The sequence below is a fragment of the Eucyclogobius newberryi genome, unplaced genomic scaffold (genome assembly GCF_026437365.1).
Source record: "Eucyclogobius newberryi isolate DKJ021-1_F unplaced genomic scaffold, fEucNew1.0.hap1 SCAF_21, whole genome shotgun sequence".
NCBI classification, from domain to species: Eukaryota; Metazoa; Chordata; class Actinopteri; order Gobiiformes; family Gobiidae; genus Eucyclogobius; species Eucyclogobius newberryi.
The window spans coordinates 1,370,915-1,443,003 of record NW_027315846.1 but is presented as its reverse complement, the minus strand read 5'-3'; the positions used below and the strand labels follow the sequence as shown (position 1 = coordinate 1,443,003).

The following is a 72,089-nucleotide window of genomic DNA, read 5'->3' as shown; positions in this document are numbered from 1 at the left end:
TGTCTCTTCTGAGCTCGAATACAGTCTTTCTCTGTGTCATGTTTGTTCTGTAACTAAAGGAACTCGCTAAACACACACCGCCATATCAACTACACATGTGCAGCCATGGAAATGTGCTGCTATGGTAACGAGGCTGCAGGTGTGCAGTAGCACGCAGGGAATGTTTGACATGTGGGAGAACTACTGTCCACGCTACGATAATGAGACTCAGATTGAGCGCCAAAAATCCTCTATTATTTCTTTAACCAAACAAGACCAAATTCAATGAGCATTTGAATCCTTCTATGAAAAACGTTTTTTTTTTTTAAATTCAGACAATAAAGAAGATGATATACATTTCTTTCTGGATCATCAATTTGCCTGTTACGTCAAAAGAACAAAAGAAAAAAATAGGAGCTGAAATAACAGTTTTCTGAAATACAAGGCACAATCAAAAGATTAAACAACACAAAATCTCCGGGGAGCGATAGGTTCATCTCAGAGCGGTATAAAGCTCTAAAGACACACCTCAGAGCGGTATAAAGCTCTAATGACACACCTCAGAGCGGTATAAAGCTCTAATGACACACCTCAGAGCGGTATAAAGCTCTAACGACACACCTCAGAGCGGTATAAAGCTCTAAAGACACACCTCAGAGCGGTATAAAGCTCTAACGACACATCTCAGAGCGGTATAAAGCTCTAACGACACACCTCAGAGAGGTATAAAGCTCTAAAGACACACCTCAGAGCGGTATAAAGCTCTAACGACACACCTCAGAGTATTAAGAGGAAATCTGTGAGCTGTTGTAAACAACCTTTTCAAGGACTTTGCCCCAAAATGGCAGATTAGAGATGGGCTGGCAATTACTCAGTACTGCCCCTCCCCCTGCTCTTCTTTAGGAGAGGCTTTCATGACCCCTCCCCCTGCTCTTCTTTAGGAGAGGCTTTCATGACCCCTCCCCCTGCTCTTCTTTAGGAGAGGCTTTCATGACCCCTCCCCCTGCTCTTCTTTAGGAGAGGCTTTCATGACCCCTCCCCCTGCTCTTCTTTAGGAGAGGCTTTCATGACCCCTCCCCCTGCTCTTCTTTAGGAGAGGCTTTCATGACCCCTCCCCCTGCTCTTCTTTAGGAGAGGCTTTCATGACCCCGCTTGGATAGCAGGGGAGGAAGAACTTCTATAGGATACAATGACAAAGGCATCTCATGACCTCTTGGGCTTTGTCAAAGCACTGGAGGTCAAAGCACTGGAAGAACAACTTTTAGGACTACGACAAAGTCTGGGGAATAAAGTCTGGCGGTAATGCGACACTCGGCTGTCGACTGCCATAAAACAATAACAACAGCAACAACAGTCTAAGGAATAAAGTCTGGCGGTAATGCAACACTCGGAGGCCAACCGCCATAAAACAACAACAACAACAACAACAACAACCCCTCCCCCTGCTCTTCTTTAGGAGAGGCTTTCATGACCCCTCCCCCTGCTCTTCTTTAGGAGAGGCTTTCATGGCCCCTCCCCCTGCTCTTCTTTAGGAGAGGCTTTCATGGCCCCTCCCCCTGCTCTTCTTTAGGAGAGGCTTTCATGACCCCTCCCCCTGCTCTTCTTTAGGAGAGGCTTTATGACCCCTCCCCCTGCTCTTCTTTAGGAGAGGCTTTCATGACCCCTCCCCCTGCTCTTCTTTAGGAGAGGCTTTCATGACCCCTCCCCCTGCTCTTCTTTAGGAGAGGCTTTATGACCCCTCCCCCTGCTCTTCTTTAGGAGAGGCTTTCATGACCCCTCCCCCTGGCCCCTGCTCTTCTTTAGGAGAGGTTTTATGACCCCTCCCCCTGCTCTTCTTTAAGAGAGGCTTTATGACCCCTCCCCCTGCTCTTCTTGTTGTTGTTGTTGTTGTTGTTGTTTTATGGCGGTTGGCATCCAAGTGTTGCATTACCGCCAGACTTTATTCCTCAGACTTTGTCGTAGTCCTCAGACTCTGTCGTAGTCCGTAAAAGTACTCCTTCCATTGCTTTGGTGTTACAAAGCCCATGAGGTCATGATATGTCTTTGTGACTAGAATAGTTGTTGTTGTTTCAGACAACAACCGGCTTTATTCCAGGGAGACTCTTCTTCATCTTCCTCTCCTTCTTTGACGTTCGGTGCTTCCACCGTACAGCTTTATTCTTTAGGCTTCATTCTACAGGCTTTAATATTTCCACTGATGTCGCTGCTTGGTAGCCGTGCGTCTACGAGACTGGACGAGGACAGGAGACCACCCCCACCCCCATCTCGTCACTCTGATCACTCTGACTCCCCAAAAGCAGACCCCCATCACTCCGACTCCCATTTAGCGCCTTTAGCCTGTTTTCTATATCTGCCCAATCAAGCTCCTTTGTTCCAAGGAATCTCCCTGCAGCTTTAGCAATGATCCTGATCCTTTCAGTTCTGCTTTGAGTCTGAGCAGCACAGTTTACAACATCCACCATAAAGAGTACAAAATCCTCTCTATCCACAACCAGGGTATTCTCATTAATTCTGCAACCTGCACACTTGGGACCTCCACTCTTGAAACCTTCACACTTCTTGGGAGCCACGCTGGCCTTTCTCATTTCGCCCTGGCTGGGAGCAGCGCTGGCTCCTCTCTCTGTATTTACTCTAAACTCGTTACTTGAAACTTTCTTGACTGCATCTGCATAGGATATATCTTGAGAGACCTTTATTTTCTGCACCTCAGCAGCTCTTTTGCTAAACCTGCATCCCCCGTAGGCAGAGCTATGTTCTTCCCCACAGTTACAGCACTTCAGTTTTGCTCCCACGTCACACTTCCCATACTCATGATCTCCTGCACATTTACCACATCTTTGCTTCCCTCTACAGACCGCTGCAATATGCCCAAAGCGCTGGCACTTAAAGCAACGCAGGGGCGGCGGAACATATGGCCTGACGCTATAGCACATGTACCCAATGAACACCTTACTAGGCAGGCACCTCCCTTCAAGTGTTACCATTACCGACAAGCTGTCACATCTTACCCCAAACCGGGTCACCTTCAAACGCCTAGCGTCCACCACCGTAACTCCAGTCAAATTCTCCTTAACTTCATCCACAGACGTCGCCGTAGGGACACCTACGATAACTCCTCTGACCGTGTTTCTTTCAGCATCAGACACAAGAATGTCCTTTCCACCCAGACGTTTAGTTCCAATCGCCTTCCGTTGCTGAGCCGCGTCCTTGCACACGACCAGCAGCGAGCCATCTCTAAGGACACTCGCACTCTTGATCACTCCCACAGCTACAGTTAGGCTCTTTGACAATGCCACTGAATTCCACTCCTTAAAGGATGCACTATCCTGTGCAAGCTTTATGATCACCTTACAGTCTCTGCTCTCACCCCGGATATCAATAGCTTCAGCCTCATCCTGCTGCTCATTCCCAGAACCCTCGGACGAGCTAAGGGACTTTTGGAGAGGCTTTATGACCCCTCCCCCTGCTCTTCTTTAGGAGAGGCTTTATGACCCCTCCCTCTGCTCTTCTTTAGGAGAGGCTTTATGACCCCTCCCCCTGCTCTTCTTTAGGAGAGGCTTTATGACCCCTCCCCCTGCTCTTCTTTAGGAGAGGCTTTATGACCCCTCCCTCTGCTCTTCTTTAGGAGAGGCTTTATGACCCCTCCCCCTGCTCTTCTTTAGGAGAGGCTTTATGACCCCTCCCCCTGCTCTTCTTTAGGAGAGGCTTTATGACCCCTCCCCCTGCTCTTCTTTAGGAGAGGCTTTATGACATCAGTTTTATCTGTTTGGGAATGTTCCAGATTGAAGCGACATATTAACTATGTGAATGAGTGGTGCAAACAAACACAGACTTTAGAAATCTGGAGGTCACACATGGAGGCAGCATGTAGATGAACTCAGTCTGGTGATGATCTCGTGGACAGTTTTGTCAGTTACAGGTCCAAAGTGTCTCGGCGGTTTTAGGATCATTTTTTGCATTGTGGGATTTATATCATTTTTAATGCCCTGAACTTTGTCATTAAAGAATAATATAAACTCATTACTCCTTGAACCGACACCTTAACGTGGTGGAGGGGTTTGAGTGCCAGAATGATCCCGGGAGCTATGTTGTCGGGGGCTTCATGCCCCTGGTAGGGTCTCCCAAGGCAAACAGGTCCTGGGTGACGGGTCAGACAAAGATCAGTTCAGAAGCCTCTTATGACGACGACACGAACAAGGCAGTTTACGTCGCCCCGGATCGGCGTCACCGGGGCCCCATCCTGGAGCCAGGCCTGGGATGGGTGCTCCATGGCGAGCGCCTGGTGGCCGGGTCTTACCCCACGGGGCCCGGCCGGCCACAGCCCGAAAGAGCGACATGGGGCCGCCCTCCCGTGGGCCCACCACCCGCAGGAGGATCCATAAGGGGCCGGTGCAGAGAGATCTGGGCGGCAGTCGACGGCAGGGGCCTCGGCGACCAGATCTCCAGACACAGAGACTAACTCTGGGGACATGGAATGTCACCTCGCTGGGGGGGAAAGAGCCTGAGCTTGTGCGGGAGGTTGAGCGATACCGACTAGATATAGTCGGCCTCACCTCCACGCACAGTTTGGGCTCTGGAACCCATCTCCTCGAGAGGGGCTGGACGCTCCACTTCTCTGGTGTTGCCCGCGGGGAGAGGCGGCGGGCTGGTGTGGGCTTGCTGATAGCCCCTCAGCTCAGCCGCCACGTGTTGGAGTTTACCCCGGTGAACGAGAGGGTCGCGTCCCTCCGCCTTCGGGTGGGGGACAGGTCTCTCACTGTTGTGGCGGCCTACGGGCCGAACAGCAGTGCAGAGTACCCGGCCTTCTTGGAGTCCTTGGGAGGGGTACTGGACAGTGCACCAACCGGGGACTCCGTTGTTCTACTGGGGGACTTCAACGCCCACGTGGGCAATGACAGTGACACCTGGGGTGATCGGGAAGAACGGCTTCCCCGATCTGAACCCGAGCGGTGTTCAGTTATTGGACTTCTGTGCTAGCCACGGATTGTCCATAACGAACACCATGTTCAAGCACAAGGGTGTCCATCAGTGCACATGGCACCAGGACACCCTAGGCCGGAGGTCAATGATCGACTTTGTTGTCGTGTCATCTGACCTCCGGCCGCGTGTCTTGGACACTCGGGTGAAGAGAGGGGCAGAGTTGTCAACCGATCACCACCTGGTGGTGAGTTGGATCCGCTGGCGGAGGAGGAAGCCGGACAGACTTGGCAGACCCAAGCGCATTGTGAGGGTCTGTTGGAACGTCTAGTGGAGCCCTCTGTCAGTAGGGTATTCAACTCGCACCTCCGGGAGAGCTTCTCCCATGTCCCGGGGGAGGTTGGGGACATTGAGTCCGAGTGGACCATGTTCTCCGCCTCCATTGTTGATGCGGCTGCTCGGAGTTGTGGTCGCAAGGTCTCCAGTGCCTGTCGTGGCGGCAACCCCCGAACCCGGTGGTGGACACCGGAAGTAAGGGATGCCGTCAGACTGAAGAAGGAGGCCTATCAGGCCACTCTGGCTTGTAGGTCTCCGGAGGTCATCGACGGGTATCGGCAGGCCAAGCGAGTCGCGGCTCGTGCTGTCGCAGAGGAGAAAACCCGGGCCTGGGAGGAGTTCGGGGAGGCCATGGAGGAGGACTATCGGTCGGCACCAAAGAAATTCTGGCAAACCGTCCGGCGCCTCAGGAGGGGGAAGCAGTGCCTCACCAACACCGTTTACGGTGCGGGTGGAGGCCTGCTGACCTCGACTGGGGATGTCGTCGGACGGTGGAAGGAATACTTTGAGGATCTCCTTAATCCCTCAGTCACGTCTTCCGAAGAGGAAGTAGAGACCGGGGACTCGGAGGCTGGCTCATCCATCACCCAAGCTGAAGTCACTGAGGTTGTTCACAAACTCCTCAGTGGCAGGGCTCCGGGGGTGGATGAGATCCGCCCTGAGTACCTAAAGTATCTGGATGTTGTAGGACTGTCTTGGCTGGCACGTCTCTGCAACATCGCGTGGCGCTCGGGGATCGTGCCTCTGGACTGGCAGACCGGGGTGGTGGTCCCTCTGTTCAAGAAGGGGGACCGGAGGGTGTGTTCCAACTACAGAGGGATCACACTCCTCAGCCTCCCGAGTAAGGTCTATTCCAAGGTACTGGAGAGGAGAATCCGACCGATAGTTGAACCTCGGATTCAGGAGGAGCAGAGTGGTTTTCGTTCCGGTCGTGGAACACTGGACCAGCTCTATACCCTCCATCGGGTGCTCGAGGGTTCATGGGAGTTTGCCCAACCAGTCCACATGTGCTTTGTGGATCTGGAGAAGGCTTTCGACCGTGTCCCTCGGGGTGTCCTTTGGGGGGTGCTCCGGGAGTACGGGGTCCGGGGCCCTTTGCTCAGGGCTGTCCGGTCCCTGTATGACCGGAGCAGGAGCTGTGTTCGCATTGCCGGCAGTAAGTCAGACCTGTTCCCAGTGCATGTTGGACTCCGCCAGGGCTGCCCTTTGTCACCGGTTCTGTTCATAATTTTTATGGACAGAATTTCTAGGCGCAGTCAGGGGTCGGAGGGTGTCCGGTTTGGGGACCACAGGATCTCATCTCTGCTGTTTGCAGACGATGTTGTCCTGATGGCTCCATCAAACCTGGACCTGCAACATGCACTGGGACGGTTTGCAGCCGAGTGTGAAGCGGCTGGGATGAGAATCAGCACCTCCAAATCCGAGGCCATGGTTCTCGACCGGAAAAAGGTGGCTTGCCCTCTCCAGGTGGGTGGGGTGTCCTTGCCCCAAGTGGAGGAGTTCAAATATCTCGGGGTCTTGTTCACGAGTGAGGGAAGGATGGAGCGTGAGATCGACAGTTGGATCGGTGCAGCGGCTGCAGTGATGCAGTCGCTGCATCGGACCGTTGTGGTGAAGAGGGAGCTGAGCCGAAAGGCAAAGCTCTCAATTTACCGGTCGGTCTACGTTCTGACCTCACCTATGGTCCTGAGCTTTGGGTAATGACCGAAAGAACAAGATCGCGGATACAAGCGGTCGAAATGAGTTTCCTCCGCCGTGTGGCTGGGCGCTCCCTTAGAGAGGGGGGAGCTCGGAGTAGAGCCGCTGCTCCTCCACGTCGAGAGGAGCCAGCTGAGGTGGCTCGGGCATCTGTTCCGGATGCCTCCTGGGCGCCTCCCTCGGGAGGTGTTTCAGGCATGTCCCACCGGGAAGAGGCCCCGGGGAAGACCCAGGACACGCTGGAGAGACTATGTCTCTCGGCTGGCCTGGGAACGCCTCAGGATCCCCCCGGAGGAGTTAGAGGAAGTGTCTGGGGAGGAGGAAGTCTGGGAGTCCCTGCTCAGACTGCTGCCCCCGCGACCCGGCCCCGGATAAAGCGGCAGAAGATGGATGGATGGATGGATGGATAAACTCATTACACTTGATGTGGAAATGAGTTCTAACGGCAGCTGAGCTGGAGGGTTTGTTCATCTGTTACTGTGGCAACAGGACACGCCAGTTGTTACTGCAGCTTCCAATTATTTCAGAAAAATATATCTTTCCCTAGTTCTACATAAAATGAGTTTGTACATATTCAGCTTCTCAGTGTAAATCTCTTTTTGAACCTGGAGCTTTAATATTTCCGACAGCGTTCACAGTTTTTCTCCCTTCTCCTCCCGGACATGTCGCTGGCGTCAGATATGTCGTTAAAACTGTAAAAATGTTCTTAAAATCCTTGGTTTACTTGGAAAAGTCATAAGCAAAAATGTTTGGAAGACAAAAACTGATTAAAAAGCAAAATAAATAAGCAAAGCAGCAATAGCAAGCTGGAGCGCGCAAGAAAGCGTGTGCACTCTTCAGAAGCAGGAAGTAAGACTCACAGTAAGTAAGAAGTAAGATTAACACTTAACATTTAACACTGAACAGGTTTAATGTGTTTGTTTGAACACAAACGATGAAAGGAAATGAAGCCTTCTCTTCGTCACAACAATATAAAACACTTACATGTCACATCAGCCATCTCCAGAAGATTGTAGCCTTTTTTCTTCTTTCTCTTAAAAAGATTCATTATTTTCTTCATGTCTTAAGAACAATCTTCTCTTTCACTGATGCTTGGTGGCTCTTCTTGGTGGCTCCTCTTGGTGGCTCCTCTTGGTGGCTCTTCTTGGTGGCTCCTCTTGGTGGCTCTTCTTGGTGGCTCCTCTTGGTGGCTCTTCTTGGTGGCTCCTCTTGGTGGCTCCTCTTGGTGGCTCCTCTTGGTGGCTCCTCTTGGTGGCTCCTCTTGGTGGCTCCTCTTGGTGGCTCCTCTTGGTGGCTCCTCTTGGTGGCTCCTCTTGGTGGCTCCTCTTCGTCAGACTGGCTCCGGTCTCGTTACATTTATGTTCATGACAAAGCAGTCCCCTTAACTTTACTTTCACTTTAAAATGTTGCTTCCTTTGTGGTTGGAGGTTGTGGTTCATCTCAGCACGTGCCTGAGGCTGGACTAAATTGCACAGAGTCATCTGGGATTTTCCGTGTTACTTTCTTCCTTGTTTTTGAGGTTTAATGTGGATCCTGAACACCCAGAGGAAGCCCACAGACACAGGGAGAACGTGCAAACACCCAGAGGAAGCCCACAGACACAGGGAGAAGGTGCAAACACCCAGAGGAAGCCCACAGACACAGGGAGAAGGTGCAAACACCCAGAGGAAGCCCACAGACACAGGGAGAAGGTGCAAACACCCAGAGGAAGCCCACAGACACAGGGAGAAGGTGCAAACACCCAGAGGAAGCCCACAGACACAGGGAGAAGGTGCAAACACCCAGAGGAAGCCCACAGACACAGGGAGAACGTGCAAACACCCAGAGGAAGCCCACAAACACAGGGAGAACGTGCAAACTCCCAGAGGAAGCCCACAGACACAGGGAGAACGTGCAAACACCCAGAGGAAGCCCACAGACACAGGGAGAACGTGCAAACACCCAGAGGAAGCCCACAGACACAGGGAGAACGTGCAAACACCCAGAGGAAGGCCACAGACACAGGGAGAACGTGCAAACACCCAGAGGAAGCCCACAGACACAGGGAGAACGTGCAAACACCCAGAGGAAGCCCACAGACACAGGGAGAACATGCAAAGTCCCAGAGGAAGCCCACAGACACAGGGAGAACGTGCAAACACCCAGAGGAAGCCCACAGACACAGGGAGAAGGTGCAAACACCCAGAGGAAGCCCACAGACACAGGGAGAACATGCAAACACCCAGAGGAAGCCCACAGACACAGGGAGAACATGCAAACACCCAGAGGAAGCCCACAGACACAGGGAGAACATGCAAACTCCCAGAGGAAGCCCACAAACACAGGGAGAACGTGCAAACTCCCAGAGGAAGCCCACAGACACAGGGAGAACGTGCAAACACCCAGAGGAAGCCCACAGACACAGGGAGAACGTGCAAACACCCAGAGGAAGCCCACAGACACAGGGAGAACGTGCAAACACCCAGAGGAAGGCCACAGACACAGGGAGAACGTGCAAACACCCAGAGGAAGCCCACAGACACAGGGAGAACGTGCAAACACCCAGAGGAAGCCCACAGACACAGGGAGAACATGCAAAGTCCCAGAGGAAGCCCACAGACACAGGGAGAACGTGCAAACACCCAGAGGAAGCCCACAGACACAGGGAGAAGGTGCAAACACCCAGAGGAAGCCCACAGACACAGGGAGAACATGCAAACACCCAGAGGAAGCCCACAGACACAGGGAGAACATGCAAACACCCAGAGGAAGCCCACAGACACAGGGAGAACATGCAAACTCCCAGAGGAAGCCCACAGACACAGGGAGAACATGCAAACACCCAGAGGAAGCCCACAGACACAGGGAGAACGTGCAAACACCCAGAGGAAGCCCACAGACACAGGGAGAACATGCAAACACCCAGAGGAAGCCCACAGACACAGGGAGAACGTGCAAACACCCAGAGGAAGCCCACAGACACAGGGAGAACATGCAAACACCCAGAGGAAGCCCACAGACACAGGGAGAAGGTGCAAACACCCAGAGGAAGCCCACAGACACAGGGAGAACATGCAAACACCCAGAGGAAGGCCACAGACACAGGGAGAACGTGCAAACTCCAGAGGAAGCCCACAGACACAGGGAGAACGTGCAAACACAAAGACAGGACCTTCTTGCTGTGAGGACAGATTTTACGCTCAGGTTTAGTTTGTCGTCGTCTGTAAATGTAAAAAAAAATCTGTAACTTTTGTTCTCACCATTTATTTTATTAAAGCAAAACGACACAATTTAAGGTTCTGCATAAATTATACAGTATCAAACCAGTTAAAACAATGAAAAATACATTCATCTAACATTAAGCATATAAACATTTTAATATTTATAAAAACATAAATAGCAATAAAATCACATTTATACATTTACAATTCCTATTATACAACAAACATGTTATATGACACTATTTGCTTGTTATATTTCCAGTCAAAGTTTGCAAGAAAAACAAATGAAAATATAAATTAATTATTTTCACAAATGACGTATAATTGAAACAAGAATACAGCACGTTCAATTATAAATGTACAGAACGTTTATCAGACAGACATTCAGCATTTACAACGTTGAGAACAGGAATTATCTTTAGTTTATCACAGTTTATCAAAGCAGCAACTTAAGCTCAAGTAAATAAAATAAACATGAATAAAAGTGCTATAACTACAAATTTGTTCGATGTAATTCAACCGTTTTCTGCAAAAAGTAACAAATAATTTCACGTAATTGTCTTTATTTGTGTTTAATGTGTGACTTTTCAGAGGTTTCGTAAATGAGGTTTTGACCGTCGTTTCCCTCGCCGCACCGTGTCATGTGGCGCCCTCTTGAGGTGAAGTGGAGGTGGTGCATCAGCACAAACCCGCGCACCAGGTCCCGGGTCTGACCTGGTCCTGGTCCGGGTCCAGGTCCGCGATCGCGAGCAGGACGTCTCTGGTCTGACCCTGGGACAGTCCAGTCCAGAGGAGGAGACGCTTCATCTGCGGCATCAGCTCTGGACACCTGAAGGAATCAAATCCACTCTTACAGGAAATACAGTCCAAATAAACTTATGTACCGTATTTTCCGGAGTATAAGTCGCACCAGCCAAAAAATGCATAACAGAGAAGTAAAAAACATATATAAGTCGCATTTTTGGGGAAATTGATTTGATATATTTTTGACATTTGATCTGTAATGCAGTTTAAAATAATAACAGATGAGAGAACATGGTGAATAGGTGTACGTATGCTAACGCTAACACCTTCAGCTACATGACGTATGCTAACGCTAACACCTTCAGCTACATGACGTATGCTAACGCTAACACCTTCAGCTGCATGACGTATGCTAACGCTAACACCTTCAGCTACATGACGTATGCTAACGCTAACACCTTCAGCTACATGACGTATGCTAACGCTAACACCTTCAGTTACATGACGTATGCTAACGCTAACACCTTCAGCTACATGACGTATGCTAACGCTAACACCTTCAGCTACATGACGTATGCTAACGCTAACACCTTCAGCTACATGACGTATGCTAACGCTAACACCTTCAGCTACATGACGTATGCTAACACCTTCAGCTACATGACGTATGCTAACGCTAACACCTTCAGCTACATGACGTATGCTAACGCTAACACCTTCAGCTACATGACGTATGCTAACGCTAACACCTTCAGCTACATGACGTATGCTAACGCTAACACCTTCAGCTACATGACGTATGCTAACGCTAACACCTTCAGCTACATGACGTATGCTAATGCTAACACCTTCAGCTACATGACGTATGCTAACGCTAACACCTTCAGCTACATGACGTATGCTAACGCTAACACCTTCAGCTACATGACGTATGCTAATGCTAACACCTTCAGCTACATGAGGTATGCTAACGCTAACACCTTCAGCTACATGACGTATGCTAACGCAAACACCTTCAGCTACATGACGTATGCTAACGCTAACTCCTTCAGCTACATGAGGCACAGACAGAACTGTGGTAAGTGTCTGGTATGTTAACGTAACATATGAACAGTTATTCAGATAACTATAGCATAAAGAACATGCTAACAAGTTTAGCAAAGCATCAGTTTTACCCCAAATCACTAAATCCATTGAATTCTTCTTCCTCTGTGTCACTTCTAAACAACTCCACAAACTCCAGAGGAAGAGGAAGTGCAGATTCTTCTTCTGCGTCGCTTAGAGCCTAGAGCGCCCTCTTGTGGTTGTCAGGGTGAAAATAAGGAATAATATCACATATAAGTCGCTCTGGAGTATAAATATATAAGTATAAATATAAGTGTAAGTCGCACCCCGGCCCAAAACTATGAAAAAAGGAATCGTTCAGAAAATACGGTAATTCCTCTGACGACCTCAATTTCTTGTGTAACTATTGATGTTTTCTAATGTTTTCTTTGTCATGATTAAAGTCCTCATGATGTTTCTCCTTTTTTTTATTATTCTAACTCTGGTTTGGTGGATTGGAACCGGCGGTAAATATCTATCACAGTTTTACCTCCGTTAAGAAGACATTTTGAACAATCTGAATTCAAAATGACAGGAAGTAAACCAGGTCCATATCGAGGAGCATGAATGTGAAAACATGTTTAGATGTCATTGTTGTTTTGCTCGTGACGTTAATAATCGCTAATAATCGTTACATGTCATTTGGAGTCGTGACGTTCCTGGTCAGTGGCATAAAGTAGTTTCAATATTGTGGTTTATCGTGATATTTTGATGTTATGTTAGATCATGTGTGACTGTGACAGTTCTGGTCTGAGGGAAACTTTACCTTTTCTCGTTGATTTCTTTCTGAATTTCAGCTGAAGTTAACTTGATTATATCGAGGTCTGAAGTCTCCAGCAGCTCAACGATGTGGTCCAGTAACATGCACCGCTTCACGCCCGCACACTGGACACACATCGTTTCATTTGGGTTAAAAGGGTTAAAGGAATAATAAAGGATTTTTGGCACAATCTGAGCCTCATTTCCTAGTGGCGTGGACAGTAGTTCTGCCACATGTCAATCATTCCCTGCGTTACCATAGCAGCACGTTTCCATGGCAGCACATGTGTGGTTGAGATGCCGGTGTGTGTTTAGAGAGTTCCTTCTGTTACAAACATGACACAGAGAAAGACTCAGAAGAGACGGAAATCTGAGGAGACGAGAGATGATGCAATCCGTCGTGCTAATAAACAAACACACGTGTAGAGGCGGAGCTATTGCTGCTCACGCACAAAGTTTGATGGGAGGCGGGGTCTCGGAATCCACAGGAGGGTGGGGGGTGAGTGTGGGGGGTGAGTGTGCGCATTTAAAAAAAAGGGACTAACAGTTGCTTGAGTTCTCAAATCGGCGAAAAATCCTCTATTATTCCTTTAAGTCAACAAGTTATAGCCCTTTTAGCGCTTGTTGACTTCGCTAAAAGGGTTAAGTCAACAAGTGCTTATAGGGTGTTTCAGAGGCAAAAATTAAGACAAATGACAACATGGAAACCTAAATGAATTGTACGTACAACATATTAGTTGCAATTGAGGAACAGCAAAATGAAACTCTTTAGATAGATAATGGAATTTAACTGGAAACTAAGCTCGTAACCATAGAAACAAGCAGTGCCACTGGTAATTCTCCGGTTTTCTTCACACACGCACCTTCCCCGCTTCAGTCCTGTTCATTCACACACGTCGCTGCAGGCAAAATGCAGGTAAATTCCCAGGTGAGACTGAACGTGTGTGAACGGGGCTTGCGAGCGAGACGCCGCACCACACATGGACAAAGCTGCTACATATAACAAACAATAAGCCGACATTCGGGTTGGAGAGACGTTTGCGCTCGGACGACAAAACCACAGCGCAGTCGAGCGGTTTGTTTGGCGTGTCGGAGTATCGCGGAGTATCTCACCTGTTTCTTGAAGATGCCGTGGACGAAGTGCGCGTCTTCGGACACGGCGGACTCCACGAGCGGGCTCCAGCGCGTCTGCAGTGTGCTCAGTCTGAAGCCGGTCAGATGTTTGACGTACAGCGACACAATCAGCTCGTAGCTCCGGGACATCGCGGCCTGAAGACGGACAAAGGAAGACGGTCAAACTAAAGCTGTAGCGTTTGTACCTTCATCTGCATTTCATCTACTCGTCTATGTACGTGCAGCCTGCTCAAGAGTACTTACCGTATTTTCCGGACTATAAGCCGCACTGAAAAGCCTTTAATTTTCTCAAAAAAAACGACAGTGCGCCTTATACTCCAGTGCGCCTTATATTCCTGTGCGCCTTATATCCCAGTGCCCCTTATATCCCAGTGCCCCTTATATCCCAGTGCGCCTTATATTCCTGTGCGCCTTATATCCCAGTGCGCCTTATATTCCAGTGCGCCTTATCAGTGCGCCTTATATCCCAGTGCGCCTTATATCCTAGTGCGCCTTATATCCCAGTGCGCCTTATATTCCAGTGCGCCTTATACTCCAGTGCGCCTTATATTCCAGTGCGCCTTATATTCCTGTGCGCCTTATATTCCAGTGCGCCTTATATCTCAGTGCGCCTTATATTCCAGTGCGCCTTATATTCCAGTGCGCCTTATACTCCAGTGCGCCTTATATTCCAGTGCGCCTTATATTCCAGTGCGCCTTATATTCCAGTGCACCTTATACTCCAGTGCGCCTTATACTCCAGTGCGCCTTATATTCCAGTGCACCATATATTCCTCTGCGCCTTATATTCCAGTGCGCCTTATATTCCAGTGCGCCTTATATTCCAGTGCACCTTATATTCCAGTGCGCCTTATACTCCAGTGCGCCTTATATTCCAGTGCGCCTTATATTCCAGTGCACACCTTATATTCCAGTGCGTCTTATATATGGATTCATTCTGGTCGTGCTTACTGACCTCGAAGCGATTTTGTGTGGTACACATTTTATTCCGCTTAATGCGCCTTAAATTCCGGTGCGCCTTATACAAGAAAAATGATCAAAAATAGACCATTTATTGACAATGCGTCTTATGTTCCGGCGCGCCTTATCGTGCGGGAAATACGGTAAATGACATACCGAGCTGTCATGTTTGCCGTGTATTTGAAGCTTGAGTGTTTGGAATATTTCTGTTTTCGCCCGATGCTGAACAGGAAGGTTTCTATTATCAAGCTGTTTTAGATCAATATCGCTTTTTACAATCGACAAAATGCACAGTGTATATTATGAGGCTATAGTTTTATACTAAATACTCGAAAGGGCATAATATGTCTTCTTTAAAAAACGTAATTATATTTCAGATTTGACTAAAAAAAATTCCCGTTTGTGTAAAGTTTATAGTTGTACTTTCTGGTTGGACATGAGCACAGATATGACACAGGTAGAGGTGGTTCCACAGCTGTTTCCATAGCAACCAGACTGTAAACAAGAGCCAAACTCCACATAAATGACACAACAGTTCTGACCTGACACACAATAAGACCATAAAACACCTTTATTTGGTCCAACGATAGTTTAAACTGTCTCTGTGTCGCACACTGATGACATCACAGTCACGTCAACGTTCCGACCGAGCGGCAAAGTTATGCACGTGCGACTTATGAAATGCGTTTCTAGTCCGTTTTAGTCCGTGGAGTTTTAGTTTTGCTCAAATTAAATTGAAAATAATGTGACGGAAACTTCTCGTTGCGGCTGCGACTGTGCAGCGCTAAACTAGCTTGTTTGCTAACGACAATAGGAGATTTGGGGCACTGAAAATGCAGCGTAACAATTAATTTCCTCAACTTAAAAACATCTTATTTGGTTAAAGACAGAAAGATAATGAGTTTAACACAAAGTCTGTGTCAGTGATCAATGTGAGCTGCAGTGTTCCTGTTGTTTATCTGTTTCTACAACTGCTTATTTTCTTCTGTTAAATATCAAGTACAAACTAAGTATTTTGCAGCGTTGTAGACTTTTACATTTGTTTTCAGATTCTCGCAGCTCTTTCACATTTTACTTGTGTTTTGGGCTTTTACCGGAGAAAATGTCACTTTCTCAAGCGTTTTTGCCCCTCACTGCTAAAGTTCAGAAAGCTGATCTTATATCTCTGCTAAAGGAACAACATTTCCACAGAAACGAGCAGAAGAAGTCTACTCCAGGCTACGTACGAGTCAGGTTTGTGGAGATGCAAGCCCACTCACAGTCAGGATCATCAACGCTACGCAGCAAGTGCAATAAAAACATCCAGAAAACACACTAAAAACCACAATAGCACATGATCTTTAATGCGTTATATGATTAGCATCTTCTCCACCGCAGCAGTAGAACCACCAGCCTCCTCAGCCAGCTCTTTAATATGCTTTCTTTTACTTATTTCTTGGTCAAGCTCACCTCGTGTTCCTCCAGCGAAAGCCACGACTCGGCAGTAAAAACTCTCTCCAGTTCAGAGATGAGGATTCTGCTCGTGTGGCTGGAGCGGAAGTACTTCTTCAACACTCTCTGCGAACGAGAAGCATTTATGTGAATCGTGTCGGACCCGCGGCGAGCGAGGACGTCGAAGTGAAGGCGCTTTACCTGGGTGAAGTCGGTCAGAACGTCGAGGAGGATTTTCAAAGTAAAAGTCTCAAGTTCTTTGAGCGACGACACAATTTCCTTCACGACGCTCAGAGTTTTTTTCTTGTCATATTTGGTCTGGATGCACTTCCTTAAAAGAAAATAGTTCAAGCTCAACATTCAGATGAATTACCGTATTTTCTGGACTATAAGTTTTTGCAACTTATACTCCAGAGCGATTATATAATGACCACCACAAGAGGGCGCTCTAGGCTCTAAGCGACGCAGAAGAAGAATCTGCACTTCCTCTTCCTCTGGAGTTTGTGGAGTTGTTTAGAAGTGACACAGAGGAAGAAGAATTCAGTGGATTTAGTGATTTGGGGTAAAACTGATGCTTTGCTAAACTTGTTAGCATGTTCTTTATGCTATAGTTATCTGAATAACTGTTCATATGTTACGTTAACATACCAGACACTTACCACAGTTCTGTCTGTGCCTCATGTAGCTGAAGGTGTTAGCGTTAGCATACGTCATGTAGCTGAAGGTGTTAGCGTTAGCATACGTCATGTAGCTGAAGGTGTTAGCGTTAGCATACGTCATGTAGCTGAAGGTGTTCGCGTTAGCATACGTTATGTAGCTGAAGGTGTTAGCGTTAGCATACGTCATGTAGCTGAAGGTGTTAGCGTTAGCATACGTCATGTAGCTGAAGGTGTTAGCGTTAGCATACGTCATGTAGCTGAAGGTGTTAGTGTTAGCATACGTCATGTAGCTGAAGGTGTTAGCGTTAGCATACGTCATGTAGCTGAAGGTGTTAGCGTTAGCATACGTCATGTAGCTGAAGGTGTTAGCGTTAGCATACGTCATGTAGCTGAAGGTGTTAGCGTTAGCATACGTCATGTAGCTGAAGGTGTTAGTGTTAGCATACGTCATGTAGCTGAAGGTGTTAGCGTTAGCATACGTACACCTCTTCACAATGTTTTCTCATCTGTTATTATTTTAAACTGTATTTCAAGATTAAATGTCTGTAAGACTTATACTCCAGTGCGACTTATAATTGTTTTTTTCTTCTCTGTTATGCATTTTTTGGCTGGTGCGACTTATAGTCCGGAAAATACGGTAGTAATTAGAGAAAAGAAGGTTTTATACAAATTATGACGTCACTCACTTAATTTCGTTGCAGGTTTTCAGAATTCTAACAAACATAACGACCTCCGGCTCGGACCATTTCTTCTTGCTCAGAATCTCGAACCAGTGAGTCTTATAACTGCAAAAGAAAAACATTAGTCTCGGTCACAATTTTCTTGAATTCCTTCAATATAGAAAACTGAAGAGAAGAACACAAGACCAGAGAGAGCAAGAAAGAGAAAATTATATTTTTTTAAATCCAGCAAAAGAAAATCAAGGCACCAATCGTCCTGCACAAACGTCCCATTGGTCTCAGTGTCTTCCAGATTGATCCACTCCAAATGAAATCAGAATGTGATTACCGTATTTTCCGGACTATAAGTCGCACCTTTTTTCATAGTTTTGGCCGGGATGCGACTTATACTTATATTAATATATATATTAACTTATATACTTATAGTAATACACTTGCAACCGCATTTCATACTCCAGTGCAACTTATATATGTTTTTTTCTTCTCTATTATTCATTTTTTGGCTGGTGCGACTTATACTCTGGAAAATACAGCAATTTATTTTCATTTTATTGAAACTCAGCCACCGTGTCAGTCAGGAGCTTGGTCGTGGGTACAGTTTGTGGTGTGTCTGGTCTGGTGGTGTTTACCTGTGAGTGAAGGAGAGCAGCAGCTCTAGACAGAGCTGAGAGAGCTTCAGAGACAGAGACGAGCTGCAGGTCAGAGCTGCAGACGGAGCAGCGTCAATGCACTGGACACACGGGACAGAGGACGGATCATATTTATATGACAATAGATGATGTAGTATTTGTACAAGCTCATTATGAACCTCTGCACACATCTGTCCTCTTCTGCAACAGTAAAGGACAGAGGACCTTTCATTTCATCTGAATGCTTATTCCTGTGTTAAACGTGTCACTTATTCTATTGTTCTTTAGTTAGCAATGACCATACAATAAAAAATACATAAATAATAACATTAAAATGTTTGGGTTTTATATTTACATATAAGTTGTTGTAGCACTAGGTTGTTGTTGCAGTATATACTCATACTCAGTAATGTTTAATCTGTGAAGTATAATGACTCCAGAGAGATGTTGTACCTGGATCACGTACACATAGGTGCTTATGTACTGCTCCTCAGAGTCACAGGGCAGGTGCTGTTTCTCAGAGCTCAGGATCTGATCCAGCTGAGATGAAACTTCAGCCTAAAACACAGAGACATTAGAACTTTGTATCTGGGACTCAAAACTCCCGCCGTGGACTACATAGATCAGGGGTGTCAAACTCATTTGGGTCGCAGGCCAAACATAACGTAAAACATAAAACTATTAAAAATATAAGAAATAAATAGCTTCATAAAGCGTACGCTGTTTTGAAGCAATTACTGGATCGATAAAAAAAATGACAAAACGTTTGTTCTCATAAACTGAAATATATTTAGAAAAACAAGTGTAATTTCACCAATACTGTGCTTCAGTTTATGTCATTACAACTTCAGAGTTGATCTACAGTTCTACACAGAGATAAACATTTGACTTTATAACAAAATAAACTTCTCAAGATCTAAAAAAACATTTGAGTGTACTAACTAACATCTCCACGTCTGTGTAGTTCTCTGTACACCTGAACTGACTCACCACTAAACTTCTGCTCAAAAGTGCTTAAAGTGCACTTCTCCCTCGACAGCTCACACAGCAGTGCAGCAGAGCCCCGTGGGGGAGGGGCAGCTCACACAGCAGTGCAGCAGAGCCCCGTGGGGGAGGGGCAGCTCACACAGCAGTGCAGCAGAGCCCCGTGGGGGAGGGGCGGCCACCGGCGGCATTGTGGGACGCGTAGTTTTAGCGATAAAAACGGTTACGGATGTAACTACGGTTCTATGAATCGATTAAAAAAAATATGTAAATTTGAAATGTTCGGCGGGCCAGATTTGTGCAGTTGACAGTAAACATTGTAAACTCTTCTGTCGTGTGTCTTGTTTCTGCTTAGTCTCTTTTCACAAACACAGAGGAGCCGAGGTTTTTGTACCTTTACAAGTTCCAGCAGTTTGTCCTGAGCCTCTCGAGTCCAGTCGCTGAACAGAACCAGGTCCATGTTCTGGATCAGGTCTGAGCTCTGGAGGTCCGGGTGGAGGAACAGCTCCTGACTGAGACACAACATCACAGAGGAGTTATTACACTGCCCAGATATATACTTGTGTACCTGAGGAGTGATGTACTTGTTTACCTGAGGAGTGATGTACTTGTGTACCTGAGGAGTGATGTACTTGTGTACCTGAGGAGTGATGTACTTGTTTACCTGAGGAGTGATGTACTTGTTTACCTGAGGAGTGATGTACTTGTGTACCTGAGGAGTGATGTACTTGTGCACTCGTGTACGTGTGTACTTGTGTACTTGTGTACCTGAGGTACTTGGTGAGGCTCCAGTGGATCAGGCTGAAACAGGCTTTGCTGGAGCTGCTTTGCTGCAGTAGTTCTTTCATGCGGCTGAACAGAGCTCGGTGGTAGTTCTGTGTCAGAGCTTTCATCAGTCCATCGCGCTCAAACAGAGGATTCACTCTGAGCAGTTCATGCAGCACCGCGCTCTGCACGTCCTGTAGGTGGCGCTGCAGCTCTGTCTTCAGCTCTGAGGGCGGCTCTGGGAGATGAACTCGCACAGACTCCTGAATCAGAGCCTCAGTCTGATCCTCTTCCAAGTCCAGACCAGAGCGAAATGTGACCACTGAGAAACCAGGATCAACCTCTAGAGCGGCGCACAGACTCTCCCAGTCCAAAGGCCGAGGACTGGACTGGACTGGACTCTGGTCTTTGGTCCGGGCTGCAGTTTTCGAGTTGATGACGTTCTGAATCGATGGATTGTTTGAGTAAAGAGTCGGTCCTGAAACAGAAAAACAAAGGTTTCTGTCTTGGCCTCATTGAGAGACTGAGGCCCATAAACCGAAGCGTTCTGTTTTCAAAGATGTAAATAAATCTCTAAAAGTGTCAATAATATTCCACCTCCAAACAGTCAAGTTGACTCATGTTTCTAAAAATACTCTCGGATCACGTGACTTACAGTAAATAAAACCTCTGCGAAAGGTTTATGGTGAAATCAAAGCTGGGCAAACCTGGTCCAATCAGAGAGCTCCACGCTCCCTATGACCTCATCGCTCAGACACGGGGAATCCCTTCAGAGTGAAGCGTGCAACACAAGTGTCACGCTCAGAGCTGCAGAGGCACGGCACACGCCTTTGTACTTCTCTCAGGGCTTTTCTCAGGGACAATACTTTTACTTCTACTTGGGAAATACTTTATATTTGACTATGGCTACATTTAGACTGAAATCAGATCACTGCAATAGTCAGATAACCCAATAATTCGATCAGATTTTTGGTGTGTTTTTAGTGTGTTTTACAAGATCTGATGTGTCGATATTGAACTTAGAAAATAACGTACAATGATTTTAAAATAACTCTTTCAATCTTTAACATTTTCCTTTCATTTTAGCCTTCGCTCTTTTTGCATCGTTACATCATCCGGTGCGAACAATCAGAGAGAAATCAGATTACTCTCATCAGATGTGACTGTTTACGTTTGAATAATCTGATTCCTTCAGGAAACGGATCACGATCAGAGTCCGGTTCATGTAAACAAACCGCCTCTTGTTTGAGTCAAAAGTGTTAAAAGTGTCAGTTTCTCTTCCACTGAATGACAAAAGCTTTATCTTGACAAAAAGAACATTTAAGAGACAAACGGTGGCTCGAACGTCACATTCAGAGGTGAAAAAGGACAGGAAAGTCCCTCGAGCTCCAGGTGAGGTCAGGTCACGCTCTGAGCAGCACGCTAGGCTAACTGTTGCTCACCGCTAATGCTAACGTTCATCAAAACAACCATTGGATCTGTCTATGAAGCGTTTTTTTTATCAGTGTTGGGGTTTTGTAACGACATTTTTTTGAATGTGTGACGATCTATTTATGTTACAGTTCAATAAATAAAGAATACAACGTCTCTGATACATAATTAGTTCACCATTTACTACCTACTTCATTGTACCTCGTTTGTAGTCCATGTTTAGAAGAATGTTTGCATACTTTAGAGTCCTTAGAACCGGTTTGTTCACTTACACTCACAGAAATCACAAGTGGTTCAGTTACAAAGCGGTTTATGTTCCATCGTTGTGGAAGTAAATCACTAAATACTACACGGAATATTTGAGCAAACTACTTCAGTGTAAACAAATAAATACATTTTACACAAGACAAATAACGACGACGTGAGGAAAAGAAAGATATTCAAACACAATGTATTAGTTTAATTTTGTGAATAAAGGTTAAATAAACTAAATACATTTTACTTGAAACACATAACTAATATAAGAAACGTACTCAAAAGTACTGGTGATACGTGTACTCACTGTCTGGACATAAAGTACTGGTCTTACGTGTACTCACTGTCTGGACATAAAGTACTGGTGATACGTGTACTCACTGTCTGGACATAAAGTACTGGTGTTACTTGTACTCACTGTCTGGACATAAAGTACTGGTGATACTTGTACTCACTGTCTCGACATAAAGTACTGGTGATACTTGTACTCACTGTCTGGACATAAAGTACTGGTCTTACGTGTACTCACTGTCTGGACATAAAGTACTGGTGATACGTGTACTCACTGTCTGGACATAAAGTACTGGTGTTACTTGTACTCACTGTCTGGACATAAAGTACTGGTGATACTTGTACTCACTGTCTGGACATAAAGTACTGGTGATACTTGTACTCACTGTCTGGACATAAAGTACTGGTGATACGTGTACTCACTGTCTGGACATAAAGTACTGGTGATACTTGTACTCACTGTCTCGACATAAAGTACTGGTCTTACGTGTACTCACTGTCTGGACATAAAGTACTGGTGATACTTGTACTCACTGTCTGGACATAAAGTACTGGTGATACTTGTACTCACTGTCTGGACATAAAGTACTGGTGATACTTGTACTCACTGTCTCGACATAAAGTACTGGTGATACTTGTACTCACTGTCTCGACATAAAGTACTGGTGTTACTTGTACTCACTGTCTGGACATAAAGTACTGGTGATACTTGTACTCACTGTCTGGACATAAAGTACTGGTGATACTTGTACTCACTGTCTGGACATAAAGTACTGGTGATACTTGTACTCACTGTCTGGACATAAAGTACTGGTGATACTTGTACTCACTGTCTGGACATAAAGTACTGGTGATACTTGTACTCACTGTCTGGACATAAAGTACTGGTGATACTTGTACTCACTGTCTGGACATAAAGTACTGGTGATACTTGTACTCACTGTCTGGACATAAAGTACTGGTGATACTTGTACTCACTGTCTGGACATAAAGTACTGGTGATACTTGTACTCACTGTCTGGACATAAAGTACTGGTGTTACTTGTACTCACTGTCTGGACATAAAGTACTGGTGATACTTGTACTCACTGTCTGGACATAAAGTACTGGTGATACTTGTACTCACTGTCTGGCGCGTCCTCGTTGTCGTTCTCGTCGATAGGTGGAGTTTTGTCTTTGCTCTTCTTTCTGAACATGAAACTCGTCATCTTGAAGTCCGGAGCAGCAGGAAGTCCAGAGCGTTTGTGCATCGCGCCAATGTTCAACCGGAGCGTCGTCGGCTCCTTTTATCACACGAGAGGCGGGAGTTTCCCTCAGAGGTAGGTTTTGTTTTACAGGAGAGAGGAGAAAGCGAAAGTGTTGCCACGGCAGCGTCCAGGGGAGAGTCACTGGGAGTGACAGGGCAATGTGCAAACGTGAAGCGCAAGGAACGTCAAAGGGGACATTTATCATTTGTCATTGAAAAAGGTGCTTCTGTTCCCCAGTCCTGCTGCTTTGGCCCCTGCACGTGCATGATAGACCTGACCCCTGACCCCTAACACCTAACACCTGAACCCTGAACCCTAACACCTGACCCCTAACACCTAACACCTAACACCTGAACCCTAACCCCTAACACCTGACCCCTAACACCTAACCCCTGAACCCTAACACCTAACCCCTGAACCCTAACACCTAACCGCTAACACCTTACCCCTAACACCTCATCCCTGAACCCTAACACCTGACCCCTAACACCTAACCCCCGAACCCTAACCACTAACACCTGACCCCTAACACCTAACCCCTGAACCCTAACACCTAACCCCTGAACCCTAACACCTAACCGCTAACACCTTACCCCTAACACCTCATCCCTGAACCCTAACACCTGACCCCTAACACCTAACCCCCGAACCCTAACCACTAACACCTGACCTCTTACACCTCATCCCTGAACCCTAACACCCTAACACCTGACCCCTAAGACCTAATCCCTGAACCCTTACCCCTAACACCTCATCCCTGAACCCTAACACCTGACCCCTAACACCTAACCCCCGAACCCTAACCGCTAACACCTGACCTCTTACTCCTCATCCCTGAACCCTAACACCTGACCCTTAACACCTAATCCCTGAACCCTGACCCCTGAACCCAAACTCCTGACCCCTAACCCCTGAAGCCTGACCCCTAACACCTAACCCCTAACCCCTGACCCCTATCACCTAACCCCTAACACCTATCCTATGATACCTAACACCTGACCCCTAACACCTGAACCCTGACCCCTAACATCTAACCCCTGAACCCTAACACCTAACCCCTGAACCCTAACACCTAACCCCTGAACCCTAACTCCTGACCCCTAACCCCTCACCCCTATCACCTAACCCCTAACACCTATCCTATGAAACCTAACACCTGACCCCTAACATCTAACCCCTGAACCCTAACACCTAACCCCTAAACCCTAACACCTAACCCCTGAACCTTAACTCCTGACCCCTGACCCCTAACCCCTGACCCCTAACACCTAACCCCTGAACCTTAACTCCTGACCCCTGACCCCTAACCCCTGACCCCTAACACCTAACCCCTAACACCTAACCCCTGAACCTTAACTCCTGACCCCTGACCCCTAACCCCTGACCCCTAACACCTAACCCCTGACATCGACCTCTCTACTTGTTCCTAACCGTAAAGTCCAAATGACAGTTTAAATGACACATTTCACTAAAACGCAGAGATTTGACAAAACATTTTGCCCTTTGTCCTTTCGAAGTAATTCCTGCTTTGTACGAGTCATAAAACGTCTTCTCTCCCACGTGGCACGGTTTATAGTCCCGATAACGACTATTTCATTAAATTTGCAGACTTTTATCTCAATAATCGATTAGTTGCGCTGAATCGATTGGTTTGTTGCCCTGATTTGAACCACTGTCCGATGCAAAAGTCGGTGAACGTTTTTTTTGGACTCCGGACATCTTTGGAAATGAGCTTTTCACCGCGTCATCAGCTCCGCCCATATTTGCGCATCTGTTTACGATATGACCGGACGTTTCCGCCGAACCGAAAGCGAAACTGAAACTGGAGAAAGTTTCGCTTCGATCGACGGAGGTTTTTAGTGATGTCGATCTCTCGGCGCCGTCACCGTCCTCTCGGCCGGACCACAGGGAGTGAAATGTGAGCCGCAAATGGCTGCCACGATTTGGATTTGAAGTTAGCAAGAGGCTTCAGAAGGAAATCTCCAATTGTTAAACTTGATCACGTTTGGCTGCGATTGGGTTCCATAAATCTGCCATTTTATGTGGCTTCACGTCCTATCAATCGCGGCCATCTTGAGATCGCGGGTTCCGTTCTGGCGGCCATCTTGAAATCGCGGGTTCGGTACTGGCGGCCATCTTGAAATCGCGGGTTCCGTTCTGGCGGCCATCTTGAGATCGTGGCTTCTGATGTGGCGGCCATCTTGAAATTGCGAGTTCCGTTCTGGTGATTTAAAGATGGCCGCCAGAACGGAACTCGCACTTTCAAGATGGCCGCCACATCAGAAGCCACGATCTCAAGATGGCCGCCAAAACGGAACCCGCGATCTCAAGATGGCCGCCACAACGGAACCTGCAATCTCAAGATGGCCGCCACAACAGAACCCACGATCTCAAGATGGCCGCCACAACGGAACCCACGATCTCAAGATGGCCGCCACAACGGAACCCTTGGTCTCAAGATGGCCGCCAAAACAGAACTCACGATCTCAAGATGGCCGCGATTGATAGGACGTGAACCATCTTGAAATCACGGGTTTCGTTCGTTATTTTATTTGATATTTGAACATATATATATATATATGTATATATATATATATATACATATAGATCTATGTTTCACTGACGGCAGGTGAATATGGACCAGTGGATTCACTCCTGCTAGTGCCAGAGTCAGGACAAAACATGGACCGGCCTCCTGCTGGTGCCAGAGTCAGGACAAAACATGGACCGGCCTCCTGCTGGTGCCAGAGTCAGGACAAAACATGGACCGGCCTCCTGCTGGTGCCAGAGTCAGGACTAAACATGGACTGGCCTCCTGCTGGTGCCAGAGTCAGGACTAAACATGGACCGGCCTCCTGCTGGTGCCAGAGTCAGGACAAAACATGGACCGGCCTCCTGCTGGTGCCAGAGTCAGGACGAAACATGGACCGGCCTCCTGCTGGTGCCAGAGTCAGGACTAAACATGGACCGGCCTCCTGCTGGTGCCAGAGTCAGGACTAAACATGGACCGGCCTCCTGCTGGTGCCAGAGTCAGGACTAAACATGGACCGGCCTCCTGCTGGTGCCAGAGTCAGGACTAAACATGGACCAGCCTCCTGCTGGTGCCAGACTCATGGACCGGCCTCCTGCTGGTGCCAGAGTCAGGACTAAACATGGACCGGCCTCCTGCTGGTGCCAGAGTCAGGACTAAACATGGACCGGCCTCCTGCTGGTGCCAGAGTCAGGACTAAACATGGACCGGCCTCCTGCTGGTGCCAGAGTCAGGACTAAACATGGACCGGCCTCCTGCTGGTGCCAGAGTCAGGACTAAACATGGACCGGCCTCCTGCTGGTGCCAGAGTCAGGACTAAACATGGACCGACCTCCTGCTGGTGCCAGAGTCAGGACTAAACATGGACCGGCCTCCTGCTGGTGCCAGAGTCAGGACTAAACATGGACCGGCCTCCTGCTGGTGCCAGAGTCAGGACTAAACATGGACCGGCCTCCTGCTGGTGCCAGAGTCAGGACTAAACATGGACCGGCCTCCTGCTGGTGCCAGAGTCAGGACTAAACATGGACCGGCCTCCTGCTGGTGCCAGACTCAGGACTAAACAAGGACCGGCCTCCTGCTGGTGCCAGAGTCAGGACTAAACATGGACCGGCCTCCTGCTGGTGCCAGAGTCAGGACTAAACATGGACCGGCCTCCTGCTGGTGCCAGAGTCAGGACTAAACATGGACTGGCCTCCTGCTGGTGCCAGAGTCAGGACTAAACATGGACCGGCCTCCTGCTGGTGCCAGAGTCAGGACTAAACATGGACCGGCCTCCTGCTGGTGCCAGAGTCATGACTAAACATGGACCGGCCTCCTGCTGGTGCCAGAGTCAGGACTAAACATGGACCGGCCTCCTGCTGGTGCCAGAGTCAGGACTAAACATGGACCGACCTCCTGCTGGTGCCAGAGTCAGGACTAAACATGGACCGGCCTCCTGCTGGTGCCAGAGTCAGGACTAAACATGGACCGGCCTCCTGCTGGTGCCAGAGTCAGGACTAAACATGGACCGGCCTCCTGCTGGTGCCAGAGTCAGGACTAAACATGGACCGGCCTCCTGCTGGTGCCAGAGTCAGGACTAAACATGGACCGGCCTCCTGCTGGTGCCAGAGTCAGGACTAAACATGGACCGGCCTCCTGCTGGTGCCAGAGTCAGGACTAAACATGGACCGGTCTCCTGCTGGTGCCAGAGTCAGGACTAAACATGGACCGGCCTCCTGCTGGTGCCAGAGTCAGGACTAAACATGGACTGGCCTCCTGCTGGTTCCAGCTGGTTCTTTGGACTCTTCTCTTTTATTTCTTAAACTGTTTTGTGATTTCTGTCATTTCTTTGTGATTTTAATGCATTTTTCCTGTTTTTGAAGCACTTTGAATTTCCTTGTGAATGAAATGTGTTCTACAAATAAACTTGCCTTGTCGTGTATAAAGAGTTTTCCTTTCTCTTCCGGCTGAATTTGTTCTCACATTTAGGAAACATAAACTAATGTTTTATTACGCCTAATAAACATAAAAATATAACGTCTATCATTTTATATAATTATTAAACTAAGTGTAATGATTTAACTAAATAGCATTATTAAAGTTGAACAGATGTAGTTTAAAAGTACTAAAGGTCAGTGTTTTGGTCATAGACAGTTTCTATAAATAGTTCAGTCTCTTAAAGCTTCACTGTGTCACTTTTCTGGGGTGTGGCCTCTTCCACCTGCTCGTCTCCATGGAGATGACGCTGCTTTGCATGGAGTGTTCTGTGTGGCTTTAAACACTTCTATCTGTGAGCGGGGTCGCCTCTCCACAGATCTGACCTGTAACTTGGTAAAACATCTCCATAGAAACCAGCAGCTGGTGAGCCCTGCTTCAGGAGAGTTACACACTGTGACTTTAATGACTCGTGTAACATGGGCTCAACGGGAAATAAACAAATGAGTTCTATATTTAATCAAATGTAAATGAACAAACAAAGAGCCACAGAACTTCTGTGGAAGCAAGAGGTGACGACAGTTTGATATATTTCCATATTCAAAATCAGAAGAAGAGACAATTTATAAACCAGAGAAGAAGAACACGAGAGACACTTCAACTCTGACACGTCAAGATAGCTACAGGTACGTTGGACCTGCTTTAGTCCTGGTTTAGACCTGGTTTAGTCCTGGTTTAGACCTGGTTTAGACCTGGTTTAGTCCTGCTTTAGACCTGGTTTAGACCTGGTTTAGTCCTGCTTTAGACCTGGTTTAGTCCTGGTTTAGTCCTGGCTTAGTCCTGCTGGTTTAGTCCTGGTTTAGTCCTGCTTTAGACCTGGTTTAGTCCTGGTTTAGACCTGGTTTAGTCCTAGTTTAGACCTGGTTTAGTCCTGGTTTGGACCTGGTTTAGTCCTGGTTTAGACCTGGTTTAGACCTGGTTTAGTCCTGGTTTAGACCTGGTTTAGTCCTGGTTTAGTCCTGGTTTAGACCAGGTTTAGACCTGGTTTAGACCTGGTTTAGCTCTGGTTTAGTCCTGGTTTAGACCTGGTTTAGACCTGGTTTAGACCTGGTTTAGACCTGCTTTAGCTCTGGTTTAGTCCTGGTTTAGACCTGGTTTAGACCTGGTTTAGACCTGGTTTAGACCTGCTTTAGACCTGGTTTAGTCCTGGTTTAGACCTGGTTTAGTCCTGGTTTAGACCTGGTTTAGACCTGGTTTAGACCTGCTTTAGCTCTGGTTTAGTCCTGGTTTAGACCTGGTTTAGACCTGGTTTAGACCTGGTTTAGACCTGCTTTAGACCTGGTTTAGTCCTGGTTTAGACCTGGTTTAGTCCTGGTTTTATTAGTCAGAAGTATTTCCGGTTAGTCTGCACTGCCCTCTTGTGGCTTTATTGTGAAACTGCAGTAAAAGTATTTCTTTCAAACTCTTTAAACTGCTCTGTATCAATCCAACACAACTTTATTTATTCTGTGAATTTTAACCAACACAAAGTCTCAAAATTAAAATATGTGTAAACATTTAAATAGATAAAAATGTACAAACCAAATACAAACTAATTAAAAACAATATGAAATATAGCAATAATAAAGAGGGTCAGAGGAGCACACAATTCTCACGCCGGGTTAAATGTTAGTGACTAAAAGTGTATTTTTAACTTGATGTGGGCGTGGTCAGCTCAGTGTCCAGAGCATTGCAGTGGTCAAGACGTGTGGAGATAAAAGCACGTATCGCCCTCTTCAGGACGCTCAAGGATAAAACACATTTCAGATCAAAACCAGTTTAAACACAGCATTTATCTGTTTATTGAACCTCTGTGACGACGCTGAGGTCAGAGGCTGTTGACCTGATGTAGGACCAGAGAGACCCCCAAGTCTGACCCCCAAGTCTGACCCCCAAGTCTGACCCCCAAGTCTGACCCCAAGTCTGACCCCAAGTCTGACCCCCAAGTCTGACCCCAAGTCTGACCCCAAGTCTGACCCCCAAGTCTGACCCCCAAGTCTGACCCCCAAGTCTGACCCCCAAGTCTGACCCCCAAGTCCAGACTCTGACCAGGATCCAGACTCAGATCTGGGTTTAGTTCATAAAATGATAAACTTTTATAAATTTCACCTGCTTTGATTTCATCACTTTCTGGGATTAAAATATGACGTGACATTTAAGATGATTTTATTAAAGTTCTTTTTTTCACTAAAGTGGTATTTGACCTTTAACCCTGAACATTTAGTCTGAAAACGCTCCGAGCCACTTTGTGATGTCATCAGACGTACGTCTCCAGCAGGTGGCGCTAAAGGCCATTAAAAGCAGCACAACAACTTTTTGGTTTCTAGTTAAAGGTAAATTGAGAGGAGCCTCAGGCTGCAGTGCCTCGCCCGGACAGCAGGGGGCGCCGTTCACCTGCCACAAACACCTGTCGCCTCGGTTCAATCCTAGAAATATGAAACATCATCTTCATCTGCTCCAGATCCTCATTCAAACTCTGTGTGTTTCCCTCAACGCCACAAAACCTCCACTTTCACTTTCACTTCATTTTATTTACTTTACTTTCAATTTATTTTATTTTTTTGTTGAAAATTGATTCTTTTGTGGCATTTTTTTCCTTTCTTTTTTACACTTTTTTTCCAATTTTCATTTCAAACCCGGTGAACGTGAAACGGCGAGAGGTTTAACCCTTTACTTCAGGGCAGAGCGACTGTGGCAGAAGTGACTGTGGCAGAAGTGACTGTGGCAGAAGTGACTGTGGCAGAAGGGTTAGTGACTGGCAGAAGTGACTGTGGCAGAAGTGACTGTGGCAGAAGGGTTAGTGACTGGCAGAAGTGACTGTGGCAGAAGTGACTGTGGCAGAAGGGTTAGTGACTGTGGCAGAAGTGACTGTGGCAGAAGTGACTGTGGCAGAAGGGTTAGTGACTGTGGCAGATGTGACTGTGGCAGATGTGACTGTGGCAGAAGTGACTGTGGCAGAAGGTTTAGTGACTGTGGCAGAAGGGTTAGTGACTGGCAGAAGTGACTGTGGCAGAAGTGACTGTGGCAGAAGTGACTGTGGCAGAAGTGACTGTGGCAGAAGGGTTAGTGACTGTGGCAGATGTGACTGTGGCAGATGTGACTGTGGCAGAAGTGACTGTGGCAGAAGGGTTAGTGACTGTGGCAGAAGGTTTAGTGACTGTGGCAGAAGTGACTGTGGCAGAAGGGTTAGTGACTGTGGCAGATGTGACTGTGGCAGATGTGACTGTGGCAGAAGTGACTGTGGCAGAAGGGTTAGTGACTGTGGCAGATGTGACTGTGGCAGATGTGACTGTGGCAGAAGTGACTGTGGCAGAAGGTTTAGTGACTGTGGCAGAAGGGTTAGTGACTGTGGCAGATGTGACTGTGGCAGAAGGGTTAGTGACTGTGGCAGATGTGACTGTGGCAGATGTGACTGTGGCAGAAGGGTTAGTGACTGTGGCAGATGTGACTGTGGCAGAAGGGTTAGTGACTGTGGCAGATGTGACTGTGGCAGAAGGGTTAGTGACTGTGGCAGATGTGACTGTGGCAGAAGGGTTAGTGACTGTGGCAGATGTGACTGTGGCAGATGTGACTGTGGCAGAAGGGTTAGTGACTGTGGCAGATGTGACTGTGGCAGATGTGACTGTGGCAGAAGGGTTAGTGACTGTGGCAGAAGGGTTAGTGACTGTGGCAGAAGGGTTAGTGACTGTGGTAGAAGGGTTAGTGACTGTGGCAGATGTGACTGTGGCAGAAGGGTTAGTGACTGTGGCAGAAGGGTTAGTGACTGTGGCAGAAGGGTTAGTGACTGTGGCAGAAGGGTTAGTGACTGTGGCAGAAGGGTTAGTGACTGTGGCAGATGTGACTGTGGCAGAAGGGTTAGTGACTGTGGCAGAAGGGTTAGTGACTGTGGCAGAAGGGTTAGTGACTGTGGCAGAAGGGTTAGTGACTGTGGCAGAAGGGTTAGTGACTGTGGCAGAAGGGTTAGTGACTGTGGCAGAAGGGTTAGTGACTGTGGCAGAAGGGTTAGTGACTGTGGCAGAAGGGGGGTTAGTGACTGTGGCAGAAGGGTTAGTGACTGTGTGAAAAGCGTGTGATTAAAAACACATTTTTGATCATGATTATACTGCGATTGCTTATTGTATTATTGTATTTTCATTATACTGCTGCTCACGCTTCGCTCTGCTTGTTCTAATAAAAGTGTCGTTGTTCTAATAAAAGAGCGCATGCAGAGCGAGCGCTGGATTATTGCCGCTAAACGCTCGGCACACAACGACTTTCGACCGTCGCCCAAACTCTGGAATCAATTTCAGAATTTCAAACACAAATGACAGCGTCGACGTGGAGTTTTAAAGTTCAGGTCACATGACACGGATGTTTCACTTTTTGTTATTTCGAGCCAGTTCTAATGTCTTTTCTTCCACAAAAATGCAGGTTCTCTCCTGAGCGTGTGTCACGGAGCTTCTTCTGCTTTTTGTCTTTAATAAAGTCAAATCTGTTTTTGTCCAGAGCGGGTGTGATGTAAAGTACGTTTATGGCTGAAACTGAGAGTAAGCTCTTCCAATCAAGCCTTTTCTCCTCCGCAAAGCAGGAAGTGTGCGTTAGCATGCTAATGTTTGTTAGCATGCTAATGTTAGTTAGCTTTACTGTGACTGTGTAAAACTCGCCATTTTGACGATTGGTCCAAATGCATTAGAAACAAGAGTAATTAGACGCGTGAGAGCGAGTCCAAAACACTGGATTTACACTTTGAAACTGGCAACACCACGAAAGACTCGTGAGGCTCGTTCTGCTTTCTGATTGGACAATCCTCTTGAGAATCAATACATTAAATAATAATGTCATTAAAGCATCATTATTAGGCCCGAGCACCACAAGCTGGCGAGAGGCGTATTAGGTCCGTAAGGCCGTGTGAAGCACGTCCGGTGCAAACTGATTAGTAAAAGGAAAATGGAACATAAACGTTGTAAACGGGCGAAGCCCTTGCGAAGGTGCGCACTAAACGAGCGCTTTACATGTGGATGACGACCGCGAAAGTAAAGCGCTCATTTGCGCCAAGTAGCTCACGAATACGTTCCCCATCTCTTGCATGTTCCGTGCATATAAACATGTCATTCAAAAGTGTAACATTAATATTGTTTAAAGGGCCAAAAACACAAAGTGGGCGGAGCCCACTCAAAATTAATGAAAGTACCCGTCAGTGACGAGGGACCCACACCATGATGTAGGAAAGCACGAACGCTTTCAGAAAATGTATAGTTTATGATATGGGAAAAATGGGAAACATTGTTTTTGCATCGGAATATTTATTATTCTTTCTTTTTTCTTCTTCTCGGGACAAACCCGCCCATTTTTCACCCAGTGAACATTGACAAAAAGTCAAAAAAATGTCCACACCTCTAAAAATCGTGCCTCTCTACATTCTGGCTATCTCCTTTTTCTAAAACTATTTTTTTAAATGACACATCAGCGCCCCCAAATGTACAAAAAATGTATTGGGAGATAGGAAATGGCCCAAAAAAAATCAAATCGTAGAATCATGAAATTTGGCGCAGAGGTAGATGGTGACAAGAGAAGTAAAAAACATTATTACGGCAAAGCCGTCTGCCCAACAACATGTCGGCCATATTGGATCCAAATTTGCTAATTATGACTCAGGAGTTTTTCCAAATGTTGAACTTTCACGAATCCCTCCCTGAAATTTGGTGAAAATGATGTCGAGGAGTGGGACATCAAAAGGCATCCAAATTACTTTGATATCTTTCATGGAATTTCAGAAATTTACCAGATTTTAAATCTGCTGCCGTTTATGCAGACAAAGTCCGAATTGCGTCAAATTTGAATCGGTTGTTGAACCCTTAATTTGGCACGACAGCGCCCCCTACAGAGTGAAATTACATTTTATTTGGAGGGTAAAATGTTTTATTTTTCGAAATTTTACGAAATTTGGCACTAAATTCCATTTTGACATCCCGATCAAAAAAGTCATTGAGACCCATGTCATATTTGTTACGGCGCAGCAGAAACCTCCCATCGGGAAAATCGCCAAATCTCTGAAATGTGAACATGCTGACACTTTATATTTTTACAAACTCCTCCTCGGGCGTTACCCCTATTTACCTGAAATTTGGTGAGACTCATCTTCAGGAGTCGACCATCAAAAGTTATCAAAATGTTTCTTTTAAAAATCGCAGACTTTGTGTGGCGCAGCCGCAAACTTTTCCATTTACATGTAAAGCAAAGGGGAGAAGACACGATAGCGTCACGGATTCGGCAGTAGGTGTAATAAAAGGAAAATGGGGCGGGTGGCGGCGAAGTGGCGAGGGCCGATTATCGCCGCTTGCGGCTATATTTGTATTTCTTCTTCTAATCTTGATTTCATGTTTTAACAGAAATATGGCTTGACAAACACACAGGAAATGTAGTTCTAATAGAATCTGCTTCACCCAACTTCAAGTTTGAATCTGAAACACTAGAAACAAAAAGGGGGCGGAGTCTGCAGTTTTTAGAGATGAAATAGTCTCAGAACATGGACCGGCCTCCTGCTGGTGCCAGAGTCAGGACTAAACATGGACCGGCCTCCTGCTGGTGCCAGAGTCAGGACTAAACGTGGACCGGCCTCCTGCTGGTGCCAGAGTCAGGACTAAACATGGACCGGCCTCCTGCTGGTGCCAGAGTCAGGACAAAACGTGGACCGGCCTCCTGCTGGTGCCAGAGTCAGGACTAAACATGGACCAGCCTCCTGCTGGTGCCAGAGTCAGGACTAAACATGGACCGGTCTCCTGCTGGTGCCAGAGTCAGGACTAAACATGGACCGGCCTCCTGCTGGTTCCAGCTGGTTCTTTGGACTCTTCTCTTTTATTTCTTAAACTGTTTTGTGATTTCTGTCATTTCTTTGTGATTTTAATGCATTTTTCCTGTTTTTGAAGCACTTTGAATTTCCTTGTGAATGAAATGTGTTCTACAAATAAACTTGCCTTGTCGTGTATAAAGAGTTTTCCTTTTTCTTCCGGCTGAATTTGTTCTCACATTTAGGAAACATAAACTAATGTTTTTTTACGCCTAATAAACAAAATATGTGAAGGTTTTGATGCATATCATCTATCATTATAAATAATTATTAAACTTACTAAATATAATGATTAAACTAAATATAATGATTAAACTAAATAGCTTTAATAAAGTTGAACAGATGTAGTTTAAATGTACAAAAGGTCAGTGTTTTGATCATAGATAGTTTCTATAAATAGTCCAATCCTCTAAAAGCTGGTTTGTGGGGTGTGGCCTCTTCCACCTGCTCGTCTCCATGGAGATGAAGCTGCTTTGCCTGGAGTGTTCTTTGTGGCTTTAAACATTTCTATCTGTGAGCGGGGTCGCCTCTCCACAGATCTGACCTGTAACTTGGCTCTGCAATATTCTCTGTAAAAAAAAGATCTCCATAGAAACAAGCAGCTGGCGAGCCCTGCTTCAGAAGAGTTGTATCAGTAACACATATTCTTATATTCACATGTATCAATAACACATATTCTTATATTCACATGTATCAGTAACACATATTCTTATATTCACATGTATCAGTGACACATATTCTTATATTCACATGTATCAGTAACACATATACTTATATTCACATCTATCAGTAACACATATTCTTATATTCACATGTATCAATAACACATATTCTTATATTCACATGTATCAGTGACACATATTCTTATATTCACATGTATCAATAACACATATTCTTATATTCACATGTATCAGTAACACATATTCTTATATTCACATGTATCAGTGACACATATTCTTATATTCACATGTATCAGTAACACATATTCTTATATTCACATGTATCAGTAACACATATTCTTATATTCACATGTATCAGTAACACATATTCTTATATTCACATGTATCAGTGACACATATTCTTATATTCACATGTATCAGTAACACATATTCTTATATTCACATGTATCAGTAACACATATTCTTATATTCACATGTATCAGTAACACATATTCTTATATTCACATGTATCAGTAACACATATTCTTATATTCACATAGATAGGATGACATGACATGACCTATTTTCCACTACAGACGTCACAGGAAATGAAGAAACAAATGAGTTCTTTATTTGAGTAAATGTAAATGAACCTCTTATGATGACAACAAGAACAAGGCCGTTTACGTCGCCCGGATTGGCGTCACCGGGGCCCCATCCTGGAGCCAGGCCTGGGATGGGTCCAGACACAGAATAACTCTGGGGACATGAAACGTCACCTCGCTGGGGGGGAAAGAGCCTTAGCTTGTGCGGGAGGTTGAGCGATACCGATTAGATATAGTCGGCTTCACCTCCACGCACAGTTCGGGCTCTGGAACCCAGCTCCTCGAGAGGGGCTGGACGCTCCACTTCTCTGGGGTTGCCCGCGGGGAGAGGCGACGGGCTGGTGTGGGCTTGCTTATTGCCCCTCAGCTCAGCCGCCACGTGTTGGAGTTCACCCCGGCCTTCTTGGTGTCCTTGGGAGGGGTACTGGACAGTGCACTGACCAGGGACTCCGTTGTTCTACTGGGGGACTTCAACGCCCACATGGGCAATGACAGTGACACCTGGGGAGGGGTGATCGGGAAGAACGGCTTCCCCGATCTGAACCCGAGCGGTGTTCAGTTATTGGACTTCTGTGCTGGCCACGGATTGTCCATAACGAACACCATGTTCAAGCACAAGGGTGTCCATCAGTGCACATGGCACCAGGACACTTCTCCCTGTGGCCCTCAGAGGCAACTGTTGTTGTGATTTTGGGCCTTACAAAAATAAATTGATTTGATTTGATTTGATTTGACACCCTAGGCCGGAGGTCAATGATCGACTTTGTTGTCGTGTCATCTGACCTCCGGCCGCGTGTCTTGGACACTCGGGTGAAGAGAGGGGCAGAGTTGTCAACCGATCACCACCTGGTGGTGAGTTGGATCCGCTGGCGGGGGAGGAAGCCGGACAGACTTGGCAGACCCAAGCGCATTGTGAGGGTCTGTTGGGAACGTCTTGTGGAGCCCTCTGTCAGTAGGGTATTCAACTCGCACATACGGGAGAGCTTCTCCCATGTCCCGGGGGAGGCTGGGGACATTGAGTCCGAGTGGACCATGTTCTCCGCCTCCATTGTTGATGCGGCTGCTCGGAGCTGTGGTCGCAAGGTCTCCGGTGCCTGTCGTGGCGGCAACCCCCGAACCCGTTGGTGGACACCGGAAGTAAGGGATGCCGTCAGACTGAAGAAGGAGGCCTATCAGGCCACTCTGGCTTGTGGGTCTCCGGAGGTCATCGACAGGTATGGGCAGGCCAGGCAAGCCGCGGCTCGTGTTGTCGCAGAGGCAAAAACCCGGACCTGGGAGGAGTTCGGGGAGGCCATGGTGGAGGACTATCGGTCGGCACCAAAGAAATTCTGGCAAACCGTCCGGCGCCTCAGGAGGGGGAAGCAGTGCCTCACCAACACCGTTTACGGTGCGGGTGGAGGCCTGCTGACCTCGACTGGGGATGTCGTTGGACGGTGGAAGGAATACTTTGAGGATCTCCTTAATCCCTCAGTCACGTCTTCCGAAGAGGAAGTAGAGACCGGGGACTCGGAGGCTGGCTCATCCATCACCCAAGCTGAAGTCACTGAGGTTGTTCGCAAACTCCTCTGTGGCAGGGCTCCGGGGGTGGATGAGATCCGCCCTGAGTACCTAAAATATCTGGATGTTGTAGGACTATCTTGGTTGACACGTCTCTGCAACATCGCGTGGCGGTCGGGGATCGTGCCTCTGGACTGGCAGACCGGGGTGGTGGTCCCTCTGTTCAAGAATGGGGACCGGAGGGTGTGTTCGAACTACAGAGGGATCACACTCCTCAGCCTCCCGGGTAAGGTCTATTCCAAGGTACTGGAGAGGAGAATCCGACCGATAGTCGAACCTGGGATTCAGGAGGAGCAGAGTGGTTTTCGTCCCGGTCGTGGAACACTGGACCAGCTCTATACCCTCCATCGGGTGCTCGAGGGTTCATGGGAGTTTGCCCAACCAGTCCACGTGTGCTTTGTGGATCTGGAGAAGGCTTTCGACCGTGTCCCTCGGGGTGTCCTTTGGGGGGTGCTCCGGGAGTACGGGGTCCGGGGCCCTTTGCTCAGTGCTGTCCAGTCCCTGTATGACCGGAGCAGGAGCTGTGTTCACATTGCCGGCAGTAAGTCAGACCTGTTCCCAGTGCATGTTGGACTCCTCAGGGCTGCCCTTTGTCACCGGTTCTGTTCATAGTTTTTATGGACAGAATTTCTAGGCGCAGTCAGGGGTCGGAGCGTGTCCGGTTTGGGGACCACAGGATCTCATCTCTGCTGTTTGCAGACGATGTTGTCCTGATGGCTCCATCAAACCCGGACCTGCAACATGCACTGGGACGGTTTGCAGCCGAGTGTGAAGCGGCTGGGATGAGAATCAGCACCTCCAAATCCGACGCCATGGTTCTCGACCGGAAAAAGGTGGCTTGCCCTCTCCAGGTGGGGGGGGAGTCCTTGCCCCAAGTGGAGGAGTTCAAGTATCTCGGGGTCTTGTTCACGAGTGAGGGAAGGATGGAGCGTGAGATGGACAGGCGGATCGGTGCAGCGGCTGCAGTGATGCAGTCGCTGCATCGGACCGTTGTGGTAAAGAGGGAGCTGAGCCCAAAGGCAAAGCTCTCTATTTACCGGTCGGTCTACGTTCCTACCCTCACCTATGGTCATGAGCTTTGGGTAGTGACCGAAAGAACAAGATCGCGGATACAAGCGGTCGAAATGAGCCGCTCATGGGTAGACCTCCTTCAAGTGTGGAATATGAATTTCAATAACATAATGTAGTGTCTCTGTAAAGAAATGGATTCCTCTCGTTGTCAGCTTCATTAGAGCCTCATTGATGTTTGGAGGCTGAAGAAGTCAAAAGTCTAATGTTTCCACATGAATCCAATTTGAATAGATTTGAATAGATTTGGAGGAGGTAAAGATCCTTTTATCTAACGCCTGGATAAAGTGTTACAAAAAGTGTGGTAAAATACTTGTTTCTACAGATAATGATCTCACATTTGAAACTTAAGTGGCTAAACTAGTTTTTGTCATGATAAATGGTGTATTTCAGGCTCACATACAAACAGCAGCTATAAACAGTTCATTTATAACAAGAAACTTTGATGTTCCAAGATGTATAAGTTTAGTTCAGTCAAACTTAGAGCAGTTCTGACTGTTCAGGGTCAAAATAGAGAATGTTTCCTGGCAGAAGGGTTAGTGACTGTGGCAGAAGGGTTAGTGACTGTGGCAGAAGGGTTAGTGACTGTGGCAGAAGGGTTAGTGACCGTGGCAGAAGGGTTAGTGTGATAAAATGTGAACATATGATTATATTTCTGTGATGTATTTTACCTGCATAATAGTGATATATTATCTGCATCATCAGTCAAAGAGAAAAACGGGTGTGTGACAGCATTTGTTTGTGAAGGGGTCGTAAAGATGGAGCAACGGAATGTTTACTCAGGGGAGTTTGGGTAACACCCCAGGGGGGGAGTTGCACCCCCCCTTGCAGGCTTTATCTCTACGGAAAAATACCAAGTGCCTTGATGTGAATCTGACCAATGAGAAATGTGACCCGCCTATTCCAGAATATCTAATAAAACCAACCAGCAAGAGAAAAACGTGTGAGACGCAGGAGGATCACGGAGGCTGCTTACAACAGCCTGCGTGACCAGTCCCGGGGTTTTCTCCCAAGCTTGCCATACAAATGTCTGATATTTCTGTGTCGTTTCCATATTCTAAGTTGAATTGTGTTCTCTATGTGTTAAGGAATAGCATCGGTGTATGTCTAATTTCTTGACATTTTCTGGTCCTATCGAGCCGGACGACCAGCTGCCCCTCGCAGAGATTGACGGGTGAATCGGTGAAGTCTGTGTCCACAGCAGAATGAAGTCCACTTTTCCCCGTGGCCGCCCATCGCACCTCATTCTCCGCGAGGAGAGCGCGTCGTTTCGAGGCAGCAGGAGAACACAGGCGACAAAGAAGGTCAGACAAAACTTGGTGTGTGAAAAAGAGTTAGACATAAAACGTTTTATGCATTAGTTTGATATTTCTGAAAAATATTGTTAGCGTTAGAGCATTAGTTTGATATTTCTGAAAAATATTGGTTGGCTTTGTGTAGATAAGTTTCTCACATAAAGGAGTTAAATTGCTCATCACGAGTTAAGTTTCTCACCGAAAGAAAGTTATGAAGCCTTATGCCGAGTTGTTACTGACATAAAGATGTGTGAATGTAAGCGCTGTGCACGAGCAAAGTAAGTAAGTGTGAATGTGTGAATGAGGATTAATAAGTGATCAACTAACAAGTGTGAATCACAATTAATCATACAAGGGTCACAAGGTGTTATTCTGAGAGATCTAAAATTTGCAGTCACAGGTGAATCTTTAAACACATAGCATTATCTCCGGTGGAAAATCAATAAGCGATTCTACTAGGAGCTTGAGATATGACGTGTCTGGAAAGCAAGTAGCATTTCTCTCAGACGACCGAGACCACATAATGCCAAAATTATCACCCTAAACTGTAAAAGGAAAAGTCAGAGGATTTTGGAGGGAGACTTCCAGAGGGGCTCAGATGACGTGGCAGAGAGGGGGAGATAAGGGGGGTCAAGAACACAGGAGACGGGAAAAGAAAGCACTCAGAGGACGCTCTGAATGAATGAATTAGTAACTAAACCCAGCTGGTTTTAAATTTGAGTATTGAGAGCTCGTTAGAACAAATTCTAAGGGTTTTGTTTTGATTGACAACAATCAATTATAAAGATTGTATTAAACTTGCTAAAAGATGAAGATTAATTCAGTTTTTTATAGATGGCCAATAGTTTGGGGAATGTGATCACAGACAGGACACTTCCTGTCCCCGACATAGAAGACAAAAGTTGTGTTTTTACGGTATCGTGTTTTTTGAGTGCACAGAACAAAGCTATGTTTTGTTTTGTTTTGTTTTATTTTTGGACTTGACGAAAATTATCTTTTTGGACTTAAGGCATGACTAGATGAATGTACGTGACGAAAAGACAGAAGTGTTTTTAAATTTAGGATCAAATACAGGCACGGGCCTGGGAGTGATAATATGGGTAAATGAGTGACTACTGGTGTTTTGGACATAGGAGTAGAACGGGCAGTAAGTAAAGTGATATTAAAAGTTATATCAGTAACTTATTTATTTGTATTATCATGAGGAAACCTCGTATTGCGATGTAGACGTAAGTGAGGGAATAAGTTAAATAGTGACGTGCGGATGTCCTCCTTGGAAAGACATGAATGTGTCATTAACTAAAGCAAACGACGCAGAGTGGGGGGACATGGGAGGGTATGGGTCATAAAAGATAGTCAGAGATAACAAGGGCTATTGACTGGCAAAGAATCGGGGAGAGGCCAGGGTAGAGCAGATGTCTTATCACAGGGACACCAACAGCAACACCTCAGGGGGGGTTGACGTGATGAGTAATAAAATAATTTGACATTCTAAAGGAAATACCACAGGTTCTGATGCAGTATATCTTCATTAGATATAGTTAAAGGGGAAGTAGGACTCAGGTCGGAGCCAAGAGGGGTTAGACTACAGGAAGGGCCTGGGGGGAGAAGAATACATTTTATTTTATGTCTTAGTTATTATAACTCCTTATTTTTAAATACATATAAAAGTCCTGTTTCTCTAAGCCAAAGGACTTTTTCCAACTCATCAAAGCTCTTCAGATGATTCTCCTTTACAATCTGGTAAAAGACCTTTATACATTTTGTTGAAAAAGATTCCGTATCACGCTGCATTTTGAGTCTTATTTCGGACATCATGAGCCCCAGGCTCCTTAAGTCCTGCGCAGATGAACTGTGTGGAGTTGTGGAGCATGTCTTCAACATGAGCCTGAAGCTGAGGGTGGTACCACAGGTCTGGAAGACCTCCTGTCTGGTACCTGTGCCTAAGACACCGCACCCCAAAGATCTCAACAGCTTCAGGCCAGTGGCTCTCACGTCCCACCTGATGAAGACACTGGAGCGGCTGGTCCTAGACCAACTCCGCTCCACCGTGAGCTCAGCCATGGGAGTGGAGGACGCCGTCATCTCCCTGCTGCACCGCTCTCTCTCTCACCTGGAAAAGCCTGGCAGCTCTGTGAGGATTCTGTTCTTCGATCTTTCCAGCACCTTCAACACCATCCAGCCGCTGCTCCTGAGGGACAAGCTGGAGACGGCTGGTGTGGAGTATGACCTGGCAGAGTGGATCCTGGACTACCTCACAGACCGACCCCAGTTTGTGAGAGCCCGGAACTGTGTGTCTGACACTTGGACCTGCAGTGTGGGGGCGCCCCAGGGCACTGTCCTCGCGCCCTTTCTCTTCACCCTTTACACTGCAGACTTCAGACATGACACGGGCAGCTGTGTCCTGCAGAAGTTCTCTGACGACTCTGCCATCATCGGACTCATCACGGACGACGATGATGCGTACAGAGGACTGGCGCAGGACTTTGTGGACTGGTGTCAGCGGAACCACCTCCTCATCAACGCGGGGAAGACCAAGGAGATGGTGGTGGATTTCCGCAGACGCCACCCCACTGCCCCCTCACCAGTGAACATACAGGGACGGGACATTGAGAGAGTGGACTCATACAAGTACCTGGGTGTTCATCTGAACCACAAACTGGACTGGACTCATAACACAGACGCACTGCACAGGAAGAGCCAGAGTCGGCTCTACCTCCTGAGGAGACTCAGGTCTTTTGGAGTGACAGGGCCACTCCTTAAGACCTTCTACGACTCTGTGGTGGCATCGGCCCTCCTGTATGGTGTGGTCTGCTGGAGCAGCAGCATCACAGAGAGGGAGAGGAGGAGGCTGGACAGAGTCATCAAGAAGTCCAGCTCCGTCCTGGGCTGTGCTCTGGACTCGGTGCAGGAGGTGGGGGACAGGAGGGTCCTGGCTAGATTCACATCTATGCTGGACCATGAGTGTCACCCCCTGCAGGACACTCTCTCCGCTCTGGAGAGCAGCTTCAGTGAGAGACTGATCCACCCTCGATGTGTGAAGGAAAGGTTCCGTAGGTCTTTCCTTCCTGCTGCTGTCAGACTTTATAACAAAAACTGTTAGTCCTGAACACTCGCAATACTGACCTAACCTAATACTGATGTGCAATTCTGTCATATGTGCAATTGCTGTTGGAATTCATGTGCAATTCATGTGCAATTACTATGAAATTCATGTGCAATCTATGTGCTGTCGTGACACATATTCATGTTCAATTACTGTCGGGATCACATGCAATGGTATTTATTTATTTGTTTGTCTATGGGAGTTTTTATTTATTTATAGGAGATCTTCTACTGAAAGTGTTTTTCAGACTTCCTATAAGTGATCTGTTCTTCTGGATCTACCTCTGTATCTACCTGCGTTGCACCAATGAAATTTCCCCATGTGGGACAATAAAGGAATATCTTATCTTATCTTTTCTTAAATCCATCTGTTTTTATGTGAATTTGCTGTCCCAAAATCTAAATTACATTAAGAAAACAGAAGGATTAGAAAATACAGTCATAAAACATTTGTTTTTCATTATTTTTTTTCCAGTGTGGAAGACATGTGGACATTTTGTGAGGAAGTGGTGGATCAGAGGGATTCTATGGTTTTCTGTGGATGTTGTGTAGATGAACGAGTGTAGTAGTGTAAGAATGTTATCATTTCATCTTTCAGTCAACTTTTTGGTTTTTCACTTTGGATGTTTCTTTCAAAAACAACTTCTAAAAGAAGAAGAGAAGAGAATATTTGAGGTGTTTCGAGCAGACTGCGAACGGTTTGGAGAGACTAACGGTTTGAGAAGCAGAGAAGTGTTCACGGGCTGGAGAGAGCGTGGACAGGAGATTCCAGGGGGAAGTGATGGATCCATCATTGATATAGAATTGGAGAGCGTGGAGGATAAAAGTTGTGTTCCTGTTGTATCTAAAGGTAGTAGACAAAAACATAAAAAAGCCTCAAACCGATCCAAGTCTAGTTTAGTCTAATTACTAACTTATATAACACAGGGTTAATTGGAAGATTATAGAGTTAAGAGCGTCTTTGTAGTGTTACACTACAATCCCCTTTTGGTATTATGGTTTCTGTTGATCTCCTGTTCACACTCAATCCAGTAGGTGGCGGCAAATGCACCTTTGCAGTTAGCATTCAACCACCATTAAAATAAACACAACAACAACAACAACAACAACAACCTCTTACGTGAATGATTCTCAAAACTAAAACACCATTTATTAAAAATAATAATTATAAATGAATAATCACATTGTTGTTGTTGTTGTTGTTGTTGTTGTGTTGCTTTTAATGGCGGTTGGCATCCAACTGAAATGGTGCATTTACACAAAGTTTGTGTTTTACGCTAGACCGTAAAAAAAGGAGAAAGAGAGAAAGAGATTGTATCATTATTGACGTATATTTGCTTTGAAGTGTGTTTACTTCGTTGGTGGAGGAGGGGAATAAAGCCTAAAGAATAAAGAATAAAGTCTAAAGAATAAAGCCTAAAGAATAAAGCCTAAAGAATAAAGCCTGAAGAATAAAGTCTGGCAGTAATGTAACACTTGGTGTAATAAAACACCAAAGAAGAAGAAGAAGAAGTGTTTACGTTCATCTGGACCTGTCGGTGAAGTCTGAACTACGAGGAATAAAGTCTGGCGGTAATGCAACAATTGGATGCCAACCGCCATAAAACAACAACAACAACAACAACTACTACGTGCAACTGCAGTGGGTGACGGTGATGTAACACTTGGATACCGACTGCCATTAAACACCGAAGAAGAAGAAGAAGAAGAAGAAGAAGAAGAAGAAGAAGAAGAAGAAGAAGAAGAAGAAGAAGAAGAAGAAGAAGAAGAAGAAGAAGAAGAAGAAGAAGAAGAAGAAGAAGAAGAAGAAGGTTCCTCCTGGTTAACGTCTGCGGGGCAGGGGACTCTGGATTGAGGTCTGCAGCCAGACACTTGAGTTTGTTGGGAAATTATCAGACAAAGCTAAGTTTGTGTGAAATTGGTTGGTTTTCACTTTAAATATTTCTTTCAAAAACAACTTGTAAAGGCCCCTGTCCTCTGAAATGATGAGACAAACATGTTGACAGAGAAAAGTTGTGTGTGTCTTTAAAGTGCTGCTGCTCGGTGCTTCCTGCTTCCTCCTCAGATCTACACAGAGCTGTGGGTGTGGTGTCAAAGTCTAACTTTCAGTCGCTCTGATCCAGGAGAGATGGCGCAGAAAGCACTCAACCAAGAATCCTTTTTCTGTCCCGTGTGTTTGGATCTACTGAAGGATCCGGTGACTATTCCCTGTGGACACAGCTACTGCAGGAACTGTGTCCAATACCACTGGGACCAAGAGGACGAGGAGAAGCTCTACAGCTGTCCTGAGTGTCGCCAGAGCTTCAGCCCCAGGCCTGTCCTCATCAAAAGCATCATGTTAGCAGGTTTAGTAGAACGGCTGAAGAAGACTGGGCTCGCAGCGCCCCCTGCTGACCGCTGCTATGCCGGACCTCAGGATGTGTCCTGTGATGTGTGCACTGGGAGGAAGATGAAAGCTGTCCAGTCCTGTCTGCAGTGTGTGGCTTCATACTGTGAGAGCCACCTCCAGCCTCATTATGATGCTGCAGCGTTACAGAAACACCAGCTGGTGGCGCCGTCCCACAAGCTCCAGGAAAACATCTGCTTTCAACACCAAAAAATGATGGATTTATTCTGCCGCACCGACCAGCAGAACATCTGCTCTCTCTGTTTGGACCAGCACATGGGCCACGACATAGTGTCCTCTGCCTCAGAGAGGGCCCAGAAACAGGCAGAGCAGCCGACCAGGAGGGCCCTGCTGCTCCAGAGCCTCCAGGACAAAGACACAGACCTGAAGAGGTTCAAACAGGAGGCTCAGGATCTCAGCCGCTCTGCCCAGACAGCAGTGCAGCGCAGCAGGGACAGCTTCAGAGAGATGGTCCTTCTCCTGGAGAAAAGAGGCTCTGAAGTGGAGCAGCAGATCCTCTCCCAGGAGCAGACCCAACTGAGCCGAGTCCAAGAGCTCCAGGACCAACTAAAGCAGGACGTGACTGAGCTGAAGAGGAGCATCTCTGAGCTGGACACACTGTCCCTCACTCCGGATCATAACCAGTTTCTACAGCTCTACGCTTCACTGTCCACAGACACACAGAGCACAGAGCCAGCCAGGATTCAGACAGGGCCCCGGAGCTACTTTGAGGACGTGACCAGAGCTGTGTCAGCGCTCAGGGACGAACTCCAGCTCACTCTGAGTCCACTCCAGGTTTTGCTGTCACCAGCTGAACCCAGCTCCAGAGAGGACTTCTTACAATATTATACAGAAATCACTCTGGACCCAAACACAGCTAAGACCAAACTGTCTCTGTCTGATGGAAACAGAAGAGCAACACGTATGAGAGAAGACCAGAGTTATCCTGATCATTCAGACAGATTCAGTTTCTGGGGTCAGGTCCTGAGCAGAGAGAGTCTGACGGGCCGATGTTACTGGGAGGTGGAGTGGAGCGGGAAGTGGGTTTATATAGCAGTTTCATATAGAGATATTCAGAGAAAAGGAGGCTCTGGTGAATGTGGATTTGGAAACAATGACAAATCCTGGGCCTTAGTCTGTCAAAAAAACAGTCTTTCATTTATGTTTAACTCAGTCCGGTCCCAGGTCTCAGGTTCATTCTCGTCCAGAATCGGGGTTTACCTGGACCACAGTGCAGGGGTTTTGGCGTTTTACAATGTCTCTGAAAGTACCATGAGCCTCATCCACAGAGTCCAGACCACTTTCACTCACTCTCTTTACGCTGGAGTCAGGATTGGTACTGGATCCACTGCACATTTCCTTAAACTCAAATAAAACAGCTTTTGTTCTCCACAGTTCAGGATCTAATTTGTGCCTTTTATTTTTAACTAATAAAAGTTTAGTTTAAAAAAAATAAAATCAATACTAACAAACTAATATTATCATCAAAACTAGATACTAATTTGGACAAAACTGAAGAAAAAAAAAGGTTCTAGAATATTACAAAAATATGTTAATGATCAATGTATCAAAATTGAGGTAAGAATTATAGTATTTACATGAAATTAAGTTTCACTGACAATATTGTGGTTATTTTCGCTAAACACGTTTAAACTTGTGGAGAACCAAATCATGAGAAAAACTGATTCATTAAAACATTGGACACAATATTGAGTTAGAATGTGGTTCAGACGAGCTTTTGTTTCACTCAACAATACAAACTATGACTGTTCAAATTATGACTGTTTAAACTATGACTGTTTAAACTATGACTGTTCAAACTATGACTGTTTAAACTTTGATTGTTCAAACTATGACTGTTCAAACTATGACTGTTCAAACTAAACTCATATATTCGCTACATATTTTACATCATACACTGTTTTTAACTCACTTCATTTGAACTTTCTTTCAGTTCAAATGTTCTTCCTGGTGTAATGTAACTGTATTTAACTCTTTGTCAGATGTAAAAAGTCATGTTCTTATTTCATCTAAAACTGCACCAATTAGGACCGGTTGGAGCATTGTAGGACCAGTTAAATCGCTAGCGTTACATCGCTAGCGTTTACAAGCTTAGGTGCCCCAAGCTTGTAAACGCTAGCGATGTAACTGGTTTGTGTCATAGAGTGTCTGTTAAAGAAGTTCCTCCGGTGACCCCTTCAGCCATTATTAAGGCACTGGAGTCAGATTTTACAGATATCAAACCAAATGATAGAGACATATCTCAAGAGGATATCCAGTTTCTTCAGATTCTCAATGAACAAGTCAAACAAAATGAAAAAGGACACCTTGAAATGCCCTTGCCATTTAAAGCACGCCCACAGCTCCCAAACAACAAAGCATTGGCTCTTGCTCGCCTAAGGCAGCTCAAAAAGAAACTGGACAGAGACCCAAAGTTTAAAGCTGACTATAAAAGATTCATGGAAGGAGTTCTGGGAGATGGCGATGCAGAAAAAGCAGAGTCACAACCAGCACAAGGAAACGTCTGGTACATACCTCACCAAGGAGTTTATCACCCCCGCAAGCCAGACAAAATCAGGGTGGTATTTGACTGCTCAGCAAAGTTTGAAGGAACAGCACTAAACGACCACCTTTTAACAGGACCTGATCTTACAAATGGCCTCACAGGAGTACTTTGTCGTTTTCGTAAGCACAACATTGCTGTCATATGTGATGTTGAGAAGATGTTTCACAGGTTCCATGTTAGTCAAGAGGACAGAGACTATTTGCGGTTCCTTTGGTGGGAAAATGGGAACACAGACTCGGAGCCCTCAGAGTACCGAATGAAAGTTCATCTATTCGGTGCGTCTTCATCCCCTGGATGCGCCAATTATGGCATGAAACATCTGGCCAATTAAAATGAGAAGGACTATCCATTAGCTGCTAACTTTGTTAAAAAACATTTCTATGTTGACGATGGTCTTATAAGTGTAGAAACAGTGAATGAGGCAGTAAAACTTGTTAAAGAAGCACAAGCTTTATGTGCAGAAGGGAAACTGCACCTTCATAAGTTCCTGTCTAACAACAGGGAAGTCATAGACTCTATTGATGCAACGGAACAGGCTGTGGAGATTAAAGATGTTGATCTCAACTACAGTAACCTCCCAGTTCAAAGAGTGCTAGGCATAAGATGGGACATTGAAAGTGACAACTTTTTCTTTCATGTAACACTTGATCAGAAACCTATGACCAGACGGGGTATATTGTCAATTGTTGCATCCCTGTATGATCCGCTGGGGTTCTTAGCCCCTTTCATTTTAGAGGGAAAGAAAGTGTTACAAGAAATGTGTCAAAAAGGCATTGGGTGGGATGATCCACTTCCTTCAGAGTTAAGGCTAAGGTGGGAGGGGTGGTTGACAGATTTGGAAAATCTTAGCTGTATCCAGATTCCACGATGTTTAAAGCCTGTGAACTTTGGAGAGGTCCTGAGAGTTGAGCTTCACCACTTCTCTGACGCAAGCAGTGTAGGCTATAGTCATTGTTCTCACATTAGATTAGTAAGTGACCAAGAAGTACATTGTGCATTAGTCATGGGCAAGGCAAGAGTGGCACCAATCAAAATAGTCACAATACCTAGGTTGGAACTAACTGCTGCATTAACTTCTGCTGCTGTTAGCTGCATGTTGAGAAGAGAACTAGAGCTTAATATTGACAAAGAGTACTTTTGGACAGATTCACAAGTGGTACTGGGTTATATTAACAATGAGGCTAAAAGATTTCACGTTTTCGTAGCAAATCGTGTCCAAAGAATCCGAGAAACTACAAACCCAGAACAATGGCACTATGTAGCGACAAACGAAAATCCGGCGGACCACGCCTCAAGAGGCTTAAAAGTATCAGACCTTATCCACTCAAACTGGTTCACTGGTCCCAAGTTTCTATGGGACAGAGACATTGTCGCAGAACAAAGCACACCCCCAGAGCTCATGGTGGGAGATCCTGAAATAAAAACAATACAAGTGCTAAAAACTGAGTCAGCACAGCAAAGTGACATAAAGGAGCACTTGGCAAGATTCTCAAATGGACTACTGCAGTCAGCGTCATTGCTCGCATCAAACGGATGGCAAAGAGAATTAAGACAACAGACCCTCCAAATGTGGAGGAAAGACAACAAGCGGTGTTAACACTAGTCAAACTTGCACAGAAGGATGTGTTTGACAAGGTCATTAACAAATTGACTCAATCACAGAAGTTGCCCTGCAACCACAGACTCTTTGAACTTGATCCATTCCTACAGGACGGCTTAATGAGAGTAGGAGGAAGGCTAAGAAAGGCTTCCACACGTTTTGAATTGAGACATCCTGTTGTCCTTCCAAAAGACTGTGATGTTCCCCGTCTCATTATTGCACATTATCATAACAAGACCCAACATCAGGGCAGAGGACAAACGTTGAATGAGATTAGAGCAAACAGCTCAGTACATCAGACAGTGCGTGTGGTGTAGGAGAGCTCGTGCACCACCTGAACAACAAAGAATGGCAGATCCACCCTTCGCCACCGTTCACTTATTGTGGCATGGACTGTTTTGGACCCTTTAATACCAAACAAGGTCGTAAAGTGTACAAGCGGTATGGTCTTCTGTTTACATGTTTAAGTAGTTCACATTGAACTGTTAGAGGATATGACAACCGATGCGTTTATTAATGCTTTAAGATGCGTTATAGCTATTCATGGACCTGTGCGACAGATCAGGTCAGACCAAGGAACAAATTTCACAGGAGCTAAACGTGAACTAGAAAAAGCTTTAAGCGAAATGGACAATGAAAGAGCGAAATCCTATCTGGCAGAAAAGCACTGTGACTTTGTTATGAATGCACCAAGTTCAAGTCATGCAGGAGGTGCCTGGGAGCGTCAGATTAGGACGGTAAGGAGCGTGCTGTGTAAAGTTCTTGATCAAAGTGTTGATAGATTGGATGATGCATCCTTAAGAACTTTGTACATTGTGAACAGCCGCCCACTTACAGTGGACAGCATCAGTGATCCCAAAGGTTTAGAGCCCACAACACCAAATCACTTAATCACTATGAAAGGTTCCATTCCATTTCCCCCACCCGGTAACTTTGTACAGGAAGATTTGTATGCAAAAAAACGCTGGAGAAGAGTTCAGTTCCTGTCAGAGCAGTTTTGGAACAGGTGGAGGAGAGAGCATCTTGCTAACATCACTCTGAGACAGTGTTGGCATTCTTCTAAGCGCATCGTGATAGTCAAAGATGAGAACACCCCTCGTAATGAATGGACACTTGCTAAAGTTGGGTACATGAGAGTGATGATGGACTGGTGAGGAAAGTGACATTACAAGTTGGGGACAGGAAACTGTGACAAAAGGGTGAACGCTTACATAAGCTATCTGTTGTAGAAAGACCTATTCAAAAGTTGGTTGTTCTTGTAGAAAATAGTTAAAGTTTATACATGTTATTGATTATACATCTTTAAAAAAGAAATGTTTTTGTTTCTTGGAAATGACCTTGATGTAAGTAGAGCGTCCAATGTAACAGTTTAATTGTTATCCAAGTTAATTTGGTGGGAGTGTAGCTGACGCTATTTGGTCAGTATTCTCAAACATTTTATTTTTATGGGAGTTTTCTCGCCAAGTTGGCTCAGGCATCATTGTGGTTGTTTTGTTATTTATTTGTTTATTTATTTAAGTTAATATTTACCGGTGTAAGTCATCATGTGACCACGGGCGTCGCCCCGGAAGTATAAATAGAGAATAGAGGGAGAGAAGCCGTGAAACAGAACGGTAAAAGAAAAGACTGGCTAGAGAAAAGAAAAAGACAAACGTCTGCCAGAAAAACACTTAACTACCAATGGTCACATGTTGGCGAACACGTTTTCACTGTAACTACCGTGGTTCATCTCGGTCTAAAAAAGGACATCACGCTCCAGACTGATCTGTCCGGTCAGGTTTAATTGCAGATTTGACACTTTACACTTTGGACCCTTTAATACCAAACAAGGTGTCAAGGTGTCAAGGTGTCAAGGTGTCAAGGTGTCAAGGTGTCAAGTGTCAAATCTGCAATTAAACCTGACCGGACAGATCAGTCTGGAGCGTGATGTCCTTTTTTAGACCGAGATGAACCACGGTAGTTACAGATATTATTTGTCTTCTGTTTGTTTCTCTGTAGATTCTCAGTGTGTTTTGTGTTGACTTTGAATCCTAATTGTAAAAGTGTCTCAGAGTCACAGAATGAGTAACAGCATCATCTTTACTCTGGGACTTTCATATCAACAATAAAGTCATCAATCCATCTGTTTCATGTGGACTTTTCTGTCTCAAAACCTCAAATACGTCACAAATAGTGAGATTAGAAAGTGGATTGCAGCGTCATTAACAGCAGCAGTGGAATAAGAAGAGATACGTTTAATGCTTTATTATATTGTGGAACATTCAGGTAAAGCAGAAAGAAGGCGAGTCTGAGTTGATCAAAGCTTTGGAGCAATCGACTCTTTTTATGGTGATGATGAAATGTTTGTAGTGAATGGAGCGCTCTAACCTGACGTACAGGCCTAAGTCTGAGCTCAAATGGACTTTTAAGAGCTTTTAACCAGCTCATCATTGTTTTCCCTTTTCATTTACACGCCTGGAGTTATATTTGTGATTCACACATGTTTGAGCCGCTTTATTCTCATTTTATTCTCATTCTTTTTGGCACAAAGTTAAAAATGACACAGCCACACGGAACTAAAGTATTTATTTGTCATTATTAACCTTTCTTTTTTACCAGTTTAAATTAAAGGGCTTCATTAAAGAGCGTTTTATCCTCCAAAAAAACGAGCGTGTGCTGCTCTCGTGCTAGTTGTCGTTAGCTTCAGTGTCGCTCTGGTCTCTAAAAGTTGTGAAACGATGACATAAACTAATCACGGGGAATAATTAAGAACATGTGAGAAAATGAGGGATGATTTTTTAAGAAAACGAAAGAAAGAGAGAGAGAGAGGGAGAGAGAGAGTGAAAGAGAGAGAGAGAGAGAGAGAAAGGAAGAGAAAGAGCGAGAAAGCTAAAGGGAGCGAGAGAGAATGGGAAAGAGAGAAAGAGAAAGAGGGAAAGAGAGTGACAGACAGAGAGAGAAGGAGCGAAAGAGAGAGAGAAAGATAGAGTTAATAAGAGAAAGAGAAATAGAGAGAGAGAGAGGATCAGGCTTTAGTTCCTGGTGTTGAGTTTGGATCAGATTGTGGTTCTGCTGCTGTGTCAGGCTCTCACTCCTGTCCTCACCTGTCAGGCTCTCACTCCTGTCATCACCTGTCAGGCTCTGTCCTCACCTGTCAGGCTCTCACTCCTGTCATCACCTGTCAGGCTCTGTCCTCACCTGTCAGGCTCTGTCCTCACCTGTCAGGCTCTGACTCCTTGACAGTGATTGGTGACGTAATTTCCGGTGAGTGTGTCGCGTTTTCAGAGCTGTTCGTTCTTAGAGCCTTTTACCGATTAATCCACGAATTATACACACTATTTATGCATCATATACACGAAAGTGAACGTTTGATTTCTCCGCAAACAATCCGGAGCCTCAAGCCGCTCGCTTTTCAGTATTTCGTGGATTAAAAAGCCCTCCTCACTCTCTAGCTCCAGCCTGAACTAGCCTAGCGTAGCCTAGCCGCTAGCGTCATGGCTGGATCTACCTTTACCTGTTTGAGCTGTCATATGTCGAGTCAGAACCCTGGCTCCTTCTCTGATGACAGGTGCGTGAAGTGCAGTGTAGTGGTAGTTTTGGAGGCCAGGGTTACGGAGTTAGAAGCGCGGATCCGCTGTTTAGAGGAGCTTAAGTCCAGTTATAGTTCGGTTTTAGCGCGAGGGCTACCGGACCGCGCTCCAGGGCGTAGCATTAGCATTAGCAGTAGCAGTAAGGCCGAGCTCAGCCCCTCAGCGTCTCCCGTGCAGCCGGGACAAGACCAGGAACAGAATAGGGACCAATTTGTGACAGTTCGGAGGGGACAAGGCGCTAAACGCCGAACCTCAGAGCGCCGTGAGCTTCACGTCTATAATAGGTTTTCTCCCCTCAGAAACTCTTGTAATCGGGAGTTCTAATGTTAGAGACGTGAAGCTGCCAGCTGCTAGCGTTAGGCGTTACCCAGGGGCCAGAATGGGTGACATCGAAGGAAACCTTAGGATCTTAAAGCAGAGTAGGACCCGTTTCCGGCGAGTCGTGATTCACGCAGGCGGTAACGACGCCCGGCGGAGACAATCAGAGGTGCTCAAAGTTCAAGTAGCCGCGGTGTGTGACCTAATCCCAATCGGATCAATGCTGAATTGTACAGCCGTCTCTCAGCATTCAACAACTGGTTATCCAGATGGTCCATCCGACTTCGGAGGGTACATCACTATTAGTTCGGAATTTGACCGATAGTCTTAGTCGTGTTAAGTGACCATCTAGGGATGAGCCCCAGGTGCAGAGCAGCAGTTTAAGACGCTCCTCTGTCGCTGAACTCTCGCCCGTTCTGTTACATGTGAAGTGTTCAGATTCAAGACAGATAGAGACTGTGTGTGTCCCTCGTGTCCCTCGTGTCCCTCGTACAAATAATGCCAAAAAGTCACATCTCAGAAAAAATATTTCAGGCGTCAGACCAAATAACTTAAGGAAAATAACAATCACAAATGACACAAATATACAAATGAATAAACACGTAAAATGTGGACTGCTAAACATTAGAGCAATTTCCTCCAAATCGCTCTTAGTTAATGAATTAATTAGTGACTATAACATAGATCTTCTAGCTCTAACTGAAACGTGGCTTCAACAAGACGACTACGTCAGACTAAATGAGTCCACCCCACCCACCCATGTTAACCCCACCCACCCATGTTAACCCCACCCACCCATGTTAACTTTCAGACTGCCAGGAGCACAGGCCGAGGTGGTGGTAGTGGCAGTGATCTCACACTCAAGCCTACTCATGAGCCCTAAAACTAACAATGCATTACACTCATTTGAAAGCCTCATGCTGTCAATCACATGTCCAAATATGAAAAAACAAAAAGGAGTTTTGTTCATAGTTATCTACCGACCTCCTGGTCCCTACTCAGAGTTTTTAACAGAGTTTTCTGACTTTATATCAAACTTAGTGTTAGCCTGGGATAAAATAGTTATAGTTGGAGACTTTAATATCCACGTGAACACGAGTGATGACGCTCTCAGTAATGCCTTCAGCGCCTTGTTAGACAGCATTGGTTTCACTCAGAATGTAAATAAACCGACTCACACTCACAAGAACACTCTGGATCTTGTCCTAACGTATGGAACAGAGATTAGTGACCTCATTGTCCTCCCTCAAAACCCTATATTGTCAGATCATTTCCTAATTACCTTTCAGTTTATTCTTAAAGATCATCCAGTCCCACAAAATAAAGTTATAATGAAAAGGACAATATCTGAAAAATCTATCTCAAAATTCAAAGAAATAATAGAGCCAATATTCAGTGACATGTCATGTGATCATGTCATGTGATCATGTCATGTGATCATGTCATGTGATCCTGCTGAGAACAGCTTTAGTCCCAGTTTAAGTGATCAATGTGTCGACTTGACCATGAATTCTCTGAAGTCTGCTCTTGACGTTGTCGCGCCGTTAAAACAGAAGGTCATTAGGCCAAAGTGCGCCTCCCCATGGTACAACCAAGAACTGCGTTCACATAAACAAAGAGTTAGAAAGTTAGAGGGATTATTTCGTCGCTCTCACACAGAAGAATCCCTAAAAGCATGGAAAAGTTGCCTGCTGTCCTATAAGCAGGCTCTGCGTAAGGCCCTAACCAGATATTATTCAAATCTAATAGAAGTCAACAAAAGTAACACTAAATTCCTTTTCAGCACTGTAGCCATGGTAACAAACTGTCACAGTGCAGTAGAGCCCTCAATCCCAGCTACACTCAGCTCTGATGATTTCCTCCTATTTTTTAACAATAAAATAAAAACAATCAGAGATAAATTAGATGAAATTACCCCCGCTATTAGCCCTGAACTAGCCCAAGCTGTAAATCTAACGTCCCATATAAATCCACCTGTAAACTTAGAAAGGTTCACAGCTGTTGATCAAGCAGAGATAACTTCAGCCATCATGTCCTCTAAAAGCTCAACTTGTGTCCTAGACCCCATTCCTCAAAGACATTCTCCCCCTAATTATAGACCCTATTCTTAATATAATAAATACTTCACTCGAAAGTGGCTATGTTCCACAGTCCTTCAAACATGCAGTCATTAAACCTCTTCTGAAAAAGCCTAATCCAGATCCCGACCTATTGGTAAACTACAGACCTATTTCAAATCTTCCCTTCGTCTCTAAAATCCTTGAAAAAGTTGTAGTAAAACAGCTTTGTCGCCACCTGCAGGACAATAACTTATTTGAAGTTTTCCAGTCAGGGTTCAGAGCCCACCACAGCACTGAAACTGCACTAGTTAAAGTCACAAATGATTTGTTATTAGCCGCTGACGATGGACTGGTCTCAATCCTGGTTCTGTTGGACCTCAGCGCAGCGTTTGACACCATTGACCACAACATTCTACTGCAGAGGTTAGAATGTGATGTAGGTTTGGAGGAACAGCCCTCAGCTGGTTTAAATCCTATTTATCTGATAGGTTCCAATTTGTTAATGTAAACCAGAGCTCCTCACCAAGCTCTAAAGTAATTTACGGTGTGCCACAGGGTTCGGTACTCGGTCCAATTCTGTTTACTCTTTATCTGCTGCCATTAGGCAACATTATCAGAAAGCATGACATTAACTTCCACTGCTATGCAGACGACACTCAGCTGTATTTATCAATGAAACCTGATCAGAGCGATCAAGTAGACAGACTTAGTGCTTGTGTGAAGGAGATAAAAACCTGGATGACACTAAACTACCTGCTTCTTAACCCTGAAAAAACCGAGGTCATTGTGCTTGGCCCTAAGCATCTACGAGACGCTCTATCTGAGCAGATAGTAACACTGGACAATGTCAGTGTAGCCTCCAGTTCTACTGTAAGAAACCTTGGAGTCTTATTTGACCAGGAGCTCTCATTTAAAGCTCATATAAATCAAGCTTGTAAAACAGCCTATTTCCATTTGCGCAACAAGAGCCAAAATCAGAAGAATCCTGCCTAAAAGTGATGCCGAAAAACTTATCCATGCATTTGTAACGACTAGATTAGACTACTGTAACTCCCTGCTTGCAGCGTGTCCTAAAAGCTCCATAAAAAGCTTTCAACTGGTTCAAAATGCAGCAGCAAGATTACTAACAGGAACAAAAAGAAGAGAGCACATTACGCCGGTGCTGGAGTCTCTTCACTGGCTCCTGTCGAGTTTAGAATCAAATTCAAAATTCTACTCTTGACCTACAAAGCCATAAATGACATGGCCCCATCCTACCTCAAAGATGCTATAGAACCATATCATCCAAACAGAGCTCTTCGCTCTCAGAATGCCGGCCTTCTGGTGGTGCCAAGAGTCTCTAAAAGTACTGTAGGAGGTAGAGCGTTTAGCTACCAAGCTCCTGTGTTATGGAATCAGCTCCCGACCCATGTTAAATATGCTGACACAGTCTCTTCATTTAAGTCCAGGCTTAAAACGTTCCTCTTCGAAATCGCTTATGGTCAGACTAGTTAGGAACAGAAACATAAACCCACAGCTTTAGCTACGCTGCCCTAGGAGTAACTATGCTGGGGGAAGTATGACAGCTTGAGCACTATCCTCTTCTTCTTCTGACTACTTATGCTATCAAACAATATTTATTTTTTGATTCCACTTGCAAACTGTTCACCGCCTTCTTTTTCTTTCTCTCACTCCTGAGGACCTGTGGACCCAGATGTCCCTCCCCTGGTGAAGTGGTCCCTGCCCTGTGTGTACGGTCCCTCATCTGCCTGAGGAGTGGGTCCAGCTCCAGTCTCCTCGTGTCCGTCTGTCCGTCTGTGAGAGTCGGATCTCTCCTTCACTGGAACTCCTCCAGGTTTCTACGCTTTTTTCCCAAAGAGGTTTTTTTTGTAGTTTTTCCTGGCCGAGAAGGAGAGTCTAAGGACAGAGGACCCTGGGACATCGTCCCTCGCCACCACAGACATTGTTGATTCATTTCTCCCTGTGGCCCTCAGAGGCAACTGTTGTTGTGATTTTGGGCCTTACAAAAATAAATTGATTTGATTTGATTCCTGTCCTCACCTGTCAGGCTCTGTCCTCACCTGTCAGGCTCTCATTCCTGTCATCACCTGTCAGGCTCTGTCCTCACCTGTCAGGCTCTCACTCCTGTCCTCACCTGTCAGGCTCTCACTCCTGTCATCACCTGTCAGGCTCTGTCCTCACCTGTCAGGCTCTGTCCTCACCTGTCAGGCTCTGTCCTCACCTGTCAGGCTCTGTCCTCACCTGTCAGGCTCTCATTCCTGTCATCACCTGTCAGGCTCTGTCCTCACCTGTCAGGCTCTCACTCCTGTCCTCACCTGTCAGGCTCTCACTCCTGTCATCACCTGTCAGGCTCTGTCCTCACCTGTCAGGCTCTCATTCCTGTCATCACCTGTCAGGCTCTGTCCTCACCTGTCAGGCTCTCACTCCTGTCATCACCTGTCAGGCTCTGTCCTCACAAGAAGAAGATGAAGAAGAAGAAGACGACGACGACGACGACGACGACGACGACGACGAAGACGAAGACGAAGAAGACGACGACGACAAACACCTAATGCTCTCTAAACGCGGGGACATCGCGTGGACCTCCAAGCCCCCACTTCGGGGTCGTTCGAGGGTTCGCAGGCGAGGAGTAGGAGGAGTAGTAGTCCGGGTAGGCCGCCGGCTTCGCGCCTACGACAGGGACCCACGGCGGCGGCGCGCGCTGCGTCCGGAGACCCGCTGTCCCTGTTCCTCGCGTACTTCCACCCGGAGCTAGAGGACATAGCGATCGAGATGACCAATCTGGAAGGGGCCAGGAGACAGCAGCTGTAGCAGCTGCGGCGGCGGCCGCGACGCCGACGAGCTGCAAGCCCCTCGATCGAACACATATTCTTATATTCACATGTATCAGTGACACATATTCTTATATTCACATGTATCAGTGACACATATTCTTATATTCACATGTATCAGTGACACATATACTTATATTCACATGTATCAGTGACACATATACTTATATTCACATGTATCAGTGACACATATTCTTATATTCACATGTATCAATAACACATATTCTTATATTCACATGTATCAGTGACACATATTCTTATATTCACATGTATCAATAACACATATTCTTATATTCACATGTATCAGTGACACATATTCTTATATTCACATGTATCAGTGACACATATTCTTATATTCACATGTATCAATAACACATATTCTTATATTCACATGTATCAGTGACACATATTCTTATATTCACATGTATCAATAACACATATTCTTATATTCACATGTATCAGTAACACATATTCTTATATTCACATGTATCAGTAACACATATTCTTATATTCACATGTATCATCTGCACACAGTAAAACAGCATAGATAGGATGACATGACATGACCTATTTTCCACTACAGACGTCACAGGAAATGAAGAAACAAATGAGTTCTTTATTTTAGTAAATGTAAATGAACAAACAAATATCTATGTTGTAATATCGATGTTTGTGGAAGCAAGAGAGGACGACAGGTCGATTGTGTCCATTCTATTTTTGATACTGCTAAATTGATTTATTTATAGTGGTTCTTTTGATGCCAATGGATTTGCAAAATTAAAGAGTGGAAATGTATCTAAAGGCTACGTCTGAGTGAAGTCAGCATTAAACTTCAAATTGTAGGTAGACCTCCTTCAAGTGTGGGTAGACCTCCTTCAAGTGTGGGTGGACCCCCTTCAAGTGTGGGTAGACCTCTTCAAGTGTGGGTAGACCCCCTTCAAGTGTGGGTAGACCCTCTTCAAGTGTGGGTGGACCCCCTTCAAGTGTGGGTAGACCTCCTTCAAGTGTGGGTGGACCCCCTTCAAGTGTGGGTAGACCTCTTCAAGTGTGGGTAGACCTCCTTCAAGTGTGGGTAGACCTCTTCAAGTGTGGGTAGACCCCCTTCAAGTGTGGGTAGACCCTCTTCAAGTGTGGGTGGACCCCCTTCAAGTGTGGGTAGACCCGCTTCAAGTGTGGGTGGACCCCCTTCAATTGTGGGTAGACCCCCTTCAAGTGTGGGTGGACCCCCTTCAAGTGTGGGTAGACCTCTTCAAGTGTGGGTAGACCTCCTTCAAGTGTGGGTAGACCTCTTCAAGTGTGGGTAGACCCCCTTCAAGTGTGGGTAGACCCTCTTCAAGTGTGGGTGGACCCCCTTCAAGTGTGGGTAGACCTCCTTCAAGTGTGGGTGGACCCCCTTCAAGTGTGGGTAAACCCCCTTCAAGTGTGGGTGGACCCTCTTCAATTGTGGGTAGACCCCCTTCAAGTGTGGGTGGACCCCCTTTAAGTGTGGGTAGACCTCTTCAAGTGTGGGTAGACCTCCTTCAAGTGTGGGTAGACCCCCTTCAAGTGTGGATGGACCCCCTTCAAGTGTGGGTAGACCTCTTCAAGTGTGGGTAGACCTCTTCAAGTGTGGGTGGAACCCCTTGAAGTGTTGGGTAGACCTCCTTCAAGTGTGGGTAGACCTCTTCAAGTGTGGGTATACCCCCTTCACGTGTGGGTAGACCCCCTTCAAGTGTGGGTGGACCCCCTTCAAGTGTGGGTAGACCTCTTCAAGTGTGGGTAGACCTCTTCAAGTGTGGGTGGACCCCCTTGAAGTGTTGGGTAGACCTCCTTCAAGTGTGGGTAGACCTCTTCAAGTGTGGGTATACCCCCTTCAAGTGTGGGTAGACCCCCTTCAAGTGTGGGTAGACCTCTTCAAGTGTGGGTAGACCCCCTTGAAGTGTGGGTAGACCTCTTCAAGTGTGGGTAGATCCCCTTCAAGTGTGGGTAGACCCCCTTCAAGTGTGGGTAGACCTCTTCAAGTGTGGGTAGACCCCCTTCAAGTGTGGGTAGACCTCTTCAAGTGTGGGTAGATCCCCTTCAAGTGTAGGTAGACCTGCTTCAAGTGTGGGTAGACCCCCTTCAAGTGTGGTGAGATCCCCTTCAAGTGTGGGTGGACCCCCTTCAAGTGTGGGTGGACCCCCTTCAAGTGTGGGTAGACCTCCTTCAAGTGGGTGGACCCTCTTTAAGTGTGGGTTGACCCCCTTCAAGTGTGGGTAGACCTCCTTCAAGTGGGGGTAGACCTCTTCAAGTGTGGGTAGACCCCCTTCAAGTGTGGGTGGACCCCCTTCAAGTGTGGGTAGACCTCTTCAAGTGGGGGTAGACCTCCTTCAAGTGTGGGTAGACCTCTTCAAGTGTGGGTAGACCCCCTTCAAGTGTGGGTAGACCTCCTTCAAGTGTGGGTAGATCCCCTTCAAGTGTGGGTAGATCGCCTTCAAGTGTGGGTAGACCTACTTCAAGTGTGGGTAGACCCCTTCAAGTGTGGGTAGATCCCCTTCAAGTGTGGGTAGACCCCCTTCAAGTGTGGGTAGACCCCCTTCAAGTGTGGGTAGACCTCCTTCAAGTGTGGGTAGACCTCTTCAAGTGTGGGTAGACCTCCTTCAGGTGTGGGTAGACCTCTTCAAGTGTGGGTAGACCCCTTCAAGTGTGGGTAGATCCCCTTCAAGTGTGGGTAGACCTCTTCAAGTGTGGGTAGACCTCTTCAAGTGTGGGTGGACCCCCTTGAAGTGTTGGGTGGACCTTCTTCAAGTGTGGGTAGACCTCTTCAAGTGTGGGTAGACCCCTTCAAGTGTGGGTAGACCCCCTTGAAGTGTGGGTAGACCTCTTCAAGTGTGGGTAGATCCCCTTCAAGTGTGGGTAGACCCCCTTCAAGTGTGGGTAGACCTCTTCAAGTGTGGGTAGATCCCCTTCAAGTGTGGGTAGACCTGCTTCAAGTGTGGGTAGACCTCCTTCAAGTGTGGGTAGACCCCCTTCAAGTGTGGGTAGATCCCCTTCAAGTGTGGGTGGAACCCCTTCAAGTGTGGGTGGACCCCCTTCAAGTGTGGGTAGACCTCCTTCAAGTGGGGGTAGACCTCTTTAAGTGTGGGTAGACCTCCTTCAAGTGTGGGTAGACCTCTTCAAGTGTGGGTAGACCCCCTTCAAGTGTGGGTAGACCTCTTCAAGTGTGGGTAGACCTCCTTCAAGTGTGGGTAGACCTCTTCAAGTGTGGGTAGACCTCCTTCAAGTGTGGGTAGACCTCTTCAAGTGTGGGTAGACCCCCTTCAAGTGTGGGTAGACCCCTTCAAGTGTGGGTAGACCTCCTTCAAGTGTGGGTAGACCCCCTTCAAGTTTGGGTAGACCTCTTCAAGTGTGGGTAGACCTCCTTCAAGTGTGGGTAGACCCCTTCAAGTGTGGGTAGACCTCTTCAAGTGTGGGTAGACCCCCAGGACAAAACATGGACCGGCCTCCTGCTGGTGCCAGAGTCAGGACTAAACATGGACCGGCCTCCTGCTGGTGCCAGAGTCAGGACTAAACATGGACCGGCCTCCTGCTGGTGTCAGAGTCAGGACTAAACATGGACCGGCCTCCTGCTGGTGCCAGAGTCAGGACTAAACATGGACCGGCCTCCTGCTGGTGTCAGAGTCAGGACTAAACATGGACCGGCCTCCTGCTGGTGTCAGAGTCAGGACTAAACATGGACCGGCCTCCTGCTGGTGCCAGAGTCAGGACTAAACATGGACCGGCCTCCTGCTGGTGTCAGAGTCAGGACTAAACATGGACCGGCCTCCTGCTGGTGTCAGAGTCAGGACTAAACATGGACCGGCCTCCTGCTGGTGCCAGAGTCAGGACTAAACATGGCCCGGCCTCCTGCTGGTGCCAGAGTCAGGACTAAACATGGACCGGCCTCCTGCTGGTGCCAGAGTCAGGACTAAACATGGACCGGCCTCCTGCTGGTGCCAGAGTCAGGACTAAACATGGACCGGCCTCCTGCTGGTGCCAGAGTCAGGACTAAACATGGACCGGCCTCCTGCTGGTGCCAGAGTCAGGACTAAACATGGACCGGCCTCCTGCTGGTGTCAGAGTCAGGACTAAACATGGACCGGCCTCCTGCTGGTGTCAGAGTCAGGACTAAACATGGACCGGCCTCCTGCTGGTGCCAGAGTCAGGACTAAACATGGACCGGCCTCCTGCTGGTGCCAGAGTCAGGACTAAACATGGCCCGGCCTCCTGCTGGTGCCAGAGTCAGGACTAAACATGGACCGGCCTCCTGCTGGTGCCAGAGTCAGGACTAAAACATGGACCGGCCTCCTGCTGGTGCCAGAGTCAGGACTAAACATGGACCGGCCTCCTGCTGGTGTCAGAGTCAGGACTAAACATGGACCGGCCTCCTGCTGGTGCCAGAGTCAGGACTAAACATGGACCGGCCTCCTGCTGGTGTCAGAGTCAGGACTAAACATGGACCGGCCTCCTGCTGGTGTCAGAGTCAGGACTAAACATGGACCGGCCTCCTGCTGGTGTCAGAGTCAGGACTAAACATGGACCGGCCTCCTGCTGGTGCCAGAGTCAGGACTAAACATGGCCCGGCCTCCTGCTGGTGCCAGAGTCAGGACTAAACATGGACCGGCCTCCTGCTGGTGCCAGAGTCAGGACTAAACATGGACCGGCTTCCTGCTGGTGCCAGAGTCAGGACTCAACATGGACCGGCCTCCTGCTGGTGCCAGAGTCAGGACTAAACATGGACCGGCCTCCTGCTGGTGCCAGAGTCAGGACTAAACATGGACCGGCCTCCTGCTGGTGCCAGAGTCAGGACTAAACATGGACCGGCCTCCTGCTGGTGCCAGAGTCAGGACTAAAACATGGACCGGCCTCCTGCTGGTGCCAGAGTCAGGACTAAACATGGAGCGGCCTCCTGCTGGTGCCAGAGTCAGGACTAAACATGGACCGGCCTCCTGCTGGTGCCAGAGTCAGGACTAAACATGGACCGGCCTCCTGCTGGTGTCAGAGTCAGGACTAAACATGGACCGGCCTCCTGCTGGTGCCAGAGTCAGGACTAAACATGGACCGGCCTCCTGCTGGTGTCAGAGTCAGGACTAAACATGGACCGGCCTCCTGCTGGTGTCAGAGTCAGGACTAAACATGGACCGGCCTCCTGCTGGTGCCAGAGTCAGGACTAAAACATGGACCGGCCTCCTGCTGGTGCCAGAGTCAGGACTAATCATGGACCGGCCTCCTGCTGGTGCCAGAGTCAGGACTAAACATGGACCGGCCTCCTGCTGGTGCCAGAGTCAGGACTAAACATGGACCGGCCTCCTGCTGGTGCCAGAGTCAGGACTAAACATGGACCGGCCTCCTGCTGGTGCCAGAGTCAGGACTAAACATGGACCGGCCTCCTGCTGGTGTCAGAGTCAGGACTAAACATGGACCGGCCTCCTGCTGGTGCCAGAGTCAGGACTAAACATGGCCCGGCCTCCTGCTGGTGTCAGAGTCAGGACTAAACATGGACCGGCCTCCTGCTGGTGTCAGAGTCAGGACTAAACATGGCCCGGCCTCCTGCTGGTGCCAGAGTCAGGACTAAACATGGACCGGCCTCCTGCTGGTGCCAGAGTCAGGACTAAACATGGACCGGCCTCCTGCTGGTACCAGAGTCAGGACTAAACATGGACCGGCCTCCTGCTGGTGCCAGAGTCAGGACTAAACATGGACCGGCCTCCTGCTGGTGCCAGAGTCAGGACTAAACATGGACCGGCCTCCTGCTGGTGCCAGAGTCAGGACTAAAACATGGACCGGCCTCCTGCTGGTGCCAGAGTCAGGACTAAACATGGACCGGCCTCCTGCTGATGTCAGAGTCAGGACTAAACATGGACCGGCCTCCTGCTGGTGCCAGAGTCAGGACTAAACATGGACCGGCTTCCTGCTGGTGCCAGAGTCAGGACTAAACATGGACCGGCCTCCTGCTGGTGCCAGAGTCGGGACTAAACATGGACCGGCCTCCTGCTGGTGCCAGAGTCAGGACTAAACATGGACCGGCCTCCTGCTGGTGCCAGAGTCAGGACTAAACATGGACCGGCCTCCTGCTGGTGCCAGAGTCAGGACTAAACATGGACCGGCCTCCTGCTGGTGCCAGAGTCAGGACTAAACATGGACCGGCCTCCTGCTGGTGCCAGAGTCAGGACTAAACATGGACCGGCCTCCTGCTGGTGCCAGAGTCAGGACTAAACATGGACCGGCCTCCTGCTGGTGCCAGAGTCAGGACTAAACATGGACCGACCTCCTGCTGGTTCCAGCTGGTTCTTTGGACTCTTCTCTTTTATTTCTTAAACTGTTTTGTGATTTCTGTCATTTCTTTGTGATTTTAATGCATTTTTCCTGTTTTTGAAGCACTTTGAATTTCCTTGTGAATGAAATGTGTTCTACAAATAAACTTGCCTTGTCGTGTATAAAGAGTTTTCCTTTCTCTTCCGGCTGAATTTGTTCTCACATTTAGGAAACATAAACTAATGTTTTATTACGCCTAATAAACATAAAAATATAACGTCTATCATTTTATATAATTATTAAACTAAGTGTAATGATTTAACTAAATAGCATTATTAAAGTTGAACAGATGTAGTTTAAAAGTACTAAAGGTCAGTGTTTTGGTCATAGACAGTTTCTATAAATAGTTCAGTCTCTTAAAGCTTCACTGTGTCACTTTTCTGGGGTGTGGCCTCTTCCACCTGCTCGTCTCCATGGAGATGACGCTGCTTTGCATGGAGTGTTCTGTGTGGCTTTAAACACTTCTATCTGTGAGCGGGGTCGCCTCTCCACAGATCTGACCTGTAACTTGGTAAAACATCTCCATAGAAACCAGCAGCTGGTGAGCCCTGCTTCAGGAGAGTTACACACTGTGACTTTAATGACTCGTGTAACATGAAGGTCACTGGAAATCTAGAAACAAATGAGTTGGATTAAATGTAATGAGTTAAACAAATATCGATGTTTGTGGAAACAAGAGAGGACAAAAGGTCGATTGTGTCACACGCGAGTATTTCCATATTCAAAATCAGAAGAAGAGACGATTGATAAAGCGAAGACGAAGAACACGAGAGACACTTCAAGACAGCTTCAGGTACGTTAGACCCGTTTTAGACCTGCTCTAGACCCGCTTTAGTCCTGCTTTAGTCCTGGTTTAGTCCTGGTTTAGTCCTGCTTTAGTCCTGGTCTAGTCCTGGTTTAGTCCTGGTTTAGACCTACTTTAGACCTGGTTTAGACCTGCTTTAGTCCTGCTTTAGTCCTGCTTTAGTCCTGCTTTAGTCCTGGTTTAGACCTGCTTTAGTCCTGGTTTAGTCCTGGTTTAGACCAGGTTTAGACCTGGTTTAGACCTGCTTTAGTCCTGGTTTAGACCTGCTTTAGTCCTGGTTTAGTCCTGGTTTAGACCTGCTTTAGTCCTGCTTTAGTCCTGCTTTAGTCCTGCTTTAGTCCTGGTTTAGACCTGCTTTAGTCCTGGTTTAGTCCTGGTTTAGACCAGGTTTAGACCTGGTTTAGACCTGCTTTAGTCCTGGTTTAGACCTGCTTTAGTCCTGGTTTAGTCCTGGTTTAGACCTGCTTTAGACCTGCTTTAGTCCTGGTTTAGACCTGCTTTAGTCTTGGTTTAGTCCTGCTTTAGACCTGGTTTAGACCTGCTTTAGTCCTGGTCTAGACCTGGTTTGGACCTGGTTTAGACCTGCTTTAGACCTGCTTTAGACCTGGTTTAGACCTGGTTTAGACCTGCTTTAGTCTTGGTTTAGACCTGCTTTAGACCTGCTTTAGACCTGGTTTAGACCTGGTTTAGTCCTGCTTTAGTCCTGGTTTAGACCTGCTTTAGTCCTGGTTTAGACCTGCTTTAGTCCTGCTTTAGACCTGCTTTAGACCTGGTTTAGTCCTGCTTTAGTCCTGCTTTAGTCCTGGTTTAGACCTGGTTTAGTCCTGCTTTAGTCCTGGTTTAGACCTGCTTTAGTCCTGGTTTAGACCTGCTTTAGACCTGCTTTAGACCTGGTTTAGACCTGGTTTAGTCCTGCTTTAGTCCTGGTTTAGACCTGCTTTAGACCTGGTTTAGTCCTGCTTTAGTCCTGCTTTAGACCTGGTTTAGACCTGGTTTAGTCCTGCTTTAGACCTGGTTTAGACCTGGTTTAGTCCTGGTTTAGTCCTGGTTTAGTCCTGCTTTAGTCCTGCTTTAGACCTGGTTTAGACCTGCTTTAGTCTTGGTCTAGACCTGGTTTAGTCCTGCTTTAGTCCTGGTTTAGACCTGGTTTAGTCCTGCTTTAGTCCTGGTTTAGACCTGCTTTAGTCCTGGTTTAGACCTGCTTTAGACCTGCTTTAGACCTGGTTTAGACCTGGTTTAGTCCTGCTTTAGTCCTGGTTTAGACCTGCTTTAGACCTGGTTTAGTCCTGCTTTAGTCCTGCTTTAGACCTGGTTTAGACCTGGTTTAGTCCTGCTTTAGTCCTGCTTTAGACCTGCTTTAGACCTGGTTTAGACCTGGTTTAGTCCTGGTTTAGTCCTGGTTTAGTCCTGCTTTAGTCCTGCTTTAGACCTGGTTTAGACCTGCTTTAGTCTTGGTCTAGACCTGGTTTAGACCTGCTTTAGTCTTGGTTTAGACCTGCTTTAGACCTGGTTTAGACCTGCTTTAGTCTTGGTCTAGACCTGGTTTAGACCTGCTTTAGACCTGGTTTAGACCTGCTTTAGTCTTGGTTTAGACCTGCTTTAGTCCTGCTTTAGACCTGGTTTAGACCTGCTTTAGTCCTGCTTTAGACCTGGTTTGGACCTGGTTTAGACCTGCTTTAGACCTGCTTTAGACCTGGTTTAGACCTGCTTTAGTCTTGGTTTAGACCTGCTTTAGACCTGCTTTAGACCTGGTTTAGACCTGGTTTAGTCCTGCTTTAGTCCTGGTTTAGACCTGCTTTAGTCCTGGTTTAGTCCTGGTTTAGACCTGGTTTAGACCTGCTTTAGTCCTGGTTTAGACCTGCTTTAGACCTGGTTTAGACCTGCTTTAGTCTTGGTTTAGACCTGCTTTAGACCTGCTTTAGACCTGGTTTAGACCTGGTTTAGTCCTGCTTTAGACCTGGTTTAGACCTGCTTTAGTCCTGGTTTAGACCTGCTTTAGACCTGCTTTAGACCTGGTTTAGACCTGCTTTAGTCCTGCTTTAGTCTTGGTTTAGACCTGCTTTAGACCTGCTTTAGTCCTGCTTTAGTCCTGCTTTAGACCTGGTTTAGACCTGCTTTAGTCTTGGTCTAGACCTGGTTTAGACCTGCTTTAGTCTTGGTTTAGACCTGCTTTAGACCTGGTTTAGACCTGCTTTAGTCTTGGTCTAGACCTGGTTTAGACCTGCTTTAGACCTGGTTTAGACCTGCTTTAGTCTTGGTTTAGACCTGCTTTAGTCCTGCTTTAGACCTGGTTTAGACCTGCTTTAGTCCTGCTTTAGACCTGGTTTGGACCTGGTTTAGACCTGCTTTAGACCTGCTTTAGACCTGGTTTAGACCTGCTTTAGTCTTGGTTTAGACCTGCTTTAGACCTGCTTTAGACCTGGTTTAGACCTGGTTTAGTCCTGCTTTAGTCCTGGTTTAGACCTGCTTTAGTCCTGGTTTAGACCTGCTTTAGTCCTGCTTTAGACCTGCTTTAGACCTGGTTTAGTCCTGCTTTAGTCCTGCTTTAGTCCTGGTTTAGACCTGGTTTGGACCTGGTTTAGACCTGCTTTAGACCTGCTTTAGACCTGGTTTAGACCTGGTTTAGACCTGCTTTAGTCCTGCTTTAGTCCTGCTTTAGTCCTGCTTTAGTCCTGGTTTAGACCTGCTTTAGTCCTGGTTTAGACCTGCTTTAGTCCTGCTTTAGTCCTGGTTTAGACCTGGTTTTGTCTCTCCAGGTGAACATGGACCAGTCTTCGTGGATCTTCGTGCTGTTGCTCAGTGAGTTTAACATTTTTCTGTTTTGATGTTTTTTCTGTTTGAAAAGTTTGAAAAGTCAAAGTGTAAATAGATGATTGATGTCATTGTTCATGCCCGGCTCCATCAGAACTCCATTTGAACTAAACTTTGTGATCAACCACCAAAGAAGAACCAGGTGTTTTATGAGCAAACATGAGCAAACTGCACCTTTAAGGACAAATGTGAGGACAGACCTGTGTTTAAATGAAATGATGAAACGTTCAGGTTCAGAGTGGACACTGTGTTGGTTTCCATGGGAACGACACAATCAAAAGCGTCTCTTTAATGTTTAACGCTCGTAACGTGTCATGTTTTCTTCTTCTTCAAAGGTCAGATCGCTCTCTCTGCGTCTGAAGACCTCAAGTACCTCTTTATAAAAGACCCTAAGACCTGGAACCAAGCTCAGACGTTCTGCAGAGAGTTCTACACAGACCTGGCAACAGTGAGGAACATGAAGAACCTGAAGGAGCTGGAGAGTCTGACAGAACCAGACCAAGGACCAGACGGAGGACCAGACGGAGGAACAGACGGAGGAACAGACGTGTGGATCGGACTTCATCAAACCAGCGACGACGCCCTGGACACAAACAGGAAGTGGCTCTGGTCTCAGCCCGAGGTCCAGTTCAATGAAGCTGAAGCTAAAGCTGAGTGGTACCCAGGGGAACCTAATGATTCTGGAGGAGCTCAAAACTGTGTGTTTATTGATTTCAATAACAAATGGGGTGATGCATCATGTGATTTGACACGTCATTTCATCTGCTACAACGGTGAGGACTGTTTTTACTTTTATTACACTTGAAAATAAAAGAAATCTCATTGTAAATCCTTTATTCATTTAACGTGTTACTGTTGTGTGGTCTGTTTGTACATGTTTATATCTATATCTATCTATCTATCTATCTATCTATCTATCTCTCTCTGTATATATATATATATATATATATATATATATATATATATATATATATATACAGAGTCCTCCAGCTCCAGTGTCGTGATCCATGAGGACAGATCCTGGACAGAGGCTCAGCAGTTCTGCAGAGAACACCACACTGACCTGATGAGTGGACTGGACCAGATAAGACAGTTCCAAGTCAAATATCCACACCGTTCCTCCTCCTCCTACTATTGGTTTGGTCTGTCCCGGGACACGTGGGCGTGGTCAGATGGAAGTAACTCCTCCTTCAGGAACTGGAACTCTGATGTAAATCCACTGAACCATAAATGTGCTGCTCTGAGAGCTCAAGGCCGATGGGAGAGCGACGCCTGTGACCTGAAGAAACCCTTTGTCTGCCACGGAGGTGAGTGAAGCCCCTCCCACATGAAGCCCCTCCCACATGACGACCCTCCCACATGACACCCCTCCCACATGAAGCCCCTCCCACATGACGACCTTCCCACATGACACCCCTCCCACATGAAGCCCCTCCCACATGAAGCCCCTCCCACATGAAGCCCCTCCCACATGACGACCCTCCCACATGACACCCCTCCCACATGAAGCCCCTCCCACATGACGACCTTCCCACATGACACCCCTCCCACATGAAGCCCCTCCCACATGAAGCCCCTCCCACATGACGACCTTCCCACATGACACCCCTCCCACATGAAGCCCCTCCCACATGAAGCCCCTCCCACATGAAGCCCCTCCCACATGAAGCCCCTCCCACATGAAGCCCCTCTCACATGAAGCCCCTCCCACATGAAGCCCCTCCCACATGAAGACCCTCCCACATGAAGCCCCTCCCTCATGAAGCCCCTCCCACATGAAGCCCCTCCCACATGAAGCCCCTCCCACACAGACTGTTACCTCTGAAATTACTTTTTTAAACTCTTTATTGTTGCAGATGGAACGATCCAGAAGAAGATTCTGAAGAAGACTCTGGTGAAAATAAGTCTGTTCTCAGCTGTAGATCTCAACTCACTCGACCCTGAACTCCTCAAACAGGAAGTACGTGTAGTACTTTGTAGTTGTGTATTATTATATTTCTAGAACAATGGAATGGAACACATCCAGGAGCTCTAACGTTTGAGAGAGTGAAACATGAAGTGTTAAACTAACACGAGAATCCCATGAGTTTCAGAACATGTTTGAAGCTCTAAATGACACGTTTACAACGCCATCGATGGTGATTTGGATCTGAGTTTGATTCACTGCAGCTTTGTTCAAGTCGTTCATAGAATCCTTTTCAGGCTTTTCTTTCTGCATCACAAAAGCCACTGGTTTAAAATCCTGCACAAATGAATCAATCTGTGTGTTTTCCTTTATGGTCTTTAGTTCCAGTGTCTGTGTTTATTCTTCTCATTTCTCAGTCTCAGAAAAATGAACTTCTCTCCTTTTTCTTCAGATGGAGAAGAAGTTCAAAGAAAAGAACCTCAACGTCAAACTGAGCTGGAAAACAGGAAAAGACGGAAAGATTTTCCAAAAACAAGACAAAGACAAGAAGAAGACTAAGAAGGACGAGCTGTGATGAAGACGAGGATTAAGACCATAAACACATTTCCATTGCCTTTGTAAGTGACTAAACACAACTAGGAATGAGCTTCAACACCATGGCAACCGTGCTATCGTAGTACTATCCACAACCTGGGTTATGTAGTACACATGTAGTATACATGTAGTACACATGTAGTATACATGTAGTATACATGTAGTATAGCAGTACTGCAGTATAGTACAGAGAAGTATAGTACAGAGAAGTATAGTATATAGAAGTATAGTATATAGAAGTATAGTACATAGAAGTATAGTACATAGAAGTATAGTATATAGAAGTATAGTACATAGAAGTATAGTATATAGAAGTATAGTACATAGAAGTATAGTATATAGAAGTATAGTACATAGAAGTATAGTACATAGAAGTATAGTGTATAGAAGTATAGTATATAGAAGTATAGTACATAGAAGTATAGTATATAGAAGTATAGTACATAGAAGTATAGTATATAAAAGTATAGTATATAGAAGTATAGTATATAAAAGTATAGTACATAGAAGTATAGTACATAGAAGTATAGTACATAGAAGTATAGTACATAGAAGTATAGTATATAGAAGTATAGTACATAGAAGTATAGTACATAGAAGTATAGTATATAGAAGTATAGTACATAGAAGTATAGTACATAGAAGTATAGTGTATAGAAGTATAGTATATAGAAGTATAGTACATAGAAGTATAGTATATAGAAGTATAGTACATAGAAGTATAGTACATAGAAGTATAGTACATAGAAGTATAGTACATAGAAGTATAGTATATAGAAGTATAGTATATATAAGTATAGTACATAGAAGTATAGTATATAGAAGTATAGTATATAGAAGTATAGTACATAGAAGTATAGTACATAGAAGTATAGTACATAGAAGTATAGTACATAGAAGTATAGTACATAGAAGTATAGTACATAGAAGTATAATACAGAGCAGTGGTTCTTAATCTTTTTGGAGGTGCTGAACTCGATCAGTCTCAGCAGCACATTCACTGAACACTTCTTAATTGGAAACATAAAATATGTTTGTTTTTTTCAGATTCATATCATAGGTTTATATTTTACTGGTGCACAAAATGAACCGTGCATCAACATCACTGTTCAAACATTTTCACACAAAAACATAATCATGAATATTTACTACAAATCCGTGACTTCTGCTGTTTCCTTTCACAGAGCAGTTCAGAAATGTGCCACTCTGTCATTTTCACAACAAAGTCTCTTCCTTTTCTTCAGTTTTATGTCCAGCATCCTCCAAAAGGATTGCAAAGATATTATAGTATAGTAAAGTAGTTATAGAAAAGGAGAAGGGAAATGGCCCCAGAGGCTGACCTTTTGGCCCTTTTGGGGCCAGGCTGGTGCCAGGTCTGATCCCAAAAGGGGTTTTGATACAGGTCAGACTCTGGGCCATTTCCCTGGTCTTTTTGGCCCTTTTAGTTGCAGCTGGTGCCAAGACTTTACCCAGAAAGGTGGTCTTTGATTTAGTCTAAACTATTAAGAAAGAAACCACAGGAGGTGCATC

General features: G+C 46.2%; 2 protein-coding genes across 2 annotated transcripts in view; one reads left to right on the top strand and one right to left on the bottom strand.

The window, feature by feature from the left end:
* LOC140370962 (uncharacterized) overlaps positions 1-23,206 on the bottom strand; it is a 35,678-nt gene extending 12,472 nt beyond the window's left edge. Inside the window, exons 1-5 of the mRNA XM_072458242.1 lie at positions 23,083-23,206; positions 19,983-20,457; positions 19,609-19,726; positions 18,684-18,788; positions 18,231-18,331 (exon numbers count right to left, since the gene is read on the bottom strand). Of these exons, the coding sequence (XP_072314343.1) occupies positions 18,231-18,331; positions 18,684-18,788; positions 19,609-19,726; positions 19,983-20,457; positions 23,083-23,206 (923 nt within the window). The remainder of the gene's footprint in view (positions 1-18,230; positions 18,332-18,683; positions 18,789-19,608; positions 19,727-19,982; positions 20,458-23,082) is intronic.
* Positions 23,207-44,911: 21,705 nt separating this feature from the next.
* LOC140370108 (tripartite motif-containing protein 16-like) lies at positions 44,912-46,618 on the top strand. Its single transcript, XM_072457080.1, has one exon. It carries the CDS (start codon positions 44,930-44,932, stop codon positions 46,559-46,561), a length of 1,632 nt encoding a protein of 543 aa, XP_072313181.1. The 5' UTR covers positions 44,912-44,929; the 3' UTR covers positions 46,562-46,618.
* The last annotated feature ends 25,471 nt before the right edge of the window (positions 46,619-72,089 follow it).

Coding starts and splice junctions, on each gene's coding strand:
- LOC140370108 (XM_072457080.1), top strand. CDS start 44,930: ATGGCGCAGAAAGCACTCAACCAAGAATCCTTTTTCTGTCCCGTGTGT.